Here is a 72,089-nt window from a genome sequence, read left to right on the forward strand (position 1 = left end):
ACTAGGTTCAGAACCTGGGTGTTTGTTCTAGACCTGGCTTACCCGAGCGGACAGCTCGAGCCGAGGGGGGGTAGCGTACCGGGAATACAGAAGCTTCACCGGCTTAGCAACTTGTCCGAACCTCGTTCTAAATTGGGATTTTACACTATACAGAAAAGAAGTCGTACGAAGTACACCCTTCTTCATGATTTAGAAGACTCAGAGAGGAGATGGGTTTCGGCACAGTTTATACACAGTTCACGTAATATCAAAGCGGTAAAAGCAGCATTTAGCACATTAGGCTCAAACATGTAAAAATCAGATAAAACCAAATATAACAATTTATATGAGCTCGAATTTCTAACCCTGAACCACTGGTTCTGGGTTAAGTCCCCAGCAGAGTCGCCAGAGCTGTCACACCTCCTTTTTCCGCCCCCGCGAGGGTACAAGGAGTTTTTTCCAATTAAAGGACAATCGAAACGGGATTTATTTATTTATTTCAGAGTCGCCACTTGGGAGATTTAGGGTGTCCCAAGTCACCAATTTAATCCCGAATCGAGGAAAAGAATGACTCCATATTACAGTCAGCGTACCAGAAATCCGGATAAGGAATTCTGTTAACCCGGGAGAAGGTGTTAGGCATTCCCGAGTTCCGTGGTTCTAGCACGGTCGCTCAACTGTCATATTTGGCTTATTTATCTGATTTTAATACAATTATGAACCGATGTGCCAATTTTAACTCTTTACCACTTTATTATTATTATTATTTTAAAAAAAATTGTGAACATCGTTTAAAAACATGTCTTTGGATTGGGACACATAAAATGCATCCACGATCCGGAACGTATTTTTATTCAATGTTTTGGGATTTGGATTTGGGTCGCATAAATGCATACCCGTGTTTAAGAATGTATTATTATTATATCGCGCCTAAAGCAATTAGCGATTTATTACTTTGGGGTAGAGCCGTGAAATTTGCTAAAACGACTCCTCCTTAATTCTAAGCAATTAAATGTACATTTATTGAGGGCCCCGCAATCTATACATTTTATTAAGCGAGGCTTCATCTCATTTATTTTCCTAAATGAATAAATCTTAAAGCGACTACATTTTGCTATTTAAAATTAGTCTCTAAAATGAATAAAGAAAATCCTAATTAATTAGATTTTTTTATTATTATTATTTAAGAAAACATGACACGCTAATTGCTTGATTCATACAAATATTGATGAAAAAGGGATTTTATTTTTAATTTCGAAAATTATAAATTAAATAAAAATTCAACAACTAATATTCAAAATAAACAAATATAGCTAGATTAAAACTTAGCATTGTTATTTTTTTTAAAAAAAATATTATTGAGATTAATTATTCACAATCATTTGAAACTAAATTTAACCAAAATTACTAAAGCTTATTAGAAAGTTTATTAGACTTAAACGTTCTTCTAATCTTGCTTAAGCTCAAGTCATGCCTTAATGCCTAATTTACGATGTTTAATTTAAATTCGTGTCTTAGCTAAATTTAGCTACTTGTTCATGATCAACCTATAATCTTGAAGCCTTCATAACTAGTGAATTAACCTGTTTTGCCGAACTGATTCATTAAAGACTAACTTATGTTATTTTTTCTTATTCCAATTATTATTTAGTAATACATGAAATAGCTTAAATACAATCAACAAAATGAATAAAGAAAAACAAAATTAAAACTTCAAAATTTCATTCTTCATATGTATTCATGCTTCATATTTCGGATTACAATAACCAGCGTGTCAGTTGTGTACCTGATATTGGAAGCAAAAGAAAATGAAGATGAGAATCAGCAACAGTAATAACAATACAGCAACAACAACTGCCCAGCAACAGTAACAACCCAGTAACAGACCGGTGGAGTAGTAATCCCAAAAAAACAAAAGCTTCAAGCTTTGATGAAACAACAATTAATTCTGATTTCAAACAATGAAAGAAAGCAGAATATTTTTTTAGTTTTTATTTTTGAAAGTTTAAATATTTTTCGGAATTTTCTCCCTCTTAAATGTTCAGCCCTTTTCTCTCTTATTTTCAGATTTGTTTCTCTCTCCCGTTTTTTTTTTCTGTCTGTGTATTTCTCTATCTCCTTTATTTGTCTTCAAGACTTCACATATATAACACATCTCATAAACCTTTTAATCAATTAAATCAATACTTTTTCTCTACCCAACCCATTATCTTTCCACTCATCCCCATTACATTAAATAAACATATCACACCACCCCATTATATTTTGTCCCCCATGCTTTATTTAAAATAATGCAAGATTCCCCTTTAATTTAAATCTTGTCCCCCCTTTATATTAAATAATCATATCACAACCCACCCCATTTCATTTTGTCCCCCATGCTTCAAATAAACAATTTCAAAATGTACAATTCCTAAACTACCCCTTCCGACCTAACTGAAATTACCAAACTACCCCTAAACGTACTACAAATTTACCAAACTACCCATCAGTTATAACACATCAATTAATCAAACTTAACCAAAATATAGACAATATGATCAATTTCTAACAATGTTCAAACAACAATATGAACATGGATGAACATCATAACAATAATATCACATGAACACGATTTTAACAACATTTCAACAACAAATCACATGAACACGAATTGAACAACAAAGAACAACTAAAATTTGATTGAACAATATTTTAGCAACAAACAATCCTATTTTCGGATTCAACAACAACAACAATCAAAGTATGAAGATTTCTAAATTCAATCATATTGAACTTAAAATCAACTCTAACAACATTACAACAAACAATTCTTATATTAAACTTAAAACAAGATTATGAGAACAATTCAAGCAATAATCATAAATGGTAAACAAGAAATCAAACTATACAAAATTCGGATTCAAGATCATCCAAACAAAGTATGAACATGAATGAATCTATTTTAAGACAACAAACATGACGGATTAAACGATTAAAACAATATATTCCTTTAATACAACTAAAATTTTTTGTAGACAAATAACAAGATTTGTTGTTAGAAATAATTATGAACTTAAACTTGAACTTAACAATATTAACAATTTCTAAAAATACATAAATACATGAAACAAATTGAAGAAATAATCAATTAAATTTCAATTTGAATCTAACAAACATCAAACTAACAAATATTTATTCTAACAACAAAACAATCATGAAATAAACATGAAAAACAAACTAATTAATTTTACATTTGAAATCTGAAAATTAATTTAACAAAACATATGAACATGAACAAAACCAAAAATCAAATATCTACCGATTTTAGATTCTAGAAATATCAGAACGAAATACGGACAAACATAAAACTCAAAATCTACTAACCGGATCGAAAGAAATATGTATGGACTGTTTTGACGAACCTCGAATGGGAATGAATCTGTCCGGACTCAACGACGAACTCAACGACGAGTTCAACTCCCTTTTAAACTTGACGAACTCAAAACGACGCTCGACGACCTCGACTAAAACTCAACCGAACGAAAAGGTGGCAGCAGCTCGTCTGAAGATATAGCAGCTGGAACGAAGGAGAAGAAATAACCATTGACGTTGCAAGCAGAAGCAGGAGCGTCTGGTCATGGAGCTTCCATGACTGTTTGGAGATGCTTTGAGATCGTCCAAATCATGGACTGCTTTGTGTTCCAGTCGGAGGCGATGTAGGCAACCACAGTTGTGTGATGGGTCTGTTTGGACACAACAAAAGCAGTGAGAAGCAGCCGATTGGCGAGGTCGAAGGCAGCCATGGAACGCGGACTGGTTCGTTGGTGCAGTGACAGCATCCATGGCGGACCGTTTGGGCCATGACTGGTCGTCGACTGTAGTCGACGGAAATGGGTGTTGACGAAGCAGAAACAGTCGCGCTTGACGAGCAAAACGCAGCCAAAGCAGCGGCGAAAGCGACGGGGAGGTCGACGACGGACGTCGGGGGACTATTTTGGTTTAGCGAGATGGTGGAGCTTGTGTGTGGTTGATGTGTGTGTGTTGGTGTTTGGGCGTGGATGCAGAAGAAGCCATGGGAGGCAGCCATGGATGGCTTGGGATGAAGGTTTTGGGAGAGGAAGAAGATGGAGGGGGGCGGTTTGTTTTAGTGTTTTTTTTAGGGTTTTCCTTCTTCTTCTTTTTTTGTTTTGTTTTGTAAAAATGCAAGACAAAGGGGTTTGGGTATTTTGGGTTATGGACTGGGTCGACCCAGTTCGAAATGGACTGGGTCGTAGGGAAGATTGGGCCATTTTTTGGGCCAATAGCTTGAAATTGAAGAAGAGGCCTAATTCCGACTTTCTTTATATTTTCACTCTTTTTTCTTCTTTTATTTCTCTAAAACTAAATTATAAAAATACTTAAATTATTATTAAGAGCTAAATTAAGTTATAAAAGCGCAAATTAACTCCCAATAACAATTAATGCACAATTAAATAATAATTAAGCATAAAATTGTATATTTGGACATTAAATGCTAAAAATGCAAACGATGCCTATTTTTTGTAATTTTTAATTTTTGTAAAACAAATTTAATTACTAACAATTGTAGAATTAAATCCTACATGCAAAATGCGACATATTTTTTATATTTTTATTAATTTAACAAATAAACATGCACCGACAAATACACATAATTATTCAAAATATCACAAATATCACAAAATTGCACACCAAAGAAAAAATCATTTTATTTTTGGATTTTTTGGGAGTAATTCTCATATAGGGCAAAAATCACGTGCTTACAAACGTGTCGGAGTCATTCAACGGCTTGTTGAAGTCTGCCCGTGGACTGCCTGTCACTGCCATGGTCCGCATGACATTCAAACAGAGTGCGGAGAGGTTTGTTGAAAGGCATGCAGCTGCATCAGCATTGATGGACAGGGGTGTTCAATTTATGCCAATACCCATGAGAAGATTTGAAAGGTCCAAGAGGCAAGCACAGTGGCATTCATTTATTCAGTACGATCATGAATGGGGTGTTTTTGAAGTTAAGACCGCTATCCGCGGACATCGTGGGAATAATCTACAGACGGTGAATGAAAATAGAATGTTATGTTCATGTGGGAAATGGACCATCTACCATATGTCGTGCGCACATGCGTTGAAGTGCTTTCAACAAGTTGGATATGGGGCAACAAACTATATTGATAGGCAATACAGTGTTGCTGCATATGTAGACACGTATAGTGGGAAGTTGCAACCATTAGGTGCTGAGCATTATTGGCCACTGGAACCTTTTAAGATGGTATGTAACAAGGACTATTTGCGCAAGCTGCAAGTGCAAAAGAGAACGCGTATACGGAACCAAATGGATATTGGTGACACCGTTTATGCGCGTAAATGTTGCATATGCTCGCAAACAGGACACGACCGTCGTAAATGTCCTTCAGGTGGTGTGCGTGGCGGTGGTAATCCGACTCTTGGTGCAAGTTCGTCGAATGTACCCAACTATCAAGGATATCCCTAGTTTTTTATTTTGGTTTTTTTTTGTAATACGTGTTTGTACTTGTGTATGTTGCAATATATATCAAATAAAATTATGTTCCACAATTTGGAATAAGTGAAAAAAAACTGTTTAATTGTAGGAAAATGTAAATAAAACATTATTACAGCACAAACACAAACATAACAGGACAACATAATAAAAATACATGAAATATGAAAAATGCACTAAACACATACATGCCAATGTTTAGTCCCGATTGCCATTTATTCTCCGTTCCAACCACTTAAATCGTTCTTCCATTCATTCTTTTTCTCTTTCTACCTCTTTCAGTTTCTCCTTCACCTCTGCAAGTTCCCGTTTATATTTTTCTTTTCGTTCCTTTTGTGTTTTACAATTCCATTGTGCTTTCCATTTTTTTTCTCCCACCTCCTTCAGTTTCGCCCTCATTTCTACAATAATTCTATCGCTTTCTCTTTGTGTTTCTCGTTGGCATAAACAAAAATTATGAATAAACTGCAGTTGTTCTCTGTAGCATTCCTGATAACATGGTTCATCAACCCATTCCTCAAAATCACAAATAGGTTCGTCGGGAACCTTGTATAACTGGTTCATACAGCACCAGTAGCGGCGTCCAACTTCACCACCGTCCTAACAATTTTGCATCGAGCATTCTTTTCCACAGTTGCACTTTGGTGGACGAAGAGGTTGAGCCATTTAATGAATTATTTGCTTTTAGTAAAAAAACCTTACTTTTAATGAAATATTTGCTTTTACTAATTTTTGAGCACACAAAATAACTACAATGATGCCGTTATTTGTAGGCGAAAAATTTAATACATAAAGCGTGGTATAGTACTGCGTTTTATGGTGTTGTCTTGTCGTTTTGAAAAAGATGAAAACCATGTGAAAAAAGCTGGTTTATTGCAGAAAAATTTAATACATAAAGCGGGGTATAGTACTGCGTTTTATGGAGTTGTCTTGTCGTTCTGAAAAAGATGAAAACTATGTGAAAAAAGCTAGTTTATTGTAGAAAAATTTAATACATAAAGCGTGGTATAGTACTGCATTTTATGGAGTTGTCTTGTCGTTCTGAAAAAGATGAAAACCATGTGAAAAAAGCTAGTTTTAGTTATCCTTTGTGCAGTGATGGTTTTAGTTCTACTGTTTGTTTTTGTGTTACGTTTGCAATGTTTGTGTTTTTTGTGTACTGTTTAAGTAAAACTGCTGTTCAAACGCAATTAAGATAAAAATGTTGTTAAAAGATAATTGTTATCATTATTTACATAATGCACTATTTACACAAACTAAAAACCTAAGTAAATCAGTGAGTCCCGCAGCCTGTGTGCTTCAGTGTTGCTGCTGGCCTGAGTCGCATCCCCTGTCGCCCGGGTACACTATCTGGATCATTATCATCAAGCCGCCTCTTTATGTGAGGATGTGCAGCATCATCGACACAACAGCTGGCAGGATCAGAAGAATAGGTCGTCGGGCCGTCAACAACCTACAAAACAAGTACTAAACTTAGCAGGTGACAAAGTATTTTTGTATTGTACATGTTAAGTCAAAAAATATATTCCCACTGTGGTCTCGTCGGCCTCTGAATATATGCATCTGTGGTGTCCGCATCTGTGGTGTCCTCATCAAAGCATGTAGTGGCCTCAAAGATGGGTTGGGACGAAGCCTTCATAAAAACCTTAAAAATTAATTAATGGCATCTCATTAAGGAAAAGAAAACAAATTGAAATTTTAAAGTAATACAAACATACATGCGCATGTGGTAGATCCGCATCAACCACCGGGGATGAGGCATAACTCAACCTGCGCCCGCCATCCACGTCCCGGGTGGGCCGATCCTCAGCTGCGATAGATGGGCATGCAAAGTACTGGTATACATCCCCGTCGAATGTACCCGTGATCGACAATGCTCCTAACGGGGTGACCTGCGATGCTGGCAGAGATAGCTGAAGGTTGTACGAAGGCATGCTGCTGGAAGGCTCATCTTCCCGAGGTATATAACCCGGCTGATCATCTTCAAGTGCCAAAACTCCAAAGTCCTCATCATGTGGGTCGACAGGTGCCTCAACGCCCCCTTGCTGGGGACCACCTCCTCGCCGTCCCCCGCGACCCCCGCGACCTCGTGGGGCACCCCTACCTCGTGAGGCACCCCTCCCTCGTGCCCTACCCCTGCCTCGTGAGACACCCCTACCCTGATGGTAGTCCTCTGGCGCCGCATACTGAGCCTCGTGGTCCAACCTCGCGGCATCTCTCGCCTGAAATAGGGTCCGACGAGCCAACTGTGCCACCCGCCGGCCATAGTCAACGACTGCAGGGATGTTGGTATGCTGCTGCATCTCCTGTCCCAACTGGTAGAGGTGATGATGGCCAATAGCCTGTGAAATATTTAAAATATTAATTAAATAACGCTATATCACAATTATACGATATTAATAAGCCAAAAAACATACCAGTGTCTCGTGTCTCCCGGCGTATGGTCTGTAGCGCTCGCCAAGTACATGAATGGGGTTCCCGATAATCAGTCGGGTGTGACGGCGGTACCATGATGCATACATATGAATAGTGGCCTCCTGGGTAAATGTAGGTGCTGGCGGAATACGGTCAGCTCGGTGTTCCTCCAAAATAATGACCTGCTGCTCTAGCCATCCCATATATATATCGTCCAGCCTGGCACGGTCATCCCGCTGATAGTGTATAGCCACCCATCTAGGATCCCTCGGTATAGGCTGGGGACGGTGAAACTGGCGAAGCACACGCTCTGTGGCATGATACTCAACCATATCGAAGAAGATTATCGGGACGGAGGTGCTCCAAAGCATTCGATCGACTGAGCAATAAAAGGGCAGCTGAGCTACCAACTCGTCGTTGTATGGCATCCAGATGAACTGCCAAATAATAACATAAAAGTGAGTATGCGCAACACAACTCAATTTAAACAAGTAAGTGTAGGTACATATCTACCTGTCCGTCCACCAGCATATCTAGCACATCCCTGATAAGGAGGAGATTATGATGAGCATCGGTCCCTCGGTAGTTCCCACGCCGGAGAATCCACCTAGAAGCTAGAGGGAGAAACGGATAAGCCTCACCAGGCGCAACTGCTGGTAGAGGTGGCTGCAACGGCATGATCCACTGTCAGGCCCAAACCTAAGATAAAAGGTTGATGTAAAATTTATGAGTCATTTCGACCATATAGAATTCGGAGAAATGAACAGAGTATTCGAAAATGTTGTCACCTGTAGGAGGGGTAGAAAACTACATATGTCCACCGCTGGGCCCATGCTCGCCCGGCACATGCTCCTATACAGGTATGCGAGAACAGCAGCACCCCAACTGTACTGGGGTAAACCATCCAACTCCTGAAGATGATAGAGAAAGCGCATACTCACTTTACTCCCCGAAGTGTTCGGGAACAAGACACAGCCGAAAAGCAGGAGCAGCGCCAACCGCGTGTACCTCTCAATATGGAGATCCTCCGTCTCGCCGGTAATGTCTGGGTGCAAAAACGCCATATGATCTCTAATGGCTGACAAAGCAACGCGACTGCCCCCAGCGTCACCCTGAGGTCTATAACCAGTAAAATGCATCATCATATCCAAAAATTGTGCACGCGTCATGGATCTAATGCACTGGGGCAGTGCTACGGCCCGTCCATCTACGCGCAGCCCGTACAAAACCTGAACATCCTCCAGCGTGATGGTGGCCTCTCCAGTGGGCAAGTGAAAAGTGTGTGTATCCGGTCGCCACCGCTCTACCAAGGTCGTGATGAGAGACTAATCAAGCTGCATCCGTCCAAGCTCAAAATTTGTATAGAAGCCCGTAGCCTGTAGACGCGCGACTACGCGGGCATGGAAAGGATGCTCCCCGATGAACTCCACAAATCGTCAGGTCTCCTAGGGAGTTGTCCCTCCCATACAAATGAGGACCTATGGTCTGCAACACTAGTAGCTGATCCTCGGCAGGTCCGGGATGCGCAGGCGGAGGACCATGTCGTCTACTATAATTTAAACAAAATTAATTGTGTGTGTTAGCTTAATAAATTAAATAATTAATTATGTTTAAAATTGGACTGAATAATTATGTACGGGTTCCAGGCTTGATATTTAAGTCTCGGTAGCACCGAGTTATCCTTAATTATTATGCGTGTTAATTTCAACATTTTTAGAATTGTGCCTGTTAGCTTAATAAATTAAATAATTAATTATGTTTAAAATTGGACTGAATAATTATGTATGGGTTCCAGGCTCGATATTTGAGGCCCGGTAGCACCGAGTTATCCTTAATTATTATGCGTGTTAATTTCAATATTTTTAGAATTGTGCCTGTTAGCTTAATAAATTAAATAATTAATTATGTTTAAAATTGGACTGAATAATTATGTATGAGTTCCAGGCTCGATATTTGAGGCCCGGTAGCACCGAGTTATCCTTAATTATTATGTGTGTTAATTTCAACATTTTTAGAATTGTGCATGTTAGCTTAATAAATTAAATAATTAATTATGTTTAAAATTGAATTGAATAATTATGTACGGGTTCCAGGCTCGATATTTGAGTTAATTTTACAACATATATTAATTTGTTACTTTTGTAAGTTTATTGTTATAAATTAAATAATTAATTTTGTAAAGTGTAATTGGAGTTACTACATACTTAAACTACATAGACTCTACGCTAAAAGGCTCTATATTTTACAACACTAAAAGGCTCTATATTTTACTACACTAAAAGGCTCTATATTTTACTACGCTAAAAGGCTATTTATTTTACTACGCTAAAAGGTCACTATTACATATAAAAACAACTAACATAAAATACAAATATGAACAACAAACAAAATAAATAATATTAATTTTTTAACAATACAAATAATTTATCAAATTTTAACAATTTTTTGTACCAAAGCTAATAAATCAATCCGGGTATAAATAAGATACAAATTTAAACACAAACATAACACAAATTAACATGGAAACACATTAAACAATACAAATATGCATGTACTATACGAGTTTCGATATAAACACAATCGAAATACCTTGATTTAAGTTTTTTGAATTTGATTGAAATCGAATTTTTGCACCCGAAAGAAGGAATCCAAAGCTTGTCTTGTATGTGAGACCTACACTCCTTGCTCTTTAGGTGACGGGTGGGGCCGAATTTTTTTTTTTAAGTTTGTCACGGGGTGGGGAAGGGGGGACCAGAACAATCGAAATTTTTAAACAAGAAGGGGCTGCGTTCAGTGGTCCAAGGAAGAAGAAGAAGGGGCTGCGTTTTATAAAGCTGTTCGCAGTATTATACTACGTTTTAGGTAAAACGCAGCGAACAGCTTTATAAAACGCAGTATTATAATGCGAATTACAAAAAAAAATTGATGTAAAACGCAGTACGGTACTGCGAATTACAAAAAAAAAGATTAAAGTAAAACGCAGTATAGTACTGCATTTTACTTTAACAAACTCATTTCCGTTAATGTAGTTTGCAGTATAGTACTGCGTCTTACTCATTTATGTAACTTTTTTTTTAGCAGAATAAAAGTATTTTGTGTCCAAAAAAACATCAAAAAAGTTTTGGACTCCCCACAGCAACTTTAATCGATGAATCAAACTGAAAACAGATATATGCAGTGCTTTCTTGGAAAAACAAATCTTAGAGAGCAGCAAATGACAGCTTGACTATTGTGTCCAGCATTCACTTTAAACCCAAGGCTACCCACATAGGCCAGCCTGAGCCAACTTCATAGATTGAGTTCAAATAATTATAATAAATAGACATTTTCTATTGAAACTTTGATCTCGAATGTTGAAACTAATGTTGAATAAGTATGAATATTAAGATCTTATTATTAAGATATTTACAAACTAAATAACTTAGAACCTTTATTTTCTCGACATTTGAATGTAAAGTTTGTCTTTATTGAAAATTAATAAATATAAAATTTAAATAAATATTAATTAATTTAATATTACATCAATAAAATATTAGAAAATTAAGTTTATATAGTGATGGAGGTGAAGGCTAACGGTGGTAATGCTGACTAGCAGTGGTAGGTGGTGGTTGTGAATAACAGCTATTGGTGATGGTGGTAGTTGATGGCAGTAATTTACATTGTGGCTGATAATTGTGGTAGATGATGGTGATACATAATGGTAGTGGCGACGGATGGTTGGCGACATGGCTAATTGAGATATGAATGATTAAAATTTACAATTTAAAAAACAAACTCACCTGACGACTAAAATTGAAATGACTAAAATGTAGGCCGTCATTACGTACAAAAATGTCTTACTTAGGATGATAGTTTATGTAAATAGAACTATTTGCGAAACATAGGGTAAGCTCTTTTATTAATTGTTGTCAAAATTGAATCGTGTCAATTACAAAACATAAAAATAAATAAAGAGAAGCATGTTCCCTAAAGGGAGACTACATCCTACCCGTGAAACAAAAAAAAAAAAAAAAAAACTCAAAAATGCTCCATGCCTAATCTATAGTACAACATTTCCACCCACACTAATTTCAACTGGAGGACATTTTTTGCTGCAACCTCCATTTGTACTGGAAAATGATTATCCACTTTTTTGGCCAATTTTGCAATTGCTTTGGCAAAAAGGACAGCACTAAAGCCCTACTATACAGATTCTTCATGGACAAAATATTGCCTGGTCATCTGTGTCTTTTTCCGGTCAAGTATCAAGGAACAAATAACTGCCAAAGTAAACCATCTTAGAGATGATATCTAAAGAAGGCTCCAGGTGAGAAGCTAAACTGAACTTAATAGGTCATGATCAAGACCAAAGAAGCCCTTCGTAGCCGAATTCTGAATTAGAAACTGGACTATCACCAAACTCGTGTTGATCGGTTGCTTCATCTGGTCTGACGGAATCAATATATGGTTCCAAAAGATCGGATGATCTTTCAGCTGGAATTCCGTAGTCTTTAAGAATACTAGGTGATGCAGATACGGCTGCTTCCCTTTCCAAAACAACCAGAAAGTTGTCCTCAAACTCGAGCACTAGATATTTATCCTTGCAAGCTGCATGAATAAACATATATGACCATTCATAACTGCTCAGGTTAGAGTAACAAAAGCTCAAATGATTATCTGTACCAACACTTACAATCCACTAGATGAGCCAAATGGTGAATGTTCTTAATTCGAGTGCCATTCAACTTCAAGATCTGCCAAGAAATTGCTATTTGAGATTTCATTCAAGCAATATAAATGACTAAAAATGGAACTTTGATGTACAAACCAATTATTCTTCTTGATTAAACTTGGGAAGGATTATGAAATCAAAGTGGAAAATAACTTGCCTGCTCATTGCTTATATCCTCGTACCCGATATTCACTTCATTCGCCAAGACCTGTAAGTAAAATAACGATTACCAACATGGCATTCCTTACTTAGATTTAACCCGTCAGCATCATAAAAGAGGTGGCACTGACTCGGGGCTGGGTGTGTTCAAACTTTCAAGTCCAATACGAAAAACAGCAAGTGGTTCGGGGTTGCAGATTGATTGTCAAAGACTGAGATTTTCTCTTTATATACCTGTGATAGCACAACAATCTGTTCTCCTTCGAACTTTGCCAAAGAGTATCGAGCCTTTGTCAATAGTTTTAGCTGACAAAATTCATAGAAACCAGTTAATTTCAACCATAGTAGAATGTTTGTAATCTTGTGAGCAATCACCCATTTGTGAGACTCACCCCTATGCTATCTTCACATTCTTCCCTGGCAAACAAAGATGAAAAAATTGCTTTCAGTCTGAGAATTGGTGCACCAGAATCTACTCGACGAGATAACAGAACGCTAGCCCCATTAAGAAAATACAAGGATATCTTTAGTAATCTTACCCTATTAAGGGTTCGGATAGTGGTGTAAACACCAAGCCGGCAACTATTAGGTATGAAGGCTGACCGCATTCTATGTGATAAGGAACCTTCAGAAGAGAGCAACTGATTTAAATCAATTATACAGAGATTAAATGATGGTGTCAACAAAGAAACAAAGGGCCAGCGAACATACCAAATGCACACGTGGCTTCAAAAGTGCTTGAACTTTCATGAATTCCCCAGCTCTAATAATACCAAGCTCGGCTACATCACCAGTGAACCTGAAGAGTACAAAACCTTTGTGTAACATATAAACAGGCATATGTGCAAACTTTACAATAAGGGGGGTAATATGACTAGGGAGCATGAGGACATTCAAATTTGATGCTAAGGATTCAGTGGATTAAGTCATCAATGAAATAGAATAATTTACCAGTTAATCCTGATTGTAGTTTAAGACGATAATGACCCCACTAGCCAAAGAAAAATCAAATGAAGATGAATTTTGATGCAGAAAACATCAGAGTAGTTTCTTGCAAATTTGGCATTACCATTTAAGAAGCAGTTCCAAAGTTAGTTATTCAAACTGAAAATGAAGTGACTAATTTTTGTCAACATTGTATTGCTTTTGGGATTATGCTTAAATGTAAATCTAATTTCTCTGGAAGTAACTAAGCTTTACTTTTGACTGATGAGATAGCGAAATGCAATGCGTGCACTTGATCGAAATGGCACTGTCCCTTCACACCCGATACGGACACCATCAAAGCTAACAATCACGTCTCCCTGAAAAAGATGAACCAAGTATTATCCAACCTCGTGACATTACCATAATAACATCCTAATGATAATGGAAAAACTAACCCTGCCAAAGAGACAGGTATACCAATGCGAAATAGGTGGACTAACTAAAAATGATCAAAGATACACTACACTCTACTTTTCCAAGTCATTAAGCTGGTCCTAGGATAATAACCCCATCCTCTTGCAACTTGATCCCCAAACTCAGAAAGGATACTCAAGTCCCATCACTCATCCCCAAACCCTTATGAGTTGTAGAAACACATTTATTGAACCATGATCCCTGAACTCGGAATGGATACTTATGTCCATCAATTATTTTCATAGATTCATCTTCACTTTTACATGAAGGATCAATTATGAGTTGCAGAAATCACATCTGTAGTGCTTAGTTAATCAATGTTGTAAAAATGAATGGCATGAATACAAATGGTACAGCTGGATCCCCAATCTATATTAGTTGCTATTGATTGTAATTACGGTAAAACTACAAATGGTGGAATTAGGAAATCGTATCAAACAATAAGTGTAATTAGAAATGGTGTCCTATTATCAATGGGATTAGAGTACCATAAATCATAATATATTAGGAGTTTATGAATAAAGCTACCCTATATTGTAGCGGAGAGACAATCTCCCACATATTCTAAAACTTTCTACTCATTCATCTAAGTGATTCTCTACATTGTATTAAGATTTAGCATGGAGAAACTTTTCTATTTTAGCGTCTTAGAATTCCCGACTAAGTCTAGGCCGGGCATCTTCAAATCATATCTGTCCTCTTTGAAATCTCGGACCAATATCCCAACACAGTAGACAGGTGTAATAGTTTCTAGAATTCACAAAATTCACTCCTGCAACTATCCAAACCCTTCAGGGGCTATTTCGATGCCTATCCTCACATCTCTTGTGACCATACAATTACTAAGAGAAGGAAGTTAGGTTGCAAAATTACTATTCTTGGTCTAGTGCAATCTAATTGTGGTTCATGAAAAAGAATTACTGACCATCTAATTAGACTATTCAAGAGATTTCAGCAAATAAAAAGCTTGTGTAGGAGAGAGTTGATGCTCAATAGTCTAGACTCTCATGAAAGCACTAGACCCAAAGCCAGTTTCTTTTGGTCTCTTAAGACTTGCCAATCTGTTCTTAGCGTCAGGGTAAACCTTTGTACAATAGCCGTCTCAGTAGAATTTGTCATGTTCTTGATAAGTTGACGAGATTTGAAGAAATCAGATCTAAACATGGAAACTCATCTCAGAAAAGGTTGAAATTTTATATATTGATGCCTATTATAACCAACTCTCCAAAATAATGGGCACAACAAGATAAGTTTTTAATGGTGTTCTTTATCTCTAACTTAGATCCGCCTATGAAACACTCGTCGCCAGATCCTTAGTTGTGATATGATTCACAGATTCGTACAGTAAACAATATCGGCTGATTCAGCCTTAGCCTCATAGACCTCATAATTGGTTTGAGGCTTTTATTATAAGCGATTACTTTCAGCGAGCTTCTCATGAAATACAATTCCATTTTACGCGTCTCAGCTACGCACTAATTCTGACTCCCATTAAAAAAAATCTTATTTTCATGGTCCTGCCAACCCATTAAGGGTTATAAGCTTTGAGGACATTATCAAGTAAAACAGAATGCACGAGTACGCTCAAATGTCATAGAACATAATCATGCATAACAGCAAAATCTCTAGAAGTCAAAAGGTTCATGAACAGTTACAAATTGATGGTACCTCTTTCAAGACATTGCTAACATCAGAAGTAGGCTCAACTTTCCGCACGAGTACGCCCTGCAAATCAATTACCAATCATGTATTGAACAAGGATATCTAGAGATTAGTGATTAACCTTTCCATACAGATACTATCAGCAAACACTATACTTGAATGCCTCGAGCACATTATTGCCCCAGGCATCTTCAATTGACAAATGCAAAATAGGTTTGCTTTCTGATGAGGCATAAATTAGAAATATCTAAGTTGATAAAAGCGCTCAGTTGACAGGTTATATCACCTAATTACATGATTGACCAAATTGAAGGGGTACACACAATTAGAGACTTGAATGCTCATAACAGATCCTTCAACAAGATCCAGCAATGTTGCAGAAGAGGATATCATTGATGTTACTCAATAAGGGAATTTCCACTCTAAACAGATCATTTATGTGTTAAAAGATGTCAGCGTGGAGCCTTTACTCGGCTCAATCCCTACCCAGATGAACTCACTTTTCCCAAGATAGAAACCAAATGACACTTATTCTATTTTCTTTAACTCACTTTTCACATGTTTTAAATGATAACTTCTTTTTGGATGCAAAGGTAAGGAATTCTCTTTGAGTACCACAAGAAGGTATAAAGAGAATACATCAGAAATGACTTCCTTCTCCTAGATATTGGAGGAGTTCAATAGATCTGACAGTGAAACTATAGATACAACAATTTTCTTACACCACAAAAAACTATTCAAACATCTAGATTAAACATAAGATATTTGCCACTTTTCCATAAAGACATCTATTTTTTCTCTCTAGCCAGGTGTTCAAAAAATGCAACTAGGTACTGCATTCCAGTAGAGACTGCTTCCCTTATCTGATGACTGACTACCAACTGATTACTTCATGCTAAATGATTCCTGGCATGACCCATTGATTCCAAAGATATCAATAAACATAGACCAAATCTGCTTGGTATAATTACAATGGAACAGTAATTGGAGATGGCAGTGTTTTTAACTGATAACTGGCACTGTATAATTGGAGATAACAGTGTTTTATTTAAATGTCCACCTTTTCTCTCATATTTAAGGCCTTAAACAAAGATTCTGTCCTGATTTTCTGAATTCTCCACAACAAGCCCCTTTCTCTCTCTGTAGAACTTTAGCCACTGGATCCTTCCCCTTCTCTCACACTACTCATGTTGTTGTAGTACCCATTCTCTCTCTAGTAGTAACAAAGTTGTTTGAAGACTTCTACAGCGCTACTGGGAAACAAGAACAAACAAACAGCTAAATTAAAAAGAAAAAAGGGGTTTCATTTTGGTTCGAATATGGGAATTCGATCTCTCCTCTCTTCCCCTCCCCCACAAATAGACAATGACCAATAAAAGAATAAGTAAGGAACTCCATAAAGAAAGATATCTGTTATAAAGTGCTTATTCAACTCAATAAGGACATCTTCATATATCTAGCTACAAAACCAAACCTCATTCGAAGGCACTTTCAAGCAGGCACGAAGTGCTGGACTCTCCAATTTTTGCAACAATACTCCAAGGCAAGGAAAGCCTGAAATCGCAATACTGTTAGATAAGCTGTTGAAAACCTACAGGAACAAAAGAAGCCTTCAAATCAAATCATATAGAGCATTGGTAGTTCTGTAACGCATAAAGGATGGGACCAAGAAATTTCGCACACAACTAATTGCCAAATTACTATGCAGTATCTTTTTATATTATTGAAGTGTAAGAGCATCTCATCTAAAAGCTTAAGCTGTTTGAAAGAGCACACTTTAATTTACTTAATTATATTGCCAACATGCCCCCTCACGTGGAGGCTTGATTTCTTTTTATGGGCCAAGCATGTGGAAATTCTTTTTGACAGTGAGTGGCGGTGAGACTAGAAACCAAGACCCCTGCCTGCTCTAGTACCATGTTGAAGTGTGTAACCATCTCATCTAAAGTTTAAGCTGTTAGAGAGAGCACACATTTAAATACTTAATTATGTCTTCAACATTGATAAATGAATTTATTCTGAAATAATAGAGATAAAAAATAGGCACCACGTGAACAAATGAGTGGTTTACAGTCAACAACAAAAAAAACGACAAATTAGTAACTAAAATTGAATGGACCAATAAAGTTTTGAAAGTTACAGGTTAAAACTTCAACCTATGTGTGACATAATTACTAAATTAGCCATGCAATTAGAAGGAACCATTAGAACTAGCAATGATAAAGTAATACTAGTGCCTATATTGCTTTGAGGGCTTACACACCATTACATGATAGACCAATTTACTTTTATGCTTAAGGATTAAGGGCAACAAACATAATAAAGGAAGCCATTTTTGAATAAGGATGCATTGGGAAACGATAATGGCCCCGCTTGCCCACATGCCCTCCCACCTCTTCTCTCTAGGAATTGATTCTCACTATGACCCTTTATCTATCACGTTACTTTTGAGTACTTCTTCAGGTTCATGTCGGGGCGTTCTACTACGAAAATTATCCACCTTATTAGGAGGCTGGTGGAGCTGTATAGGGATGGGAAGAAGGATCTTCATATGGTGTTTATTGATCAGGAGAAAGCGTATGATAAGGTTCCTAGAGAGGTTCTATGGAGATGCTTGGAGGCAAAAGGTGTGTCGGTTGCTTACATTAGGGTGATTAAGGACATGTATGATGGAGCTAAGACTCGGGTTAGGACAGTGGGAGGTGTCTCGGAGCATTTTCCGGTTGTTATGGGGCTACCAGTGTTGTGAAGAGCGTGAAGTGAGGAAAAGCGACAACCCCCATTTCACGAAAAGCGAGAAGCGAGGCGGAATTTTAAAAAAAAAAAATTAAAATAAATATTGCATAGATAACACATGTAATTGTAAGCAAATGTTCAATACTTCAATTAAAAAACTAAAGAGTAGCATCAATTAAAGCACAAAATAAGCATCATATTCTTCTACAAGATTGTCAAATTCTTGTATTCTACTATCACTATTATATTGCTCATCATCTTCTTCAACTTCATCTTCTTCATCAACTAGGGACAAAGTAGTTGCCTGTTTTCCCTTCCTCTGTGAACTTGAAGTTGAGGTACTCCCTCTCAAACCATAAACCCTCTCCCCAATTCCACGCGCCTCCGCAACATCACCCCAAGTGAAATCAGAAGTATCCTCAAATACTTCTTCATCTGCATGATCTTCCGCGACTCTAGTTAGCCATTCATTAGCATCATCGATGTTGTCCAAACTAATTGGATCAATTACATTGCGAGCGTTGTAACGACGCCTCAATGTTCTATTGTACTTAATAAAGACTAGATCATTGAGACGCTTCAAGGTTAGTTTGTTCCTCTTTTTGGTATGAATCTGCAAATAATAAGTAAGTAGTAAGATTAGGACAATTGAGATATAATTTAATTATCTCAATATACTAAATCTTTCTTATTAGTTCTTACATGCTCAAACACGCTCCAATTCCTTTCACACCCGGATGAGCTACATGTTAGACTTAGAACCTTGATGGCAAACTTTTGTAAATCTGGAGTGGAATGACCATATTGCTTCTACCATTCAACTGTAGAAGTAGAACAAATTTTCAAAACATAATATTGATAAAGAAATAACTTATTAACTATAAAACAACATATAAGCACTCGCTCACCTAGTAACTTCATCTTTCTTTGTCTAATGGCTATGTTTTTTCCAAAAAGTTGCTCAGCATTCCTATAAATACTAAATTGCTCTGTGATTTTATCTTGCACGGATTCTTCAGGTATCAACTTCTCAATACATTCATAGTATCCATTCCACAAAGGTTCATCTCCTAGAATCCTCTCTTCATTGTAATAAAACAGTTCCGGGTTCAAAACAAGTCCAGCTGCATGCAAAGGGCTATGAAGCTTACTATCCTACCTTTTATCTATGATCTCAAAGACTCTTTTGTATTTTCTTTGATCACTAAAAGAGGCTTAAATAGCTTCCTTTGCCCTATCAATTGCTTCGTACAAGTAGCCCATTGGTGGCCTTTGCTCCCCATCCACCAAACGAAGCACTTTAACTAAAGGACCACCAATCTTCAATGCATGAACCACATTGTTCCAAAATGAAGGAGAAAGTATAATATCTGCAGATTCTCTCCCTCGAGCTTCCCTTCCATAGGCACTGCTAGTATACTCATCTGAAACAAACAACTTCTTCGAATTGCTTTTTTGCTCATACATCCTAGCCAAAGTCAAGAAAACAGTAACAAATCTTGTCTTTGCAGGTTTCACCAAGCTTCTTTGTTTAGTGAATCTCTTCATCATGTTCAATAACAAAGGCCTTTGAACAATATAGGAATGCACTCTAATTGCCTGATTAAAGACAGTACTGAAGGTCTTTCCTTGAAAATATCACCGAAGATCAAATTAACAGAATGTGCTGCACACGGAGTCCAATAGATATGCGGGTAGCAAGCAGACATCATATCACCAGCTTTAACATTTTCACTGGCATTGTCCGTGACAACTTGAACAACATTTTCTGCTCCAATAGAGTCTATTGTACTCTTGAACAAGGAGTACATTTTGGTTGAATCAGTCGAAGAGTCGCTTGCATCAACGGACTCAAGAAACAGGCTTCCCTTAGGAGAATTCACCAAGATATTGATGATCATTTTTCCATTTCTCGCCGTCCACTTATCCATCATAATGGAACAACCAAACTGGTTCCATTCTACTTTGTGCTCCTCCACGATTTTGTTCACCTCTGCCACCTCTTTTTTTAGATATGGCCCTCTAACTTCATAATAAGTTGGAGGCTTCATTCTTGGGCCATATTGGCCTACGGCCTCAATAAAAGCAGCAAAAGTGTCAGTATAATTAACACAATTAAAAGGAAGACCTGTATCATACATCCACCGGGCAAAAAAGGTAACTGCACGGTCCCTCAAAATCGCTTTGGCATCAACTTGAGGATTACCACTTTTTACTCCCTTATCTCCAGATTTTTGCGGGAAGTAACAATCCATAGGACCTTTGATCTTGCTAGTAGATCCACAACTAGAAGACATTGGTGGAAGCATCCTTCCCCACTTTTGTGATTTTGGTGGAAGCGACGAAGCATCGTCACCTTCTTCTGTTTCATCATCATCATCAAGATTATAAAGTTCTTGTTCATGAATCATTTGAGTCTTTAACTCTTTCTTTTCTTGAAGGTAAGCTTTCAATTCTTCCTTCACATGCCCCGGAACTTTAGGACAAGATGCGACATTTGGATAACCACCGATTAGATGCGCTTTTTGATGATAGATTCCTCCATTTGTAATCTTATCACAAAAAGACATCTAATGGCCATCTTGTTGGTCTCGTTAACTCTTGCAGAGTAAGCCTAAGCCGGGTCTTTCCTATCTTCTTTTGGCGCCATTAAAAGAACAACTACATAACACATAAGAAAGGCAATAAGAACTAAGAATAAAAGATACAATAATTGGGCAGAAACTTGGCAAAAACTGGGCAGAATTTTTCTGAAAAAAATTCGCGGTGCTTTTTGGACGTTTAGAAAGAAAAAGAAAAAGAAGAAAAAGAAGAAGAATGAAAATAAAAAGTGCAGAACATACCTGTTGAAAGTTGTTGTTGTGCTGTTGAAGAAGAAGAAGAAGAACCCTAATTTGAAGAAGAGAAATCACTACTTGAAGTTGATGAAAAAGAGAGGAAGAAATCGCTGCTGAAGAGCCCTAGTTTCTTGTTGTCGTTGCTGAAGAAGTCCAGAGAACTAAAATAGAACCAAGTTTTTAATTAAATAGGGCTTTGGGTCTTTTAAATCAAAAAGCGTCCGCTTCGCTCGCTTCTTCTCGCTTCACCGCTTCTCACTTTTTACAGAGAAGCGGTCGCTTATACATACCATAGCCGCTTTTAATGGTAGAAGCGCTGACCCTTCCGCTCCGCTTCTCACTTAAAGCGAGGAAGCGCTCGCTTTTTTTATCACTGGGGGCTACACGAAGGATCTGTACTCAGCCTATTCCTATTTGCCCTGGTGATGAATGCTCTGACAAGCCATATTCAAGGGGAGGTGCCATGGTGTATGTTATTTGCTGACGACATTGTTCTGATTAATGAGACGCGAGACGGCATCAACGAGCGATTGGAGGCTTGGAGACAGGCCTTTGAGTCTAAGGGTTTCACATTGAGCAGGACTAAGACGGAATACCTAGAGTGCAAGTTCAGCGTCGAGCCGACGTAGCGGGATTGGACGTTAGGCTTGGATCACAGGTCATCTCCAAGAGGAGCAGTTTCAAGTACCTTGGGTCATTTATACAGAGGGATGGGGAGATCAATGAGGATGTCACTCACTGTATAGGGGTGGGGTGGATGTGGAGGTTAGCGTCTAGAGTCTTGTGTGACAAGAAAGTGTCACCGATACTCAAAGGTAAGTTTTATAGAGCGGTGGTTAGGCCGGCTATGTTGTATGGGGCGAGTGTTGGCCAGTTAAGAACTCACATATCCAAAAGATGAAAGTAGCAAAAATGAGGATGTTGAGGTGGATGTGCGGGCACATTAAGATGGATAAGATTAGGAATGTAGATATTCGGGAGAAGGTGGGCGTGGTCCCCATGGATGACAAGCTGTGGGAAGCTAGGCTCAGATGGTTCGGGCATGTTCAGAAGAGAAGCCCAGATGCCCCGATAAGGAGGTGCGAGCGGCAGGCTTTGGTGGGCGCGAGGAGAGGTAGATGGCGGCCTAAGAAGTATTGGCGAGAGGTGATCAGCCAGGACATGGCGAGGCTTCAGATTACTGAGGACATGGCCCTAAATAGGAAGTTGTGGAGGTCGAGCATTAGGGTTGTAGGTTAGGAGGTAGTTATGCATATTCTTATGGCGCGCCAGAGTGAGGCTAGTCTGTTAGGATTTTGTCGTAGACTATTAGTGGTTAATGTTGACTTCACATTACTCTTTCGTTCCTCTTAGTGTCGGGCTTTATCTACTGGTTATTGTTTTGCTTTTCGTCTATGTTCTTGTGATGTTGTTATTTCTTTCTAAGGTTTATCGATGGTACTGATATACTGTTTTTTTTCGTCTTCTTTTCATCTTCTTCAGCTGAGAGTCTATCGAAAATAATCTCTCTACCCATCGGGGTAGGGGTAAAGTATGCGTACAAATTACCCACCCCAGACCCCACTAGTGGCATTTCACTGGGTTGTTTTGTTGTTATTTTTGAGTATTTCCTCTGTTCCGAAAATGACGAAAGCGTTTGGAGTAGGAGGTCCAAATCATATGATTTTCGGGTGCATTGGAACAAAAAAAAATCTATCTTTTTACTCCTCTGTCCCATTTTGTGGCATTGTTTGACTGACCACGGAGTTTAAAACAGAAAGACTTTTGAAACTTGTGGTCTAAAACCAGTCATAAACATGTGTAGCTATAAATCATCTCATTAAGGATAAAACGAGAATTTTAAATTTGAATTGTTTCTAAATATAGAAAGGTATGATTTTTCTGTGACAGACTAAAAAGAAAAGTTTGCCACATATATTGAAACTGAGGGAGTAGAAGAAAATTGAAACACTAAGAAACTAGATGAAGAAGAATTATGAATCACAACCAATTATAACTATAAAAATTTAAAAATATAGAACATTTTAGTAAAAGAAAAAAACTTTTTGCTTGCGCAAACTGTAATAGTGCCAACTTTTAATATTCCTTAGCAAAAAATTCTCACAAACACACCCTTATTATCTTGCAGAATCAAAGAAGCATCAGCACTTTCTGCCAGAAGCGTCCATGGCGCAGAAATGAAATGCTTTGGTCCTCTCTTTTGCAACCTACCCATTATGACAGGTTGACAATAGGCAGAAAGATTCTAGATACTCACATAAGAGTAGAGCAGCTGCAGTAGCAACCGGCAAGTTGGTTAAGTTTAAAAATAAATTTCTGTTTAAAGTTTAGAACGGGGCTTTTTTATAACATACAACAACAACAACCTGGTAAAATCCAACAAGTGGGTCTGGAGAGGGTAGAGTGTGTGCAGACCTTACCCCTACCCGGAGGGGTAGAGAGGCTGTTTCCGAAAGACCCTCGGCTCTAGAAGACGAAAATAAACAATATGCAACTCAAAATTGTTAAGGGGCATCACTCAACCTCAAATGTAGTTGAAGAAGTGAGAACTGCCCAAGATCAATAAAGAGACAACAACATATTCTCTCAACCAATATAGGACACTATAACACCCACACCTCCCTTCCCGTCACTCTCAAGACTAGACATCTAGAGCGTGAACATCATAACATGGGAGCCCACAACTAAGTAAACCAAGAATATGGATAGATCTGGCTCCATTACCATACCAAGAAAATGGGCCTTGGCCCTAATTCAATCCCAAAAGCTAGCTCATGCGGTAAGAAATACCAAGAACTTAAGAAGACAACAAACCATTCCCTCAACTCTTTGCTTGCCCAAATTGCAATATTGTTATATAAAAAGGGATGCGTGGAATACCAACTGTTGAAATTCTTAAGCGAAAACCCTCATAAACCAACCCTTGCTTATCTTGCAGAACGAAGAAGCATCAGCACTTGCTGCCAGAGAAAAGTCCATGGCTCAGAACTGAAATGCTTTGGTCCTCTCATTTGCAACTTACCCATTATGACAGACTGACAATAGGCACAAAGATACTTGATTCTCACATAAGAGTAAAGCAGCAGCTGCTGCAACCGACAAGTTTGATTAAGTTTCAAACTAAACTTCTATTTTTGTTTTTTGAAAGACAAGGAAATTCGAAGTTTAAATCATTGGAAAACAGAATTCCCAACACAGATTTTAATGGTCAAGGATCTTAAACTACATTGCAACTGGAAAAGCAATTCCAATATGTCAGAACAGAAGAAGGCCATCTGCTTGAATTTTCCACTTAAAAGAGAGAAGTTCCCTTTGCCTTCTTATCTCCACCAATCTCAAAGGGCTTACACCGCTTGATTGGGTGCTGGGATACATGTTTGCACACTTGGCATTGCAACCTTAGCACAATCTTCTTGGTAGTTTTAGCCTTCTTGTGGAAGATAGGTTTTGTCTGTCCACCATAACCTGATTGCTTGCGATCAGAATGTCTCTTCCCTTGAGCAGCTAAGCTATCTTTTCCTTTCTTGTATTGAGTAACTTTATGCAGGGTGTGCTTCTTGCACTCCTCCTATTTGCAGTAAGTCTTCTTAGTTTTTGGTTTCACCATTGTGAGAGCTGATGGGGTTTGTTACAGGAAGCACCTTTTGGTCTAACGGCGTCCACAGAGCCTTTTTAAAACTGGGATTTTCTGTTCAAGTTTAGAACTGGGATTTTTTGTAACATGCAACTCAAAAGTGTTACATTTGGTGTAACCCAACCCAATATGTAGCTCATAAGGTGGAACCGCGCCAGATCATATAAAGAGACAACACATTCTCTCAACCAATATGGGACACTATAACACCACCCTCATCCCTCCCCCCCGGGCACTCTCAGGGCTAGACATCTGGAGCATGAAAAATACAACATGGGCATCAACGCTTCAGTAAACCAAGATTATGGATAGGTCTGGCTCCAATACCATATAAAATGGACCTTGGGCCTAATTCAACCCCAACTCATGTGGTGAGAAATGCCCAAGACCTCAAGGAGATAATAACTCATTCCCTCAAGCAATATAGAACACTTCAACAAAGAGTATTTTAAAAACAAAACAACAGGTATAGTCAACATTTGCAGGTTCTGAATAGGTTATCTTCTTTCCAAAAATTAATTGAATTTTAGACATTTGGGTTGGATGCTTGTAAAATCCTAATTTCACAGGATTTAAACCCAAGTGTTAGGATTTTAACCCAAGTGTGTCCAATTGAAGGTTCTTTCCTTGTGATTTTCACCCAGTGGCCAATAGGTGTCATTTGGAAAATCAAAATTCTTGCATACCAGAAAATAAGATATTGGAACGAGACAGTGTTTGCAGAGGCCTGGATATTTAGGTAGTTTCCCAACATAGAATACCTTAAATTCACATATTTTCACAAAAGAGGGAGACTCACCACTGTACTTCCCGTTCCTTTCATAGTCTTCCAAAAAATGAGACACTACAGTAGTTGGGATGACATAACCAATATTTTCAGTCTCATCTGACCTGTAAACCTAAAAGACTTTTCTTGTCAAAACATATATCTTAAAAGAAAGCACAAACTTTAAAAAGAACTTTTCAGAGGAAAACATGAAGGGAGAGTCATCAAATTGTCATAGTTGAAGAAACCAGCATGATGATAACCATGTTTTGATGGGGAAATGCACAAGGAAATGAGTCGCCCACTGATCAAAGGGCAGAACATATTGCTGTTTCGATTCAGGAAATTTGAACTTGTAAAGCAGAAAATATATCAAGAAAAGCTTCAAATAAGCAAAATGTATAAAAAGTAATTTGTGATATTATTGATGAGGCATATGGCTTCGGAGGCAATTACCAATTCCCAATGGTAGTAGTTTTATGGTCTGTCTTGAAGCAAGGTTTCAGACTAGTTCAAACATGCATTTCCGAACCAATGATGATAGCAGTAGCGGTAGAATGAAGAACTAGGGCAATTAAGTAGTTAGAAACCAATTGAAACTTGAAGAGCAAAAGCTGCATCCCAATTTATAAAGACATTATCCTTTATAGACCAAATGGTAATCCACAAGAAGCCATAATTTAGTAACCTGACAATAGCAATATCAGATTCAGACAAGAAACTACCTGAAATGCCACCCCTATGCACTCTCCATCGTCATTGAATGCAGGGCCACCACTATTACCTAAAACAGTTGCTATTAGTAGCAGAAACTACAGTACAGAGAGAAAGCACAAGCCATGATCAAGCACATGCACGAAGTCATAACAAAAAGTTAGATTTTCTTTTCTTTTTTGTTCTTTTCTTTTATAAGGTATAAAACAAGCTAGATTAATAAGAGAAATTTATTGGGCATTCTTTTATAAATCAAGAGTCTCATCATCAATGACCATATTTACCAGGATTTATTGCTGCGTCTATTTGAATGCCCAGCAGCTCAGATGATCCATGAGCATATGACGTGACCTAATGATGAAGACCAATATATGAGTTAGCACCAGTATTAAACATTTAGGAGAACAAAATAGTATAATGTGTTGTTTATCACGAGGAGTAAAAGGGAAGATCGACTTATTTTCCAAAAATTTCCCCCATTTCAGTATTAACTAAGAAATAAGGAAGCTGTTTACTTTTTTTGGTGATAAGTAAAACACCAGAGCCACTGTAAGTGATAAACTTTAACTGTAACAATAACCATTAAAAAGTGGGCAATAGTAAGAAACAAAACAGCATAAAAGTAAAAGAAAATTCAAAGAGAAAAAAACAATTATCACAAAGAAGAAAGGATATTCGCCATAGTGCTTAGCTTCCATCAAGATGCTAAATTGCTGGAGGTCATTGATGGAATGTCATTTTGCCCACTGTCCAGGTAATACAATAGAGATGTTCCGCAAATTTTAGTTTAGGATGACGAACCTGATCTATAGTAAACGAACTGCCTTACAGCATAGGTTCTAATTTTGGAAGTAGAAGCAACAATATGCATGGTATCTCTTTATTGCTTCTATACCATGTCAGTAATAAGCATTTGTGAAATTCATGTATTATCTATGGAGGTTCCTAAGTAAATATTTCACGGTTCTTCTAACTGTAGAAAACGGTTACTCTTCAATATCAATGTGATAAGAGAAGGAGCAATCATAACATCTTAATCCAAATGGTGTGACCAGAAAATGATAAGGAGCAGCACCGGCGAATGGAGGAATACGGACTTTTAATGAAGATGAAGTCACTGCCTGGTAGCATAGATAAATTGATGCAACATTAAACTGAAATCCAAACAACATAAACAGACCTCAATTCTTGATACCACCCCTTTGGTCACAGAAATAGTATCTCCTCCAAGTGGATAACCTACAACAGTTACAGCATCCTGCAAGTCAGAAATAACTTCCAGCTTAAGAATTATACCTATGTAAAATGCAACAGACTTGGACAGATTCGAATTTGGGTATTAAATAAGAAGTCAAGATTTCATCAGAACTTCAATTGAAAATGGCAATTTCAGAAGAAGAAAATGGTTCAGCAAACTTCAAATGATAAAGTAATATATCCATATGGCTATTAGAGGTTTTTACTCTCTGTGAGCCACAAATTAGCTATTCCCAAAAATTAAGCAAGTTTTTTGAGCAAAGATTTCACAAATTTCATGTAGAATTACTATTATTACTCCTCACAGAATAATTAAATCCAAATAAAAGCTAAGCATCGACTATTATTTCTTCAATTGAAGCCTAACATTATACCAAACTGCTGGCATAAATAAGACATACCAGTACCACTAATATCAGAAACAATCTCAACCTTATGATAGAGTATCGGCAAATCCAAGATATATTCCACCAAAATCAAGTATGATTGGAAAACATTGTATATGACAAAATTAAGATAAATGAGAAAGCAAATATTTCAAAAATACATGCATATATTTGGCACCAGAACTTATCTGTACTGAGGAATGTGAGATGCACCTGCAGATGAGGCAAGTGTCCAAAGCAGAGGGGCTCAGCTCCTTCCCAGAAGTCCTTACTTTCCACAGATAGCAAGGCTATATCACACTCCACTCCTCTAGCTAGAACCTGCATTTAACAGATGATGAAACTAAGCATCAAAAACCAATGACATTTTAGCTTGACACCACTTTCTGGTAAAGAGCCTTTTGACACCACTTTTCACCTAAGAATACTTATCTTTCCGATAGATCAGGCCTAAATGTAATCATCTCTCACTCAGCTTCTGGTTTTCAGCATAAAATAAGAAATTTTGTTAAAAATATTCCAGGAACCAAAAATCAATTACGTTATAGCACTTTCGATATTGACTCTCATCTATAAAAACCAACTTTTCAAACGATCAGGCCCCTATACTCACCTAGCCTATGATTCTCAACATCAAAAAAGAGATCTTATTAAAGAATAGCATCCCTTCGTTCAATTTATAGTCTAACATTTAGCAGGCATCACTAAATGCATCGTCTTAAAGTATTTGCTGGTTGTCAAGACTCCAGATTCAATTTATTATTTCGCCTTACAAAAGAAAAGAAAAAAAGTGAAGGGGTCTATTTAGTTTACCTATCAATTGTTTAAAATCGGAAACTTTTCGGGAGCTTCCAGTGCGGATGGTATTTGCATACGCACATATGCAGAGAGACAGAATAAGAACGGTCGAAATAATGAGTGGAACCACTGATAACTAGAGGACTGTAGTTCTTTTTTTTGATAAGGTAAATTGTATTAATCAAAAGGGAGGGAACTCTCGTATACAGGAAGTATACCAAAAAGTAGAGAGTTTACATCAGAACATGATTCTCTACAAAAGAAGCCCAATCTTCTATACAAGTAGGGGCTATATGAGTGCACCAAAATGCGATCAAAGATAAAAGACTATTCTTAAGATGTGAAAAAGGAGACTCAATCCCCTCAAAAGCTCTCCTATTTCTCTCCCCCCAAACTATCCACATGAGAGCTAATGGGGCGAACTTCCATGCCTTTTGCTTTCTTCTTCTACGGAAACTGGCCCAGGTATATAACATTTCCTTTACAGTGCTTGGCATCACCCAGCTTGGCATCACCCATTGAACACCAAAAAGATTTAGCCATTTAGGATTGCGCTCCACAAAGCCGAGGACACAGGGCAATGCAACAAAAGATGATCAACTTCTTCCCCTGAGCTTTTACAAATGTAGCACCAACTAACAAGCATGATTCCTCTCTTTCGCAGATGTTCAGCAGTCAAAATCACTCCCCTCGCTGCTAGCCATGCAAAAAAGCACACCTTCGTGGGCGCCTTAGGAATCCAGATCGAGGAGTATGGAAAAGTGGCCTCCTCTCTCACCAACATACTCTGGTAAAAGGACTTTACAGTGAACAAACCATCGCCACGCAAACCCCATCTCCAAGCATCACAAGATAGCTGGGGCCTGTCTTGCCCATATAGCAGTGTCAACAAATCTTGGAGCTCTGCAATCTCCCAATCTTGCATGTTCCTTCTAAATGAGAGGTCTCATACTACCCCCCCCCCTTCATGCTCCTTATGAATCTGTTGGACCATCAATTCCTTCTGGTTTGAAACTCTGAAGACGTGGGGAAAAGAGACCCTTAGAGTATCCTCTCCACACCACCTATGATTCCAAAAGTTGATTCCCCTTCCATCTCCCACCTTGTAAGTGATGTTGCCATTGAAGGCTTCCCAATTCTTTGTGATGCTCCTCCACATGCCACACCCGAAAGGTGCTGTGATTGCCTTGGTCCTCCAACCCCCTCCCGTGGAATCGTACTTTTCTACTATGACCTCCCTCCATAGAGCATACTCTTCTACCCCGAATCTCCACAGCCACTTCTCCAACAAAGCTCTGTTGAATACCCTAAGATCTTTTACTCCAAGTCCACCCCACTTCTTTGGGGAAGTGATTGTCTGCCAATTCACTAGATGAAACTTTCTACCTCCATCCGCCGCATCCCAAAGAAAATTCCTTTGAAGACGCTCCAGTTTTTCTGTGATGCTCAGAGGAGCTTGCAACGCGGACAAATAATAGGTGTGCATACTCGATAAAGTGCTTTTAATAAGCACTTCCTTACCGCCTTTTGACAAGTACCGTATCTACCAGTCTGCTAATCTTTTTTCAACCCTTTCGACCACTGGATTCCAAACGTAGTATCCTTATGCGAAGCGCCCAATGGGAGACCCAGGTAAGTAGTGGGAAGGGAGCCCACCTTACATCTGAGAACATAAGACAAAGCAAATGTTAGCAACCTCACCCACCGAGAAAATCTCACACTTACCGAGGTTGATTTTAAGTCCTGATACTATCTGAAACCACTGCAAGACCTACAGTGATTTTACATAAGACTGTAGTTCTTGTCTTCTTTAAACAAGAAATGGCACAAGACGGAAATCAAACCGGAACTTCTGAGGAATAGTTAGCATACCCTCTTTTACTGGATTTGGTGAAGTCACCGTCTTGCAGTTGCACCTAATAGGCACAGACTCAACTCAGACACCTTGACCATACCATAACGTGTACACTCAAATAATATTTAAGTTTAGCCTGTACCTAAACCGCATTGAAAAGAGTAAAACGTATCTATTTGATACCTATTTTTGGGTCCAAGATAACTAAGTTAAAGAATAAAATTGTGTCTTTATTGTGTCAGATTATAAATATACCAAACCCTGGAACTGCATCACTTCATCTAGGCATTGATAAAAATAAAAATCAATTGCTTTTGAAGCTAATTTCTTAATTGAAGCTCCACAATTTTTTGAGCGAAAAAAGAAGAAGCTAATTTCTTATTCTCTAGTAACATCTTACTTTCAATAAGCATAAAATTTCCATCTTATAGATTGAGGCATAATACCAAATGCGATTACTGCTCTTTGAAGGAATTAGCTGAAAGCTCCAAACTTATGTTCCAACAGACATATAACATGCATTATCAACTAACTACTAACCCAATGAGCCCGTGGTAAACCTGCTAAGTGGGTTGTGTCACATTTCCTCTTACCGGATCCCAGATAGAAAGTTTTGGTTTAGATCAGCAAGCAGTTGGGCTGGGTAAATATCTCTGTCTACCTCACCCAAGTTTGCATCCTTAAGACTTCTACCCCATAAAAAAAGATTTACAAGAAGACTCCCAAGTAATATAGGCATTGACAAATCACCATGGAAAGCATACCTTGGCAATATACTTGGTGTCATCTCCCCTTCTCTTCACTTTAACCTGCCACCAAAAAGATACTTCATCTAAAAGTGCATTTTTTATATGCATATGTTAGAAAGTTTAATAACGATGTGGGTAAAAAAACCTTCTATACTTGCAAGAGGTCTCCACCATTTATGACTAGCAAGTCAGAAGCCATGTATACACTTGAGAATAGTGAATAACAAAAGTAGGGCTTAGAAATGGACCTTGATGACATGGATGGAGTAAATTGCAAAAAGGGATGGATTTTCACGTGGTGATGTGGATTAGGAGGGATATTTTTTCCTTGGGTTAGATAACCCAAACGTGATCTCTTTAAGTTTTTTTAAAGCCAAATTACAATTCTCTAAGACTTTGCAAAGTGCCATCCAAATCGTTTAGAATTTCTCTTTGCCATTGAGTTTAGAGATTATTGCCCTTTGCTATGCCAATCATTTTCCTAGCGGAAAGAAAGTCATCCACGTCAGGAGACATGAGCCTCTATTTTTTATGTCAAGTTGTTTCTCATTTGAGTAGTCCCAACACCCCTATCGCTGTAATTAGAGGGAGAAGTGCATGGAAATTTTCATTACCATGCATTTAGATTTCCTTTCCAGCAAGTTTTTGACAAAAAAATGTTGCCCAGGATGAAAAGCTGAAACAAAGTTCAAAAAACTAGAAAAGAAGTGTGACTATAAAATTTGTGGAAGGCACGGTGCAAAGCCTAAAAAGTAAAGAAGACAAATTGTGGAGTTACTTTTTCACTTCTACATCTTCTGCACGCTTTCTTTTTTATAACAAATCAAAAGTTTGCTTCCTTCACGAATTCACCTTTAACAAAAAAAGAAAAAAAGAAATAAAGTGCATGTTAACCTTTTTCCAAAAATGCAGTCTAATCCTAAAGTCAAGCCTTGATCTGTGGACCGTGGTTATGGATGACCTAGATATTCCCTCCTCTCAGAAAAAGAAATATTATATCCAACACAAACCACACTACAGGGTTTACATAACAAAACAGAATTACAATTATGATTTACTGGTCATGATATACAATTCACATGTCACCATTTGCTCTAGTTTAAGGGCTTTATATTATTTCATGAAAAATGTTTTCTAGAAAAATTCATAGCAGGCTAATACAAAATTCATATTATAATAAAAGCAGATAGACACATGGAAGAGTTAATTAATAGGAAGAATGTCAGTATAGCAAAGTAAAATTGCAAAAATACCTGGGTATGATGTTCAACACAATGTGCATTTGTCAAGAGTTTCCCATCACCAATCATGAAAGCACTGAACAGATCAAACAACAGTCAGAATCGTAGACACTCCCACCCCCTGTCCTAAAAGATGTAACACACACACACACACATAATATTGAATTATCGTACAGAACAACAATTCCTCATAAGTAATTACACATTATGGAACAACTTCATTCCATGTCTCCTAATGAGAATCAAAAGCCATTAAGCCCAATCGAGAACAACTTTTTGCAGGAAATTTTCTTTTTCTCACAACTTTTAACGGAAAAAATAAATTTGAGCAAAAGCTGGAAATGCATGCCTTCCTGTACTTGCAAATTGTCTTTGTTTCTGCCAAGGGAGGGAATAATCTGGAGCGGTGTGTGTACAGTAAACCTACAGATAAGCATAATGGAAAAGGAAAAAGTTAGTCCATTACATTTTAAATTTACCATGCATTCCGGGAAATGATTAAAAATCCAACTGCAGATATATGTGAAATGACTATTCATACTGTTAATATACCTACTGATGCTAAAAAAGAAAATTGATTGCCATTCATTGTTTATGGAGGTCTATGTCATTCTATGTCATTCATCTTAATATTAGGGTATTTTAGACCCTAATATTAAAATATTGAAATCAACTTATGTCAAATGGAAGCGTCAACGAAGCATACAAAAAAGGCACCAACAGTTTTTCTTGAGGCTAGCATACAATATTTAAGATCAGACTATGTGGTTTTCTATTTGTATATAACAATATATGGCTTAAGACATCAGATAATCGGGAATTTAGTCTCAACTCTAAACACAGCAGTGAAGAGATCATTAAGCAAGGATGAGCTGAGATCAACAATTTGCTACAGGTCTAGTGGTATGGGTCAGTATAGAATGTTAGTAGGAGCTAAAGGATAATACTTGGTAGGAGCTAAAGGTTCAACTCTCCTGGAAAAGGAGCTAAAGGTTCAACTCAGTCAAACAATTAACAAATTAAAAAGAAATCTTGAGCTTCAAAGATGAGGCCTCCAAACGAAATGAGCATAATAAAAATATTGACATGTTAACCACATATTTACCTTCACAACAGCATTCAGAAAAGTTGCATCTTCAATGATACCAATTTCTACCTGGAAAAGAAAGCAACTTGGATAGTGGGGTGTGGAACAGAAAGACAACATGAAACTTCGTTTAGGGACATGATAAAGAAGAAAGGACTTATAAGCACCAAACTAAAATAATTCAATGAGTAAAAGCATTAAGGATCAAATAAACAGGTGAATGGAAGCTAATATGGACTATGGAGATAACACAGAAGTATCAAAGTACACACGAACTTTGATTGTCCATGAGAACAGCCTTATATCTAGCAAAATCAATCTCGAGAATATTGCTGTTGTTTTCAAGCACAGCAAAAAACAGTGAAAAGGTGACACAAACATAGTAAAGTAGAAGAAAATGCATATTGCATCCCAACCAGGCAAATTAATGACTCTTATGGACAGATCAAGAACATCACTGTGTGATAAAAACTATGGCAGAACCAAGATATGTGAAAAATAATAAGGCTTTTCAGGTTCTCAACTCACCTTCCCTCAGTGACCCAGCTTTCTGCCTTCTAATTTATAGGTCTCATGAATGAGAAAGAAAGAAAGTCACCTCGACAGCACAAACAGAGGAAGTAATATTACTGTCTTTCATACCTGCTGCTCCTTTGACTCAAATACAGCTCCCTTTCCTGCTCCTTTCCTCTGCTGACCAGATAATTTAAATGCAGTTGATTGAGATCGCCCTGCTTCGTTTTTACTACTTCTACCATCTTTATTTGCCAATAGCCTTTCGTCTTTTGATCTCCATGGGAAGTTCTGCTTACCAACTGCTTTCTGAATCCATCCTTTGCTTGTTAAATAAAATCTTTACTGATGAACAAAAAGAAAAATACCTTTTTTCTAAATTAGGACAAAGTAACATGACAAGCTGCACGGCCATGAGTACTGAAAAACACGAACTCATAAGAGCAGTTCAGGCTATATGAATCATCAAACTTACGTGGAATTCAAGCACGAGCTATCAACAACAAAAGCTTTTGCTGCGTGTTTCCTTCACCAAAACTGTCTTTCACTAATTCATTAGTTATATCTTTTTCATCAAGTGACAACAGAACAAACAATAAAAAATTTGAATTCCAACTTCTTTAAAAGAGTGTTATAGGAAGTTGCCAAAAGCAGAAGACATAGTAGCCTTTGAAGAATACAAGAGAGCTAAGAGGGAAGTTAAGAAGGCTATTAGTAAAGCCCGAGGGGAAGCTCTAGATGGCTTGTTCCAAAAGTTAGGGACACAAGAAGGGGAGAAAGAAACGTTTAAACTAGCACGACTGAGAGAGAAGAAGAGTAAGGATTTAAACCAGGTGAAGTATATTAAAGACGATTCTCAACAAGTGTTGACGCGAGATAACGAGATCAAGGAGAGATGGAGAAGCTTTTGATCTATTGTTCAACTCGGACCAAGAGAATAACATTTTAGACCTCTATATGTCTGTGTACGATAGAAACTTTAGCTACACTCGTAGAATTAGGACGATAGAGGTAAAGAATACCACGAAAAATATAAGGATTAGAAAAGCTTGTCGTTCAGATAGTATCTCTATAAAGGTTTGGAAGTGTCTTGGAGAGGTTGGAATAGAATGGCTCACCAAGCTATTCGATGCTATATTAAGAAGTGGAGGAAAAGTACCTTGATTCCAATTTACAAGAACAAAAGAGACATTCAAAGTTGTGGAAACTATCATGGTATTAAACTCATGAATCATACGATGGAACTCTGGGAAAGAGTGATAGATCATAGATTAGGAACACGAGAAGAGTGACAGAGAACCAGTTTGGATTTATGTCCAGTAGATCGATAACATAGGCATATTTTGTTAAGACGATTGATGGAAAAATGTTGCAAAAGGAAGAAAGATCTAGATATGATATTCATTGACCTAGACAAAGCATATGATAGAGTACCATGAAAGGTCTTTTGGTGGGTAATGGAGAGGAAAGGAATTCATATTAAATATATAAATGCCATAAAAGACATGTATGAAGGAATCATCACTAGTGAGAAAACAGTAGGAGATTCAGAGGAGTTACTTATAATAGTGGGTTTACAATAGGGATTGGCATTGAGCCGCAACTTGTTTATCCTAACTATTGATGAGCTAACCAACACAATATAAGATGAGGTCTCATGATGTGTGTTATTTGCTGATGATGTTGAATTAATTGATGAAATTAGCGAGGGTGTCAACCAAAAGCTTGAAGTATCACCGGCCATCCTTGTTTATAGTGGTTACGGAGTTCTCTCCAAACTACTAGTCAAGAGTTCAAGGCTGGTAAACGGTCTAAAAAAAGACTAAATACATGTAATGTAAGTATAGTCAGCATCAGAAGAGCGAAGTTGAGGTGAGACTAGATGGGATTTCGATGCCAAAATGCAAATAATTTAGATATCTAGGATCATTGTTTCAAGAAAATGAAATGATAGATGAAGATGCTACTCATATGATTAAAATCGAAAGGATGAAACGCAAAAGTACTACAGGGATATTATGTGATAAAAGGATGCCTACCAAAGTGAGAGGTAAGTTCTATAAAACAGCTTTAAGACCTGCAAAGTTATATGGTAGTGAATGTTGTGCTGCTAACAACAGAGAAGCGAATACTAAGATGGATGTGCGATCATATAAGATTAGATAAGATTAACTGACGACATATGTAATAAGGATAAATGAGAGAAGATCGCTTAAGATGGGTTGACCATGTCTTGCATCGACCTACAGATGCACGTGTCTGTAGGTGTGAAACTATAGTGAGTGAAGGAGTTAAAAAAGGACATGGTAGACCTAAAATCACATGAAAGAAAGTTGTCTCAAAAGACCTACAAATCCTTTGAATCAATGCAGACTTAAAGATAGAGCATAACGAAAGATAAAGATCCATACAGGTGATATCTACTAGTTGCGAATAGGTTTTAGACTTGTTAGAGAATTTCTACTTTATTTTATTCGGTATGATGATGATATGAGTTGATCTAAAGGAATAAGTGAGAGCCAACCCCAACTTGTTTTTATCAGCTATGTTCCTTTATATCTTGGATAACGGAAATCATACATGAACATATTTGTATCATATCCTTTTCTTATATCTTTCTAGCATCTACTGCCAAGAAAAGACATAGCAATACGAGCATTCATGTGTCAAAGGCACTTTAACAAACATAATAAAAACCAGTAAAACCAAAACTCGAATTTCCCTTCATTGGTCATTTTTGCACTTACCTCAAGAGGTGCAATACTTATTCAAGACTTATACTAATCAGAAAATTGTTAAATCACAAACCAATATGTAGGCATTTTCTAAAAGTAAACAGCTCAGAAACGCAATAAAAAGACACTTTTTATTAAAATTAGAGAATAAAGCAAATGCTTAACTGGAAAGTAGTAAAGACAAGAAATTGGGCTTGGTAATGTACCTCTGAGGTGGAATTCTTGAGACCCTTCTTTTGATATTGATTTTGATGTACAGCTTTAGGAATAAATGGAGAAGAAGAAGGAGGAGGTCTTATGGGTGTTGAGAAGCGGTAGGACGTTAGAGAGTATAGTGAAGTGCCGGCAGAGAACCAGCAGGTTGCAGCTGCAGCTGCCATATTTATGTACTAACAAAATGTAGCAAATGCAATGGAGAATACTAATTTGCTATAGTGTTATAGAAAGGAACTCGGCCTGTTTTCCTTATCCACAAAATCGTCCTGCTAAGGTAAATATTCACGCCTTTTTGGGTTTTGGCGCCTCCTCTTGTGCCCCCGGTACCCCTACTTCTTATTCAACAAATCAATTAGCTACTTAAATAAGCAGGAGAAACTTTCAAAAACCACTATGTTTTAGTAGTTATTAGTTAGTTGTAGCTACTATTTACTATATTATTTCCTATAATTATGTTTTTAGATTTTTTAGAGTGTATTCGATGTATTTAAGCTACTGTATTTGTCACGACCCAAACCGATAGGCCGCGACGGACACCCGGTATCTTACTCAACCGAGTACCAACGTAACGTATCTTTCTTATTACATCATCATATACACGTGACATAGGGGCCTAATAGGCCAACATAATCATTTATAAACTCAAAACATAGGCTGACAAGGCCGTACAATCTTTCAAGTACACGACATATGTCTACAAGCCTCTAAGAATACATAAATATCATAAAGGTCGAGACAGAATCCCACCATACCAAACAATACACGTCTAAATCATACTAACCAAACAAGCAACTCCGAAGCAAATGGAGCGCACCAACATCTTCTGCTGAGCTGATAGCCTACTTGGAGGGCTCTCGACCTATCTATCGGGACCAGCAGGCATGAAACGCAGCGTCCCCAGGCAAAAGGGACGTCAGTACGAATAATGTACCGAGTATGTAAGGCACATAAATAAATACATAAGAGACATGAAAGACATATAGAGTACATGACTCAACTTGTAAGTCTGAATAACTTTGTAAATCATAAATTACTTTTAGCGTCATGCATATGCGTATGAATGTCATGTCGTGCATAGGTACATGTTTCATAACATCATCAGCCTCTGAGGGTATCCCATCATATCATATCGGCCACTGTGGGCAAAATCATCATTGTATACCAGCTGATCATATGGTGGTGCGTATATAATGTCATAACCTCTTCCCATATCCCATATACATATACATACATATATACGCGTATATAACGCCGTTTGAATCATATTTTAGCCACTGTGGGCAACATCATCATCATATACCAGCTGATCAGGTGGTGGTGCGTATACAACACCGTAGCCTTTTCCCATATCCCATATACATATATATACATACATATATATGCGTATATAACGCCATCTGATCACGGGTCAATGTACATGAATGCAATGCATGAAAAGTACATTAATAAAATCTTTCGGAATGTCATAAGACCATTTTGCCTTTGAGTAATATCATAAAGTAAACTCTTCTAAACTTTCGTATTTTTCTGAGACCCATGAACAGATGATAAAATATTATGACACATGAAAATTTAAGAACATAGATATCTCTAATACTTCTATGAATAGAGTCATTTATGGAATTTGTGCATTTGCACGTTTCATTCGTATCGTATGGATTCATGCCAAAAGAAAGAAGGGATAGCCTTAACATACATGGACCGATTCTCTTGACAATTCCTCTAACACACGTCTTGTGTGACGAACATGTAACGGCGGATCGAAGTAGGGGAAAATCCATATGATATTTTTGAGAAATATTGCACCGTACTCTCTTAGAATCGCAAAATCTCATTGCTACAACATTATGTAGTCTCGTATGATTTTTGTATCAAACTTACATTGCCAATTTTTTGAATAAGTTGCTGAACTTTCTTTTGAATTTGATCATAATATTGGAAATTGGTGTGGAACATTTGTTATATGACTTACCTTTTATTTGGTAACTAGACATGATATGACTCACGTTTTTATGTGTTCATCCATCGTTAAATGGAAATGACTCACTTTATTTAAGAATTGCCACATATCATTATTACTTTTGAGTCACACTTCTCTGATTCTCTTGTTGCCACATTACTACACTTAACCTTATCCAAAAAATTATCTACTTATTAATTAATTGGGTAATGTCCTGTTACCCACACCAAGGATGGCGAATGGGCAATAAGTATACCCGTAAAATTGAGAATTATTCTCACTTACTTAAAATATTACTCATTTTTCACATACCTTATACACCTTACTAATATGGTCATGTGGTACCTCGCATGACACTAGTCCATAAATACTGGGTATTTTAGCTCGGGCCGTATTTTATCCCAAAATGCCAAACTTTGTCAAAATTCATTTTCTTAGACTTGCTCCCCCTTTTACCTTCATGAATTTACTAATCACTTGTGAAATAGCATAATCCTTATAATTCCCAAATAATCTTTTCCTTGGACTGATGTCAATTACCTTACGACAAATTCCACGTAAAATACTGCAGGATACAACATTGTCGTAACTTATTAGGCGTGAAACAGGGGATTACAGCTAGACAGATTTTTGTATTCGACTGTATTCATGGCATGAAACATGGGATTACATGTGGACAAATTATTGTATTCGACTGTATTCACAATGTGAAACAGGGAATTACACTGTTTTTAAACGGAAAGTGAATCAATTAACATAATAGACTTCTAATATAACTCAACAAACTCAATTATAACACGCAAATTTTGTATTTCCAATTATAAAAAAGATTCTCAACCGAAAAATACCCCAAAAACATAGCAATCTTCAGAGAAATTATATAATACATCTGAATACATAAATTATATTAATTAAACAAATATATGAATACATTCATGGAATATAGCGAGACAGTGAATACAATGAAATACATAGAATACAACGGGATACATTGAAAGACAATGGAAAAAAAAGATAATGAATACAATGAAATACATAGAATACAGCGAGATACATTGAATACAATGAAAAAAAGACAATGAATACAATGAAATATAGCGAGATACATTGAAATATATTAACACAAAATTCAAGTTGCTCAGCCCCCAACTCCGTCGTCTTTGTTAAAGAACAACCCTAATGTCGTCTCATTGAAGTAGCATCAGTATCCAGTCCTTGCTCGCCGTCACCGTTGCCCAAGAGAAGACCACCAAAAGAAGAAAAAAAAAGAATCTAACTACCATCAGATATCACAATGAAACTATTTAACAATGAAAAGCTTTCCAGAACGAAGATGAATATTCTGAATCTCTAACATACAACTCCTTGACCTACTTCAAGTTGCACTTTATTGCATTTTGTCCTTTGATTATGTGTAATTTCTTGAGACATCTTATAAAGATGAAAACCAGAAAACTCAAGGTCATATATTTTGAGTTCCGTAAGGTAAACATACGGGTTGCCGACGATTAGCACGTAATTATCGGCGAAATAACGGAGGTTTTTGTTGATCCGATATGTTGTGTCAAAGAATGAGATTGGGAGGCTGAGGGCGGCATATCAATGAATAACGGCCACGTTCGAAATGGTGACGGTGGCAATTACTGCAGCGTCCGGCAGAGGAGAAGACATCGGGAAGTAGATGGAGAGAGAGGGATAATAGATATGGGGTAGGGGATAGGAAATATTTGAGGGGATATGAGAAAAAAAATTATACAAAGCTTATTTTATGGCTTAAGGGTAGGAGATGACCACAAATAGATATTTGGCTATAAAAAATTAAAAGGTAGCTATGGAATATAATTTTTTAAAAGGATATTTATTTAAAATAAATAAGGTATCAACCTTTGCTATAGGAGGTAACTAATCCAATAAGTAAGAGGTTAGTACTTAGTGCCCGTTTGGCTAAGCTGACCAAAACTACTTATACTTTAAAAAGTGCTTTTGTTCAAAAGTATTTTTTTTTTTAAAATTACTTTTGAAAAATTACAGTTTGTGTTTGGCCAGTCCATTTAAGAAGTACTTTAATAAGCAAATTGTGTTTGGACAATCTTTTCAAAAAGTACTTTTGAATGTCGAATTACAAAAAAAAAGACAATACATATTCAATTTACATGTAGTATATTATATTATTATATAAAAGAGAAAAATGAATTTAAATATTATTATTAAAAAATAATTAATTTTTCTTTTTATTTAATTAGAATATAAAATATAAAGTAAAAATATATATTAAAGATTTTAATCAATATAATAGTTATCCAAAGCAATAATATTAGGTATTTGATATTACTTATTGTTTATCAGACCCCTGACCACCTCCTTGCGATAGAACCATCTCAACTCTCCTGGCCACATTGGCCACCTCCTAGAAAGCAATCTCACTCCCAGTCTCCTTGGCCATCTAAAGCCGAATAGGCTGGATAAATCCCTCAATGAACCTCCTCACCCTCTCTCTCTCGGTGGGAAGTATGATAAGATTATGACTAGCCAAGTCGATGAATCTGGTCTCATACTGAGTAACGGTCATAGAACCCTGCTGGAGTGATCAAACTGCCTCTGATAGATCTCTCTTTGAGTGATGGGGAGAAACTTCTCCAGAAATAGCTGAGTAAACTGCTCCCAAGTCAAAACTGGCAATCAGGCTGGTCTAGCCAAACAATAATCTTTCCACTAAGTCTTGGCGGATCCAGACAAGCGAAAAGTAGCAAAATCGACCTCATTGGTCTCCACTATCCCCATGTTCCTAAGAACCTCATGACAACTGTCTAGATAATCCTGGGGATCCTTAGAAGATGCACCGCTGAAAGTAGTAGTGAAGAGTTTGGTGAACCTGTCCAACCTCCATAAAGCATCATCATACATAGTTGCTCCATCACCGGTCTAAGCTACCACGCCCGGCTGAACTGCACCAACTGGCTGAACTATTGGAGTCTAGAACTGGGGAGATACCTACTCCGGAGTGCGAGTAGCAAGAGTCTGGGCTCCTTCTCCAGCCTAAGAGACGGTCGGTGCTACAAGAAGCAAGCTTGCCCGGGTGACACTCTCCATAAGGCCCACTAGACGGACCAGAGCATCCTGGAGTCCGGGGTAGCAATAAACCCCTTTGGGACCTAAGCTAGGCCTACCGGAACTATCGAGGCCAGAACCTCATCATCAAAGTCAAACTGAGGCTCCGCTGCTGGTGTTGCTGCTCTGGGCTAAGCTTTGCCCCTACCTCGGCCTCTAGCACGGCCTCGGCCTTGCCCTATGCCCCTCGTAGGACTACTGCTGGGAGCTCGGGCTGCTGGTCAATGGATGAGGAATAGCGCGTTCTCGCCATCTGTGAAAGAACAAAGTAGAAATTCAATTAGCATTGAGAAACCAAGCCGCACGACATGAAAGAATAACTATGAAGTTTTCCTAACTTTGTAGCCTTTGGGGGATAAATACAGATGTCTCCGTACCGATCTCTCAGAGTCTACTAAGCTTGTTTGTGAACTATGAGACCCATGTAACCAAGAGCTCAGATACCAACTTGTCACAACCCAGATTTTCCACCCTCGGGAGTCGTGATGGCACCTACTAATGTAAGCTAGGCAAGTCGACTGTTTGAACCAATTACCTTTTTACCCCTTTTATATTCTTTAACAATTATAAAGCAATAATGTGTAGGCAGCGAAATTTACAATAAGTGGAAGAAAAGCAATAAATTGTCTGAATATGTATCTAATACCACTGTTTGAGCATCGAATACCCATAACTGGTGTCACAGTTTCATAGACAATCTAAGAATACTACATCCAAAGACTGAAAGATGAAAGACACACTATTTCTGAATTAAGTAAATGAAACAGGAATAAAGGGATAAAGGGAGATGCCAGGGCATGCGGACGCCTACATGACTACCTTGGATCTCCGTGTGGACTGAAGGCAGCTACCCAATCTAAGGTCCAAAAGCTGCTGCTCCGGGATCTGCACACAGTGCAGAGTGTAGTATCAGCACAACCGACCCCATGTGCTGGTAAGTGCCTAGCCTAACATTGGCGAAGTAGTGACGAGGATAGGACCAGACTACCAAATGAACCTGTGCAATTCAACTATATACAACAGAGAAAAAGAACAGTAATATATAGTCAAGTATCGGAGGGTTAACATGCTGCGAGGGAAATATCAATTTAGAATAGAAAGACAACAGGTAATTGGAAGAACAACATATCTCAGACATCAACAAAGAATCAGAAATCAATAAGTACACGGCATCACCCATCGTGATTTTACTCTCGTCCTCACCAAAGGAATCAAGTAATGAAAATGTGCACGACATCACCTTCGTGCTTTTACTCTCGTCCTCACCATATAATCAATATAATCGGCACGGAATGGTACATCGTGAGGCATGGCATCACCCTTAGTGCTTTACACTCTTTCCTCACAAATCATACACGGCATCACCCTTCGTGCTTTAACACTCTCTCACCAAACAATACACGACATCACCTTTCGTGTTTTAACATTCTTCCTCACCCAAACAAGAATCACAAACAATAGGGCAATGAAGTAAATGAAATTACAATAAGAATCCCAGCAAGGGAACAACATCAAAAGAAATATCAACATCCCGGCAAGGGAGGCCATGTAATAATTCTCTTCTTTTTCTCATTGTTACTTTATAAATCACTTCACAACTTGAGCCAATGCTCTAAAAGGTTCAATTACCACTTATACTTTCACATTTCATTATACAACTTGAGCCAATGCTCCTCAATGTTCAAATGTCACAATTACTTCCACAAACGTTGTCTAATAATAGAAATCATCACCAAAGCATGAATAATACAACGAAGTCATAATCCTCACAATATACGACTAACAGGCATGCTTGACACCAACGTATAGATACTCGTCACTATACCTATACGTCGTACTCAACATATACCACATAGCAAATAGGACTCGACTCCTAATCCCTCAAGCTAAGGTTAGACCAAACACTTACCTCGATGCCATGAACACAATTCAAGTCTTTACTATCGCTTTACCTCTTGATTCCACCACTAATTCGCTCGTATCTAGCCACAAGTTACTTAATTGCATCAATAAATGCTAAATGAATCAATTCTAATGCATAAAAATGAGTTTTCTAAAGTTTTACCCAAAAAGTCAAAAATCGCCCCGGGGCCTACATGGTCAAAACCTAAGGTTCGAACCAAAACCCGATTACCCATTTCCCCACGAACCCAAATATACAATTTGTTTTGAAATCGGACCTCAAATCGAGGTCCTAATCCCCAATTTTTGAAAAACCTAGGTTCTATCCAAAATACCCAATTTCCCCCATGAAAATCATTGATTTTGAGTTGAAATCATGTGAAAGGATGTTAAAGATTGAAGAAAACTAGTTAGAATTGACTTACAATCGATTTGGAAGAAGAGTTGTCTTTGAAAAATTGCCTAAGAGTGTTTTGGTTTTGAAAGAGTGTGAAAAATGAAAGATTTTTGGCTAAGTTATAAAATTGCAGGTTGCAGATGTCGCAATTGCGACCAGGGTTCGCAATTGCGAACTTAGACTTCTGCTAAGCTCGCATTTGTGAAGCAACTTTCGCATTTGCGAAGTGGGAATTGCAAACATGTCGCATTTGCGACGATTGGCTACAAACTGGGGGATTGCATTTGAGAGGTAGGCTAGCCTGGGCTATTTTCGCATTTGCGACAAAGCCTTCGCATTTGCAAACTCACATTTGCAATGCGAAGCCTGCAGGCCTGCAATGCAGCAGCTGAAGTTTGCAACTTTCCAAGTCCAAAATCCACCCCGTGACCTATCCAAAACACACTTGAGCCCTCGGGGCTCCAAATCAAACATGCACACCAACCATACAGACTCGCTCGTGCATTTAATTCACTAAAATAACATCAACAACTATGAATTTAGCATCAAAATTATGAAATTTCTCAAGAACTTCAAATTTTCCAAATTTTTCTCAAATACGATCCGATTTACATCATCTCAAGTCCGTTTATTACCAAATTTCACAGACTTATCTTAAATCACATATAAGACCTATTCCGGGCACCAGAACCAAAATACGTGCTTGATACCATCAAGTTTTAAACACATTTCATTTTCAAAAACTCATAAATATTCCAAAAAATAATTTTCTTTAAAAATTCATTTCTCGGGCTTGCGACCTTGGAATTCGATTCCGGGCATACGCCCAAGTCCCATATTTTCCTACGGACCCTTTGGGGTCGTCAAATCATAGGTCCGGGTCTGTTTATCCAAAATGTTGACTGAAGTCAACTTAAATTTATTTTAAAGTCGAAATTCATCATTTTTCACAGATTTTCACATATTGGCTTTCCAGCTACGTGCTCGGACTGCGCGCGTAAATCGAGGTAAGATAGAAAGAGGTTTTTAAGGCCTCGGAATGCAAAAAAGGGGAAATGACAAAAACAACACTCCTGAGGTACCGCCTCGTAGTCTCGAATCGTAAAATGAATCACAACTTTCCTTATATCACCCATGTGTATCAATAATCACAACGGCATGGCAGAAACTTCGTGCAACAATAACAATCTCATGGCAGAAACCTCGTGCCACAATAACAACTGCACAACAAAAACCTCATGCACAATAACAACCGCATGACATAAACTGCATGCCACTATAACAATCGCGCAGTAGAAACCTCGTGCCACAATAACAACCACACGACAGAAATCTCACGCCATAATAACAACCGCACAACAGAAACCTCGTGCCACAATAACAACACTGAATAAAGTAACAACAACAACAACGACAATAACACAAGAATACGATAAATAAATCAACTTAGGAACTCCAGAACACCAAGAGACGGAAGAACGATCTCACAAGGAAAGACACAACAAGAAATAATGGTATAACATAGCATTAGCTCAACAAGAAATAGACATTGTGTAGCTATGATTCCACATAAGTACAATTCAACGATAGGAGGGATAATGTGAATCAATGACTCCAATTAAGGGTAAGTCAACAAGGATAAGGTATAATATAACATTAGCTCATTTTATGCTTTGCAATTGTTATGTGACTTGCTGGGGTAGTTGATTCGGGTCCGAAGAGATTTCGAAATGAATTGAGACACTTAGTCTAAAGGTTGAAAGTTTAAGTTAAAATGGTTGACCGGATGTTAACTTATGTGTAAAAGACTTTGGAATGGAGTTTTGATGGTTTTGTTAGCTCCGTTGGGTGATTTTGGAATTAGGAGAATGTACGGATAGTGATTTAGAGGTCAGTAGTTGAATTAGGCTTGAAATGACAAAAGTTGGAAATTTAGTAAGTTTGAATGAGAGTGGTCTTTGTGGTTACCGGGCTTGGATTGGGGTTCCAGGAGTTATAGTAGGTTTGTGGTGTCATTTGTTATTTGTTTGCAAAATTTGAAGTCAATCGGACGTGATTTGATATGTTTCAGCATCGAATGTGGAAGTTAGAAGTTCAAAAGTTCATTATGCTTGAATCGATGTGTGATTCGTGGTTTTAGCATTGTTTGATCTGATTTGAAGGCTCGACTAAGTTTGTATGATGTTTTAGTACTTGTTGGTAGGTTTAGTTGAGGTCCCGAGGGCCTCGAATGGATTTCGGATGGTTAACGGATTAGAATTTGGACTTGGAAGATGGCTGAAGTTGCAGATTACTAGTGTCTGGTTTCCTTCTTCGCGTTTGCGATAGGAGTCCCGCATTCGCCAAGGGATCTGGAGGCAGGGGAAGATTTATTCTTCGTGTTTGCGAAGTCGGAGCCGCGTTCACAAAGTTCTGGGTAGATGGTGCATCGCTAATGCGAGAAGGGGGTCGCGTTCGCGAAGAAGAGGGGAGCGGAATGGGACCCCATGTGTTGGTCAACGCGTTCACGGATGGGTGATCACGTTCGCGAAGCTTGGGGTCAGCAAGGCATTGTGTTTTTTGAGTGGTACCTTGCATTCGCGTAGAAGACTTTTGGGCGGCAGATTGATTTGTGCTACGCGAACGCAAGAAGAGGGTCGCGTTCGCGAAGAAAGGACACTTGGGTAGACTTAAAATATTTAAAAAACTAGGGTTTAAGTTCATAACACAAGTTTGATTTTGGGAACCCGGTGAGAGACGATTCTTGGAGAGATTTTCAAGTGGATGATTGGGGTAAGTGATTCTTACTCAGCTTTGGTTAAATTCCATGTTAATGTCTTTAATTTCATCATTTAATTAGTGATTTGGGGTGAAACATTGGGGAAAAATGGAGGAAAGTTCTTAGGCTGAGTTTTGAGGATTTGATTGATATTTTGGTATCAGATTTGAGTAATTTTGGTGTAGGTGGACTCGTGGTTGAATGTGTGTTCGAATTTTGTGACTTTAACCCGATTTTGAGACGTGGGCCCGGGGGCCAGCTGTTGAGTTGACTTTTTGACTTTTGATTAATAACTTAGTATTTCTTATAATTGATTCCTTTAGCTCATGTTGATTGTATCGAACTGTTTATGGCTAGATTCGAGGCATTTGGAGGCCGTTTTGCGAGGCAAGGGCTTGTTGGAGTAGGGATTTTCATAGTTCAAGGTAAGTAACACTTCTAAACTTGGTTCTGAGGGTATGAAACCCCGAATTTCATGGCATATGATTGATGTTGAGGTGAAACATGTGCTAGTGACGGGCATGTAGGCGTGCACCGTAAGAATTGTGACTTAGTCGATTCCATGGAATGAATAGTTGTTAAATTTTACCGCTACCCATATTTTCACCATGTGTTAGAGCTATTGAGCAGTCAGTCATATTATTAACCCTGCTTAGGATTTGTGTTGGTAGTATAGGGACCCACAATGGTCGTTCTTTGTTGTTAATTTAATTGCTTAATCTATAAATTTGTACCCAGTCATAGTTATTACTTATATATTATATCTTAGTCTCTGTTGTTTACTTGGCACACCATATCATCATTGTTTGGGCTGATTATCCTGATTCTAGTGAGCCCAAGAGATCGGAGAGATTTGGACTGAGTAAGGTTGATGGTCTATTGTGAGTGGTATTTATGGGATCGGCTTGCACGCCGCAATAGGTTTTATTTATCCATGCCAGGACTTGGCTTATTATAGCGCTTGGGCTGGATCGACCCCTCTAGAGTCACACATCCACAATGGGTGCAATGCTAGCAGTTATTTACATATGGGTTGCATCTGCACTGGTTTATTTGCATTCAGGCTGGACCTGCCCTGGGCCGGATCTGCCCTGTTATGTGCTAAGTTTTGTTATAAGTTCTTGTTGAAAGCATGTCTAAATTCTTGCACCTTTACTTGTAGATTATGAATTTCTAAGATATCACTGTAATATTTTTCTGTAACTTTCTGTACTGTTAAATGTTGAACGTGGACTGTAATAATTGGAATCATCACTACTTTCAGTCCAAAAGTTAGATTTGTTACTTATTGAGTTGGTTGTACTCACGCTATACCATGTACCTCGTGTGCAGATCCAGGTGCTTCTGGTCACGACGGTTGTTGATTCGTAGAGTGCAGACCTTCGGAGATTATCGAGGTAGCTGCTTGGCGTCCGCATACCTTGACTTTCCTCCCTTAACTTTCAATTTATGATTCAGTTTTACTTTCTAATCAGTATACCGGACTTTGTCTTTATGTAGATGCTCATGTACTCAATGATACCCCGATTTTGGGAAAGATTTATGTATCAAGTTATGATTTTCCTATTCTTTTTCTAAAATATTTTCTTTTAATTGAGCTGCTTTTAGTATCTTTTAAAGATTTAAAGTGTTGGAAATATTTAAGTAGTCGACTTACCTAATACCATGATAGGTGCCATCACGACGAATTGGTTTTAGGTCGTCACAAGTTGGTATCAGATCCTAGTTTACATAGGTCTAACGAGTCATGAGCAATTTTAGTAGAGTCTCGCGGATCAGTACAGAGACACCTGTACTTATCTTGAGAGGCCACCGAACCATTAGGAAACTTCACATTCTTGTATTCTTGTCGTGCGGATTTGTTGATTCCGGGAACTAAACTTCCGTTATTTTATTCTCTCATAGATGGTGAAGACACGTGTTACTAGGCAGGACAAACAACCACCAATACCACCAGCTAGGGCCACGAGAGGCTGAGGTTGCGGTAGGGGCAGAGGTGCAGCTAGAGCAGCACTTGTAGATCCACTAGTTGCCCCAACTTAGGAGTAGGGTCCGGACGTAGTAGAGCCAGTGGGGCCAGCTCAGGCACCAACTATGCCCATTGCGATTCCAGCCCTTCAGGAGGCTTTGACTCAAATTTTGACTGTATGCACCACCCTTGCTCAGGCAATTTCTGTTCAGACTGTAGAAGCCACTTCTTAGGCCGAGGGAGGTACTCAGACTCCCGCCACCCGTACTACAATGTAGGTGTTGTAGGGACTTCAAACGCTGGGGGTAATGCCAGCCCAGGCAGTTGCAGCTGGTCAGGCCTAGGTGGGTCCCATTAAGATTGATGAAAAGTAGAGGAGATTAGAGAGGTTTGGAAGGATCCAGCCTCCATCATTTAGTGGGGCTGAGTCTGAAGATGCCTAGGACTTTTTGGATAAGTGCTAGCGGATTCTTCATACGGGAGGTATTCTGGAGACCATTGGGATCTTGTTCACTACTTTTCAGTTCACTGGGGCTGCCTTCAGATGGTGGGAGGCTTATGAGAGGCACATGCCAGTCGGTGCATCACCCCTTACTTGGCACGAGTTCTCCGTTCTCTCCTTGGAGAAGTTTGTGCCACAGACCCGCAGAGAGAAGTTGTGTAGGCAGTTCAAGCAGCTGCATCAGGATGGCATGTTTGTGACCCAGTACGAGATGAAATTTTTAGAGTTGGCTTGTCATGCAGTTTGGTTGGTTCCTACTGAGAGGGAGAGGATTAGGAGGTTCAGTAATGGCCTTTACTATCAACACCATTTTGTTATGAGTCGGGAGAGTGTCTCTGGTGCTACGTTCGACGAGGTGGTTGACATTTCTCGGTGGCTAGAGTTGGTTCGTAGTCAAGAGCGTGAGGAGAGGGAGGCCAAGAGGCCTTGTGGTTCGGGCGGTTTTAGCGGTGTTCCTTCTGGGGGTCAGTTCCACCACAGCAAGGGTCGTCCATATAGGCCCGCTCAGATGGCTCCTCCAGTTCACCGTGGTACATCATCCAGCCATGGTTCTTACAATGCTAGACCGGGTCAGTCATGCCTCAGTGTCTCCCAGCTCATAGTTCATCTTAGGGGTGGGCATCAGTCGGTTCAGTTATGAATATTATCGGTTTAGCATATCGATTATCGATTTACAAATATGATAAACCGATAATCAAACAGATAAGATATTAGTTATCAGTTAATCGGTTATCGATCATTATCGGTTCAGTTATCGGTTTACCCGATAAGATAACTCAATCTAGAGTTAAGCAAAAAAGAGAAGAGTAAAACAGTTTTAAAACTTGTTTCTAGCCACAACTAAAACATTTTTATATCGGTTTTGACAACATTTCCAGTTTCCAGTTTCCAACACTACATTGAAGTAATATTCAATCAAACATAATGTTGTTGCTACAACTTTCAACATATTCAACAAAGAGTCTGCAACACTACATTGAAGTAATATTCAATCAAAAATAATGTTGTTGCTACAACTTTCAACATATTCAACAAAAAATCTGCAACAAATATAATCAAACACTACATTGAACAAAGAATCTGCAACTAATATTCAACATAATGTTTCTGCTACAACTTTCCAGTTTCCAATACTACAAACATCAACATAATGTTGCTACTAAGCCACAAATCTGCAACTAATATTCGCATATTGAAGTAGTCAAGAATGGTACCAATTGGTCATATACGTAAGTAGCAATTTCGTACCATTATCTTTTATATCAGCAAAATATTCTCTTTTGCAATGCTTATAGACACTCTTTTTATTTCCTTCCGAATCAATAATTTGGTCAAAATGATCCCATGCAGGAGACCTCTTTTTTTGTTTCCTTACTGTCGATTGAACTGATTGAGATTGTGCCGTCACATTTGAATTAGAAGCTCCATTTTCACCAATCACCTTTATCAATTATGATATTTTCATCCATGCGTTTGTGTCACTGTGAGTTTGAATTTAAAATAAATCAAGCAGCAATGCAATAAATTAAAAAACGAATTAGAAGAATCTAGATATAAGGCAACTGAAGATGAAGAATCTAGAAATAAGGCAACTGAACAAAATACATACCGAACCTTCCCATTCACAATTTATATGTGCCTTTTAATGTACAAAATCTAACCACTCAAAGACTAAAATAGTATTTTGCAGCGCAATTTAACAAAGTATTTTCCAGCATGTATTATGAGAAATTCACTTATTTCTATAGATATTAATGAACCAAATGGTACTGTAGTGAACCCTAAAAGAATTCTTGAAGCAGCTTACAAAAATACAAATTCTGAAGGATCGTCAATAGCATCAACATGTATTATTTAGGCATATATAAAAAAGGAATATATATTTTTTGCTCAATATAAAAGGAATATATATATATAGAAAAGGAATATAGAAGCCTAAGTATATATTTAAGAATGTCACGTATAGAATATATAAAAGTTTAATTTATGGAAGTTTTGTATACTCAAGGTATCTTTGTGATTATTTAGGCATAAGTTCTTTCTTCTCTATCATTCACTTAATAAACTATTGAATCAACTGAAGATAAAGATGAAGGCAACTGAAATTGAAGATGAAGCAACTAAAAACTTACACGAAGAATGAAGATGATGCTGAAGAATGCGACTGAGAAATGTGAACTTTGAAGCAATTGAAGAGTGAAGAGTCTGAAGAATGCGACTGAGGCTGAGAAAGAATAGGAAAGACCGAAAGAATGAAGCCCTAGCATATCTGCATATGTATATACTTAAGGGTAAAATAGTAATTTTGTTAATCCTTATTAGGTTATCGGTTAACCCATTAACAGAATTGCCAAACCGAGGCCCGAACCGATAACCCAATAGTGAAAAGAAATCAAAATTGTTACCGAACTATTAACCCAATAACCCAATAAATAATTAACGGTTCAGGTTATCGGTTTACCCGATAAATGCCCAGCCCTAGTTAATCTCGTGCACCTTCAGTTTAGGGTTTGTTTGCACTAAGTTCTCTTGGTAGTTATTCTGATTTTGGGGGTCCGCCATAGTATTTTCCACCATTTTTTGAGAGGGGATGTTTTGAGTGTGGAGAGTTGGGTCATGTGAAGAAATTTTTGTCCCCACCTTACGGGAGGTCAAGTTTAGTAGAGGAGTCAAGCCACAACTTCAGCACCAGTTACTTCACCACCCACCCACCCAGCTTGGGGTGGGGCTCAGGCAGCTAGGGGTCACCCTAGAGGGGAGGACGATTAGGTGGCGGTCAAGCTCGATTCTATGTTATTCCTACCAGGCCAGATACCGTTGCTTCAGACATAGTGATCACATGTATTATCTTAGTATGCCACATGGATGTTTCTATATTATTTGACCCTAGTTCCACTTATTCGTATGTATCATCGTATTTTGCTCATTATCTGGATATGCCCCGTGAGTCCTTAGTTTCATCTGTTCATGTATCTACGCCACTAGGTGATACTATTATTGTGGACCGTATATATCGGTCATGTGTAGTGACGATTGGGGATTGGAGATGAGAGTTGATCTTTTATTGCTTAATACGGTTGATTTTGATGTGATCTTGGGTATGGACTGACTGTCTCCGTGTCGTGCTATTCTGGATTGTCACGCTAAGATCATGACGTTGGCAATGTTGGGTTTGCCAGGATCGAGTGGAGAGGTTCTCTAGATTATGTTCCCACCAGGGTGATTTCATATTTGAAGGCTCGACGGATGGTTGGGAAGGGATGTCTATCATATTTGGCCTTTGTGTGCTGATGCTCCTACTATTAACTCTGCTCCGGTGGTGCGAGATTTTCTGGATGTGTTTCCTGTAGACCTTCGGGGTATGCCGCCTGATAGGGATATTGACTTTGGTATTATCTTGGTGCTGGGCACTTAACCTATTTCTATTCCTCCATATTGTATGGCACCAGCTGAGTTGAAGAAATTGAAAGAGCAGCTTCAAGAGCTTCTTGTTAAGGGGTTTATTAGGCCTAATATGTCTCCTTGGGGTGCATCGGTTATGTTTGTGAATACGAAGGATGGTACTATGTGGATGTGCATCGACTATAGGCAGTTGAACAAAGTTACAATCAAGAACAAGTATCCCTTGCCGCGTATTGATGATTTATTTGACCAGCTTCAAGGAGCGCGGGTGTTCTCTAAGATTGATTTGAGATCTGGGTATCACCAGTTGAAGATTCGAGACTCGGATATTCTAAAAATGATATTTAGGACCCGTTATGGTCATTATGAGTTCCTTATGCTGTCTTTTGGGTTAACCAACGCCCCAACAACATTCATGCATATGATGAATAATGTATTTTAGCCTTACCTCGACTCGTTTGTCATAGTATTTATTGATGATATCTTAGTGTACTCACGTAGCTAGGAGGAGCATGCCTAGCATTTGAGGATTGTGTTGCAGCGGTTGAGTGAGGAGAAATTTTATGCCAAGTTCTTCAAGTGTTAGTTTTGGCTTAGTTTGGTGGCATTCTTGGGCACGTGGTGTCCAGTGAGGGGATTAAGGTGGATCCAAAGAAGATAGAGGCAGTCCAGAGTTGTCCCAGACCGTCCTCAGCTACGGAGATTCAGAGCTTTTTCAGCTTGGCTGGTTATTATCGTCGCTTCGTGAAGGGTTTCTCATTTATTGCATCTCCTTTGACCAAATTAACCCAGAAGGGTGCTACATTCAGGTGGTCGGATGAGTGTGAGGAGAGCTTTAAGAAGCTCAAGACTGCCTTGACCACATCTCCAGTTCTAGTTCTACCTTCAGCTTCAGGCTCTTATACAGTGCATTGTGATTCTTCTCGAATTGGTATTGGGTGTGTCTTGATGTAGGAGGGTAGAGTGATTGCTTATGCTTTGCGTTAGTTGAAGCCTCATGAGAAGAACTACTCTATTCATGATTTGGAGTTGGCTGCCATTATTCATGCATTGGAGATTTAGAGGCACTATCTCTATGGCATGTTTTGTGGGGTATTTACAGATCATCGGAATCTCCAGCACTTGTTCAAACATAAGGATATAAATTTGAGGCAGCAAAGATGGTTGGAATTTCTAAAGGACTATCATATTACCATTATGTATCATCCCGGGAAGGCCAATGTGGTGGCCGATGCCTTGAGTAGAAAAGCGGTAAGTATGGTAGCCTTGCATTCATTCCTATTAGTGAGAGACTACTTGTAGTTGATGTCCAGGCCTTGGCCAACCAGTTTATGAGATTAGATGTTTCAGAGCAAAGTCGGGTTCTAGCTTGTGTGGTTTTTCGATTTTCCTTATATGATCACATCAGAGAGCGCCAGTATGATGATCCCCATTTGCTTGTCCTAAAGGACACGGTTCAGCATGGTGATGCCAAAGATGTTACTGTTGGGGATGATGGAGTGTTGAAAATATAGGGTCGGATTTGTGTGTCTAATGTAGATGGGCTACATGAGTTGATTCTTGAGGAGGCCCACAGTTCGCGGTATTTCGGGCGCCGTGAAGATGTACCATGACTTGAGACAGCGTTATTGGTGGAGGAGAATGAAGAAGGATATAGTGGGATTCATAGCTTGATGCCTAAACTGTCAGCAGGTGAAGTATGAGTATAGAGACCGAGTGGATTGCTTCAGAGGCTTGAGATTCCAGAGTGGAAATGGGAGTGTATCACCATGGATTTCATAGTTAGGCTCTTATAGACTTCGAAGAAGTTCGATGCTTTTTGGGTGGTTGTGGATTGGCTGACCAAGTTCGCGCACTTCATTCTAGTTGGGACTACTTATTCTTCAGAGCAGTCTAAGATTTACATCCGCGAGATTGTTCGCCTTCACGATGTACCGGTGTCCATCATTTCAAATTGGGGCACACAGTTTACATTGCAGTTTTAGAGAGCTGTGCAACGAGTGTCGGGCACCTAGGTTAAGTTGAGTACAACATTTCACCCTTAGTTGGACAGACAGTCTGAGCGCACTATTCAGATATTGGAGAATATGCTACATACTTGTGTCATAGATTTCGGGGGTTCATGGGATTAGTTTCTACCACTCACAGAGTTTGCCTACAATAGCAGTTAATAGCCGAGCATTCAAATGGCTATGTATGAGGCTCTTATGCGAGATGGTGTCGATCTGCGGTGGGTTGGTTTGAGCCGGGTGAGGCTAGGCTATTGGGTACTGACTTGGTTCAGGATGCTTTGGATTAAATTGATTCAGGATCAGCTTCGCACGGCATAGTCTTAGACAAAAGAGTTATGCCAATCGGAAGGTTCGTGATGTTGCTTACATTATTGGGGAGAGGGTGCTTCTCAAGGTTTCACCCATGCATGGTGTTATGAGGTTTGGGAAGAAGGTCAAGTTGAGCCCTCAGTATATTGGGCCGTTTGAGGTGCTTTAGAGGATTGGAGAGATGGAGTATAAGCTTGCCTTGCTACCTAGTCTGTCGGGTGTTCATCCGGTATTTCATGTTTCTATGCTCCGGAAGTTTGTTGGTGATCCATCTCATGTTTTGGATTTTAGCAAAGTTCAGTTGGATGATGATTTGACTTATGATGTGGAGCAGGTGGCTATTTTGGGTCGGCAGGTTCAAAAGTTGAGGTCAAAGGATATAGATTTAGTGAAGGTCCAATAGAGAGGTCAGCCAGTTGAGCAGGCTACTTGGGAGACCGAGCGGGAGATGCAGAGCAGATATCTATACCTATTTGAGACTCCAGGTATGTTTCTAGACCCGTTCGAGGATGAACGTTTGTTCAAGAAGGGGAGGGTGTAATGACCCGACCGGTCGTTTTGAGATTTGTATCCTCGTTTCCCCATTTACTGCTCATTTTATGCTTTATAGTTGTTATGTGAGTTGCTAGGGTAGTTGGTTCGGGTTCGGAGAAGTTTGGAATGAATTGAGACACTTAGTCTCAAGGTTGAAAGCTTAAGTTGAAATGGTTGACTGTATGTTGACTTGTGTGTAAAAGACTCTGTAATGGAGTTTTGATTGTACAATTAGCTTCGTTGGGTGATTTTAGACTTAGGAATGTGCTTGGATAATGATTTGGAGGTCAGTAGTTAAATTAGGCTTGAAATGACGAAAGTTGGAAATTTGGGAAGTTTGGACGAGAGTGGAATTTGTGATTACCGGGTTCGGATAGGGGTTCCAGAAGTTGGAGTACACCCATGGTGTCATTTGTGACTTGTCTGCAAAATTTTAGGTCAATCGGGCGTGATTTGATAGGTTCGGCATTGAATGTGGAATTTAGAAGTTCAAAAGTTCATTAGGCTTGAATCGATGCGTGATTCGTGGTTTTAGCATTGTTTGATGTGATTGAAGGCTCGACTAAGTTCGTATGATGTTTGAGGACTTGTTGGTAGGTTTGGTTGAGGTCCCAGGGGCCTCAGGTGGATTTCGGATGGTTAACGGAATGGAATTTGGACTTGGAAGATGGCTGAAGCTGCAGATTTCTGGTGTCTGGTTTCCTTCTTCGCATTCGCGATGGGAGTCCCGTGTTCCCGGAGGGATCTGGAGGCAGGGGAAGATTTGTTCTTTGTGTTCGTGAAGTAGGAGCCGTGTTCTCAAAGATCTGGGTAGATGGTGTACCGCAAATGCGAGAAGGGGGTCGTTCGCGAAGAAGAGGGGAGAGGATTGGGACCCCATGCATTTGGTCTACGCGTTCATAGAAAGGTGATCACGTTCGTGAAGCTTGGGGTCAACAAGGCATCGTATTCATGAGTGGTACCTCGCATTCGCATAGAAAACTTTTGGGCAGCAGATTGATTTGCGCTATACCAACGCTAGAAGAGGGTCGCGTTCGTGAAGAAGGGTCACCTGGGCAGGCTTAAAATATTTAAAAAACTAGAGTTTAAGTTCATACAACAAATTTGATTTTGGGAGTTCGGTGGGAGGCAATTCTTGGAGAGATTTTCAAGTGGGTGATTGCGGTAAGTGATTCTTACTTAGTTTTGGTTAAATTCCATGTTTATGTCTTTGATTTCAACATGTAATTAGTGATTTGGAGTGAAACATTGGGAAAAAATGGAGGAAAGTTCTTAGGCCAATTTTTGAGGATTTTATTGAGATCTTGGTATCGGATTTGAGTAATTTTGGTGTAGGTGGACTCGTGGTTGAATGGGTGTTCAGATTTTATGACTTTAACCCGATCCCAAGACGTGGGCCTGGGGGCCGAGTGTTGAGTTGACTTTTTGACTTTTGATTAATAGCTTAGTATTTCTTATGGAATTGATTCCTTTACCTTATGTTGATTATATCGAACTGTTTATGGCTAGATTCGAGGAATTTGGAGGTTGTTTCGCGAGGCAAGGGCTTGCCGGAGTAGGGATTTTCAGAGTTTGAGGTAAGTAACACTTCTAAACTTGGTTTTAAGGGTATGAAACCCTGAATTTCATGGTATGTGATTGGTGTTGAGGTGACGGGCATGTAGGTGTGCACCGTAGGAATTGTTACTTATTCGATTCCATGGAACAGAATAGTTGTTAAATTTTGCTGCTACCCGTATTTTCACCATGTGTTAGAGCTATTGAGCAGTCAATCATATTAGAAACCTTGCTTAGGCTATGTGTTGGTAGTATAGGTACCCACAATGGTCGTTCTTTGCTGTTAAATTAATTGCTTAATCTGTAAATTTGTATTAAGTCACATTTATTGCTTGCATATTATGTCTCAGTCTTTGTTGTTTTTACTTGGCATACCATATCATCATTGTTTGGGCTGATTATCCTGATTCTAGTGAGCCCAAAAGATTGGAGAGATTATGGACTGAATAAGGCTGAGGGTCTATTGTGAGTAGTATTTATGGGATCGGGCTGCATGCCGCAGTAGGGTTGGATCGACCCCTCCGGAGTTTGCACATCCACAGTGGATGCAATGCTGGCAGTTATTTTCATATGGGTTGGATCTGCCCTGATTTATTTGCATTCAGGCTGGACCTTCCCTGGGCTGGATCTGCCCTGTTATGTGCTAAGTTTTGTTATAAGTTCTTGTTGAAAGCATGTCTAATTTCTTGCACCTTCACTTTTAGATTATGAATTTTTGAGATATCACTGTCATATTTTCTGTAACTTTCTGTATTGTTAAATGTTGATTGTGGACTGTAATAATTGGACTCATCACTACTTTCAGTCCAAAGGTTAGATTTGTTACTTATTGAGTTGGTTGTAATCATGTTTCACCCTGTACCTCGTGTGCAGATCCAGGTGCTTCTGGTCACAGCGGTTGTTGATTTGCAGAGTGCAGACCTTCGGAGATTATCGAGGTAGCTGCTTGGCATCTACAAACCTTGACTCTCTCCCTTATCTTTCAGTTTATGATTCAGTTTTACTTTCTAGACAGTATATTAGACTATGTTTTTATGTAGATGCTCATGTACTCAGTGACACCCCGATTTTGGGAAGGATTTATGTATTGAGTTATGATTTTCCTATTCTGTTTCTAAAATATTTTCCTTTAATTGAGCTGCTTTTAGTATCTTTCAAAGATTTAAAGTGTTGGAAATATTTAAGTAGTCGGCTTACCTAGTCCCATGATAGACGTTATCACGACGGGTTGGTTTTGGGTAGTGACAAACAACCGCACGACAAAAATCTCGTGCCACAATAACAACTGCATGGCAGAAATCTCGTGCCATAATAACAACCACACGACAAAAATATCGCGCCGTAATAACAACCGCACGACAGAAACCTCGTGCCACAATAACAACACTGAACACAGCAGCAACAATGCCAATAGCACAAGAATACGACAAATAAATCAACTCAGGAACTCCAGAACACAAAGAAATGGAAGAATGAGCTCACAAGGAAAAACACAACAAGAAATAATGGTATAACATAACATTAGCTCAACAAAAAAGAGACATTGTGTAGCAATGATTCCACATAAGTACAATTCAACAATAAGAGGGATAACGTGAATCAATGACTCCAGTTAAGGATAAGTCAACAATGATAAGGGGTAACAAAACTTCAATTAGGGTTGAGCAATTGCGGAAGAGATTCAACAAACTCAATTAAGGATAAGCATATTATGGGAAACATAAAAATAACTTCAATCAAGGATAAGTAATTACAGAAAGGATAGCGTAGCACTAAAAGAAGCAACGACTTCAATTAAGGCGCATAAGATTTTAAGCGGCAATAAGGATAAAACATGGAGCAATTAATTCCAATTAAGACACATAAGAGTGAATTTAGCAAATGGGGGATTTAACATAACAAAACAACTTCATGTCTAATGAACATAAGAACCTAAGAGCCCTAAACGGTCAAATTTTCACAAATAAGCCCGAGCACGTACTCGTCACCTCGCGTACACGGGCTTCACATGACACAATTAGAACCAAAAACTCAAATCCTTAGGGGTAGTTCTCCTACACAAAGTTAGGCAAGATGCTTACCTCAAAGAAGCTAGACCGCTACTCTAAAATGACCTTCTCGAGTGAAACAACCTCTGGATGGCTCAAATCTAGCCAAAATAACTTCAATTCATAAATTAAACTCATATAAAACAATTCCGGATAATAAAACTTCAATCTTTAACAAGAACTAAAATTCGACCCAAAAGTCGAATCCCGAGCCCGCACCTCGAAACCCGATAAAATTTATAAAACTCGAACACCCATTCCAATACAAGTTCAACCATACCAAAATTATCAAATTCCGATATCAATTCGTCCTTCAAATAAAATAACTCGAACACCCATTCCAATACGAGTTCTCAACTCAAAACCACTAATTTTAAGATAAAATAAATATAGAATCATGGAATATAATAAATTCCAGCTGAAGAATACTTACCCCAATAATTTGCTTTAAAAGCCCATGAAAAATGGCTCAAATCCGAGGTCTACAACTCTAAAAATGATAAAAATGGCTAACCCTCGAAATAGAGTACTTTTATATTCTGCCCAGTTATAACACATCGTGATCGCGGAACATCCCACGAAGAGCAAAAAATAAAGTCTGCCAAAATGACCCTACACGAAAGCGAACAAGTAGATGCGAACACGATGAATAAGGACAATAACCTACGCGAACGCACAAAAAGACACACGAATGCGATGAGTAAATGATCGCCAGTGCCCATTTCTAGTACGCGAACGCGGAGAGGCAGCAATGAACGCGGACATCTGACTGCCTAAGCTTTGCAAACGCGGGGAAAGGCGTGCGAACGTAATAATGAAATTGATCAGCCGCAAAACAAGCAATGTGATCGCGACTGGAACTTCGCGATCACGAAGAAGAAGTTCAGACACCAGCAACAACAGTCAAATAACATAGAGAAATGGCCCTAACCCATCCGAAACACACCCGAGGCTCCCGGGACCTCAACTAGATATACCGACACATCCTAAAATATGATACGAACTTAGTCGAGGCCTCAAATCACATCTAACAACGTCAAAATTATGAATCGCACCACGAATCAAACTTATGAATTGTTAAATCTTCCAACTTCTACAACTCGCGCCGAAACATATCAAATCAACCCGAAAGGACGTCAAAATTTGCATGCAAGTCTCAAATGACATAACGAAGCTAATCCAACTCTCGAAATCTCATTCCAACCCCGATATCACCAAAGTCAACTTTCGATCAAACCTTTCAAATCTCAATCTTCCAAAACTTAACTTTTCAATTTTCGCCGAAACGCTTCAAATTACCCTACGGACCTCCAAATCCAAATCTGGATGCACACCTAAGTCCAAAATCACCATACGAAGCTATTGGAATCATCAAAACACCATTCTAGAGTTGTCTATATAAAAGTCAAATTCTGGTAAACTCTTACCGCTTAAGCTTCTAAAACAGGAATTTTTCTTCCAAATTGACCCCGAATCATCCAAAAACTGGCCATACACGCAAGTCATAATACTCAATACGAAGTTGCTCAAGACCTTATGCCGCCAAACGGGACAATAATTCTCAAAACTATCGGTCGGATCGTTACATCAAATTTCCGAAAAAGTACTTTTTCTGAAGAAAAAAAAAAGTACTTTTAGCCTCCCAGAAGCTGGCTCTTAAATGGACACTTGAACTTATCCCGATTTTTAAAGCTGGTCCTCTAGTTTTTATTATTTTTGTTTAAACACCTCTAATTGAGGGGGATGACTACTGATAAATGTTTCTCACCATTGATTGTACGTATAGTGGGTTAGTCTGCCGACACGAGATACTAAGAGCCCGCTTGGACATAAGTATTTTTTCTTCCCGGAAAAAAATTGCAAACAATGTTTGGTTATGAAAATTTAATAATTTTTCAATACTTGAAAATGGATTTCAAATTTGAAAAAGTACTTTGAACTAGTTTTTCACTTAAAATTTGTATGTTCGGAACTTTTAGATTTTAAAATTTTACCCCAATTTCTTGGACTTTAAAAAAAAAAACCCTATATACCCACTAGAATTAAATACCTAATTAACCATCAAACACCCACTTTCTCTTGTTATTTCATACGATTGAGAGAAACTATAACTAAGTTAAATTAGTAAGAAGATCAAGTTAATGAGATGAAGAAATCTTTGCTAATAAATTTTACATTGTAATTATCAAGTTTTCTTCATCTTTAGAAAAATTAATTTCATAGACTTTCACTATCTTTTCTAATAAAAAAAATATGAGTGCAGTTAAGCAATAAACAAGTTTAATTGTTTCTTTCGGGTAGGATTGTCAAGTTGGGATGATTTTGATAGTTTTTACAAATTGTGGGTGTAAATCATATCATGGTTTTGGAAAAAAATACATCAAAATACATTGCAAAGGTTATAACCAAACACAACTTCATCTTCAAAATAAATTTTAGTGAAATTCCAAAAAAAAAACTGGAATTTATGTCCAAACGCCTACTAAATATTAGTCTATACTAGTCTTAATATACGCGCGTTGCGTGTGTCGCTCGAAAATTCTTGAAAAAATATAAATATATTCAAAAGATGTGTTTACATTCTATATAAAAATTAACAAAAAATTACAATGTCATGATAATTGTACGTTGAGATTAAATAAAAATTAAAATAATAATTGTGTTAATCTATTTATATTCGCCGCAATGGTTTTTCCTTTAGTTTGTTCTAGTACTTGCTGCATTGTACAAAAATATCACAGGATTGATGTCTGATTGAACGGTAAAAAGGCCATCAACTTTACGTGAACATATTCGTTATTATAAAATGTGGTTAGCAACAATTAAAAATTATTTACTCGTACTTTACTCATTTTATGAAAGTGTTAAAACATGTTCGCATTTTTACATTTTATTTACTAAAAAATACTTTTAAACCTAAAAAGAGTACAAAGTATTTGAAACTTTTCTAATGTGATTTGCAAAGAATTAATTTGAACTTACCTAATGCGAATTTTCAATGTCTCCTTTATAAGCTTGTTTAATTATGAAATACTCCCCCTTTTAATCAACCTTTTATTCTCGTTGTATCTTTTTTTTGTTTCATTTTTTTATTTTTCATCTTTCTAATCTTCTTTTGGTGAAGAAAAACCTATTAAACTTGAGAAATAAATGTGTTTACCAGAAAAAATGGTACAACTAAATTTGTATCATGATTTATAGATACGTGGATTAAATTGATCAGATAAAATAAAGCAATAAAGAACAAAATAATTAAAATAAGAATAATTAAATAAAATACAAGCCTGGGCTTTAGAATTTTCTCATAGGGATCAAGAAGATAAACCTTTATAAAAAAGCTTGAGAGAAAGAATACTAATTTTTGCTATCAGTATTTCTTGATTTCTTGCAATAGAATGTAAGCCTCTATTTATACTAGAGCTATGTGGTGTATGATCTACCAATTGATTAGCAATATTAATGCTATAATAAAAAGCAATAAAGAATAATAAAGGGTAATAAAGCTTCATAAAGATGAGGGAAATCTTGGGTTCTTCTGTAACGTTTACGTAACAGACATATCTTGAATTGCTTTTTATCATCCCACAGGTTTGTATTCAATGTCAACATCTTATCTGGTCACAAGTTTTGTATCCGGTGTGAACATGGTTGAATTATTGATGATTGGTCATCCTTGACACATGTTGCTTCTTGATATTAGGCTATATAAATGATATTTACACCTTAATATTACCATGCTTTATTGTTGTTTTATAGTCAAATTGATAACAAAATGCTCTAAATAGTGTTCTTTTGCTTCGCATGGAATATTCTAAGTGAGGAAGCACTACAGAGTATTTTGGAGTCAATAATGTGAATAAAACGCCCACTCAAGAAGTACCCGAGCACAAAGAAGCAAAAAGATGGACTGAGCAAGATCCACCGCGACCGCGGTGGAACCGCGGCAGATCAAGCGTCGAGGCAGAATGCCCAGCGTTCACCGCGGTCGAGCCGCGGTCTTTCCGCGACCACAGTGCACTGTTCACGCGTCAGGAAAATTGAGGATCAAAGTGTAAATTTGAGAAAACTTGTTCCAAACCCTTATAAGCTGTAGAAACTCGCCCACGATTGGGTTAAGCTTGTTTTTAGACTACTTGGGAGGCAAGAACAAGTGTGAGAAGATCAACCAACCATTTGAGTTTTTCTATCTCCTTTTATTTTCTTGCAATTACCCATTATGAATAATTTTGTAGTTTTATCCTGTTTTGTCATGAGTAGTTAATTTCCTAGTCTAGGGTTTTGATGGAACCTATTGAAGGATGAATTTCTTGTTATGTTAATATAGTTTACCCAGTTTAAATCTCTATTTGTTCAACTACGTTCTTGTTGTAGTTAATTGATAAGATCCTCAATTAGCTGTGCCTATTTAGTGTGCATAACTCGGGAGAGAGTGTATATTTAGGTAATTGTTGAACAACACCACTCCCAAAGTATATGAGGGATCAATAACTGAGGGTTTAAAGGCGGGATTAGGGATAATAAAACCTTGGGTGTAGTCTAAAGTGAGCTGTAATAAATAAAACCAGCTAGCGTAGCTCGGGAGAGTGCGTCTAGTAAATTATCGTGATTACTCGGGAGAGATTTACAGTAATAAGAGTGCTCATGATTGATAGAGACAATTATTGGGTGAATCTATGTGAAATATAATCGGAAGGGATTCCATCAATAGGAGAAATCATAACCTTAGATCCTTCTCTTAGTTATTTACAATTTAATCATAGTTAGTTTTCAGTTGCTTACATTCGTTCTTAGTTAGTAGAAATACCTCCAATTATTATTTACAACGTTTGGGAAGTTGATTCCGTAAAATTTCGTAAGTCTAACTAAAGTAATTGATAGGCTAATTCCTTGTGGGTTCGACTCTGGGCTAAATACTCAGATTATATTTGCAACGTCCGCGTGTCCTTTTTATAAGGCATAGTTGGGCGTGAATTAACCATCTATTTGAACTTTTTCACCTCTCGTGGGCACTTGAATTGTTATGAACTTTGAAAAGTTAAAGTGTGAGCTGATTTTTGAATGGAACCATTGAAATAAAGAAAAGGTGCAGAATTTTGAAGAATAAAAGAAGAAGCACCACGAAAAAAAAGAAAACAAATGTTGTAAATAAATATAGTAGTTGATAAGTGGCAGCTTGATGCAAATGCACCTAATGGATGGGGATGTTTTAAATAAAACGTGGCGGAGTGTTTGGTTGACATAAGTATGGTTTTGAAGGTTAATGTAATTGTATTAAAAGTGTTTAGGGAGGTTAGTCACTATTTCCAAATATATCCTACCTGTCCTTTAGCCTACATTACAACAAAGTAAAGTCCTATTGATCTTAGACTGAGTCGGCTTGACTAGTAGAGTATTACACTACGGGCAAGCTTATGGTGCATCTTTATGGCATGTGAATGTTCTTTTGGAGAGTGAGCGAATTCTGTCTATCTAAGTTCCTAATTGTTCTAAATATCATTAAATGTGGAACTACTCTCTTGTGTGATGTGAGGGCATGTGATTCACAAAGGAAATGTAAGTCTTGACTCTTGTATATAGTAGTTTGAATAAGTGCGAATGTTGCATGGTACGTGAGATTCGACTTTTGAGGTAAAGGTTGTTCACTAATAGGTGCAACTTTGGTAAATTGTTCAAGGTGTGAGTCGTTAAGGGAAAAGCTTAGGGAAGGAACTTTGATAGAGTGTAGTGGATTGCTAGAGGACTAGAAATGATTTAAGTGTGGGGTGTTGATATTAGGCTATATAGATGATATTTACACCTTAATATTACCATGCTTTATTGTTGTTTTATAGTCAAATTGATAACAAAATGCTCTAAATGGTGTTCTTTTGCTTCGCAGAGAATATTCTAAGTGAGGAAGCACTACGGAGTATTTTGGAGTCAATAATGTGAAGAAAACGCCTACTCAAGAATTACCCGAGCACAAAGAAGCAAAAATATGGATTGAGCAAGATCCACCGCGACCGCGGTGGAACCGCGGCAGATCAAGCGTCGAGGCAGAATGCTCAGCGTTCACCGCGGTCGAGCCGCGGTCGAGCCGTGACCACGGTGCACTGTTCACGCGTCAGGAAAATTGAGGATCAAAGTGTAAATTCGGGAATACTTGTTCCAAACCCTTATAAGCTGTAGAAACTCGCCCAAGATTGGGTTAAGCTTGTTTTTAGACTACTTGGGAGGCAAGAACAAGTGTGAGAAGATCAACCAACCATTAGAGTTTTTCTATCTCCTTTTATTTTCTTGCAATTACCCATTATGAATAATTTTGTAGTTTTATCCTGTTTTGTCATGAGTAGTTAATTTCCTGGTCTAGGGTTTTGATGGAACCTATTGAAGGATGAATTTCTTGTTATGTTAATATAGTTTACCCAGTTTAAATCTCTATTTATTCAACTACGTTCTTGTTGTAGTTAATTGATAGGATCCTCAATTAGCTGTGCCTATTTAGTGTGCATAACTCGGGGGAGAGTGCATATTTAGGTAATTGTTGAACAGCACCACTCCCAAAGTATATGAGGGATAAATAACTGAGTGTTTAAAGGCGGGATTAGGGATAACAAAGCCTTGGGTGTAGTCTAAAGTGTGCTGTAATAAATAAATCCAGCTAGCGTAGCTTGGAAGAGTGCGTCTAGTAAATTATCGTGATTACTCGAGAGAGATTTACGGTAATAATAGTTCTCATGATTGATAGAGACAATTATTGGGTGAATCTATGTGAAATATAACCGGAAGGGATTCCATCAATAGGGAAAATTATAACCATAGATCCTTCTCTTAGTTGTTTAACTTAATCATAGTTAGTTTTCAGTTGCTTATTTACATTCGTTCTTAGTTAGTAGAAATACCTTCAATTATTATTTACAACGTTTGGGAAGTTGATTCCGTAAAATTTAGTAAGTCTAACGAAAGTAATTGATAGACTAATTCCTAGTGGGTTCGACTTTGGACTAAATACTCAAATTATATTTGCAACGTCCACGTGTCCTTTTTATAAGGCATAGTTGGGCGTGATCACTTCCTAATTCACTCATATTCTGAGATAGGTTTTCACATATACAGAAAGTAGCCGCACTTCCCGGTTACTCACTGTGATGTGACCAAAACATGGAAGTTTTCCACCCTCGTTACTGCTTGGTTAATAACCCTGCCGGAAAAACCCAACCGGGACAAAAATCGGGCGAAGAAAAAAAGAGTGCAAAATTTAAATATTCAAATGACAACTCCACCACTTATTATTCTTTCGTCGATGATCGATTAACACTAAAGAAGTACCACCATCACAAAAAACTTGATCTAGAATTTTTAGTATCCACCTGAAACTTTTAATTTTTGATTTTTGACTCTTGGGTTTTTAGTTATATCCAAAAACTTTTTTTTTGAGTTTTTCACTCTTGGGTTTTTAGTTGTACTCGAAACCTTTTATAACCTTACAGCCTTAGAGACCAGGGATGACCATTTATTTTTCTGGTTTTGATAAAATCCAAAAATTTAATGCATCCGATTAATTTTTTTATTAGGAAATAAGGCATATGACCTTTAGCCATTTAATTTGATGGTTTTATAAGAGAGGCCCCTTATATTTTCGGTGCTTATGAAGAGAATGTCCCTTGTTTATCCGGGCACCATTGTTCGAATTTCAAATCCTTTTTTGCTTATAAGTATGAGCAAATGTTAAGAATGATTTTGTTCATTCAAACAAATACAAGAATATTTTTAGAAAGTGTGAGTTTTACTTTATTTCATTTCTTGAACGTACACTACTGTATATAACTTTGTATATACGACAGTTTACAGAAAATGAACAAAAATACCTTGCAAGAGAATTGTGACCGGGCTGACATTTATTGGGTTTAGCTGGTTCTTGATTCTGGTTCTTTCCATTTCTTTTTTTTTTCCCGGACTGATCCAGCAGTCCCCAATCCTTTTTTTTATCCTGGATCCAGTTCGGGATATCCTTGGTATCCAGTACAGATTGTTCCGAAGCCATCTTCAGATGCTTTCGGTACTTATTGTTGCGGTTTATGCTTTTATGATGCAATATTCCCCAGCATTTGTAGACATTATTGTCTTTCATCGAAGTTATTTTATGGCGACTCATTTCGGGTACGCCTCTGCCTCATGTCACTGTGTGATCCTGATGGGTATGGTTCAAACCAGTGTCTAGAATGCCTCCGATCAAAGTTCAATTGACTTTAATTCTGTACCGTTGAAGATGTCGATTTTTTTATCTGATCATCTTCTGCATGAATCTTTAACTTGTATATGTTATGAACATTTTCCCACATTGTTGCTTAAAATTTCAACAAACTCTCCTTCAACTTCCTTGAAGCATGAGAACTTCTGGGATTAATACCCTTAATAAATGCTTCCGCTGCCCATTTATCCGGTACTGCTGACAATAGCATTCTCTCTTTTTGGAATCAGACTGGAAGCATTTCAAAAGAATTAATTGAATATTTAGGTAAAAGAGAATTTAAAGCCCTTTTTATTAGTGTTTTACCAAATTTCTTTAACAAGACTAATTTGATCTCATGTGGAGCTAAATAGTTTTCCTTTCACAGCTGTAGTATAAGTTGTAATGTGTTCTTATGGATTCGATGTTTCATCATATTTTGAAATATCCAGAACCTTGAATCTGTTTGGGATTAACTCCGGAGCCGTACTAGGTTTGAACGACCTTTAGGACCGGAGGTACTCCTGGGATCTGATATATCCGAGCATGAATTTTTTTTAGCATTTTGATCCATTCGAGCATTTATTCCCCTCATAAACCACATGAGTTCATCTTTGAAAAAACTTTTGCGTTATTTTCTGTCACGGCCCGGAATCCCAACCTCATGGTCATGATGACGCCTAACATCTACTTGCTAGACAAGCCGATGTGAATAGAAAATTAACTAATTTTAACAATTTATGACAAGATATTACAATGAAAACGATATACGTCTGAAGTATAGTAATAATACTGAACAACGAGTCTAAACATAACCTAGAAACTGGTGTCACGAGTACATGAACATTTAGAGTGCAACAAATAGTGTCTGAATAAAATACACAATTTTGAAACTCAGAAAAATAGTAAAGATAGGACGGAAGGGGACTTCAGGGTTGCGGAGCTGTACCTCAAGTCTCTGTCAGTGACTGAATCCGAGCAAAAACTACTGAACGCCGCTAGGACCCACTCCGATATCTACAAAAGAAGTGCAGAGTGAAGTATAAGAACAACCGATCCTATGTACTCTATAAATGCCGAGCCTAATCTCGACGAAGTAGTGACAAGGCTAAACGACTACTTACAATAACTAGTACACAGTGATAATAATAATAATAGAGAAGGAAAATTAGGACATGAAAGTAAAACAATTAATTTGTGAAAATGAACTCGAACCTCGCTATCAGAAAACCTAGAATATCAAGTCTCGTAACCTCATATAAAATTGTTGAAACCAATACAACAACAACAAGTACAACACGGACAATCCGTTGCGGCGCGCAACCCGATCCCACCATGTCATCCTTTATCAATATCAATTACTATGTAAACAATTCGTTGCAGCGTTCAACTCGGTTCCACCATGTCATCATGTATCAATATCAAATATCCGTATACCATCTGTTGCGGTGCGCAACCCGATCCCACCATATCATCATTTATCAGTATCAAGTATTCTCCCTTATTCCATCATTTCAATTCTGTTGCGGCTTGCAAACCGATCCCCAATCAATTTCAGATAACAAAACCAATCCAACAACTCAATTTACAAGAATTTCTACATCCAAAATAATGGGTGCAAGGCAATAAAGGACCACTTAAAAATCAAAAGATGCAACAAATATTATAAAAATAATAGGACAAGCAAAGCATGCGACAATAAAGGTATGCAAGTAAAATAGTTAAGGCAAGTAGCAAATAAGCACAGAGCATGGAAGGGACGAACATTCAATACAAGAATTATTAAATGAAGAATAATAATTACGGCATAGAAGTCAAATAAAGCATGTAACAATTAAGGAATAGAATAAGATACTTCAAAATAACGATAAAATATGGAAACAAATATCTTGACGGCGTATATACATTCGTCACCTGACATATACGCCGTTCTCACATAATCCACACAACATATAGTTTAAAAATTTCTAATTCCCTCAAGCCAAGGTTAGATCCAACACTTACTTCACTCTGCAATCAAATCAAAGCTCAACCGAGGCCTTTTCTCTAAAATTTGCCTCCAAAACAATCGAATCTAACCAAATATAGTTCATACAATTCAAAATAAGCTTTAAAACGAGTGAAAAAGATTCAATCTTTAATGATTTTGGAACAAGTCAACAAAAGTCAACCCCGGTCTCGCTTGGTCAAACCCGAGATTCGGACCAAAATCCAATTACCCATTCACCGTCGAGCCCGATTATGTGATTAGTTTCAAAATTTCACCTTAATTTGAGGTTTAAATCTCAATTTCTCAAATCCCCAATTTCTACCATGGAAAAGAATAGAATACAGGTTAGAAATCAATGGATGTTTATGAAAATGGAAGAAAATGAGTTAAAATTTACTAACCTATAAAGTTAGGATGAAATTTCTCTTCAAAATCGCCTCTAGGTCGAGCTCAAACTTGAAAATGGTGAAAAGTAAAGAAAATCCCGACTTTTGAAATGTTTAATACCTGGGCGTCAGGTGTTCTTCGCGTTCGCGAAGCACCTGATGCGTTCGCAAAATGCATTGGCCAAATGGCCATCACAATTGCGATCAACCCTTCATATTCACGAAGGCTTAGTCCCTGTCCCCACTTGCCTTCACGTTCGCGAGTCAACGCCCGCGTTCGCATAGAGTTACTGCCCATCGTGTTCACGAGGAACGACCACGTTCATGAAGAGTAAACCCCCCCCCGCTACTTCGCGTTCGTGACCAAGACACCGCGTTCGTGTAGAAGAAATCCTCCCCCAGCCCAACTTCCCCTTTGGGATTGTGAGAGCTTCTTCACGATCGTGAAGCACATCACACCAGACACCAGAAACCACTGAAAACAAGCAATCTCTAAGTCAAAAAATGACCTGTAGCCTATCCAAAACTCACCCGAACCCCCCGGGCTCCAAACCAAACATGCAAACAAGTATAATAACATCATACGAACTCGCTCGCGCGACCCAAATACCAAAATAACACCTAGAACAACGAATCATACATCAAAATATATGAAGTTTTCAATGAAACTTAAGAACTTTTAAATTTACAAGTGAGCGTCCGAATCATGCCAAATCAACTCTGTTTTAAATCAAATTTTGCGGACAAGTCAATAATAGTAAAATAAACCTATATCAAGTCCCCGAATCGAAATCTGAGTTCGATAACTATAAAGTCAACATACGGTCAAACTTCAGAATTCTTTAAACATTCATATTACTAGTTTTCATCAAATCACGTTAAATCAAGTTAGGGGCTTTCGAATTGAATTTCAGGCATACGCCCAAGTGTCAAATCATGATATGGACCCACCGGGACCGTCAAAATACTAATCCGGGTCCGTTTATACAAAATATTAACCGTAGTCAACTCAAATCATTTTTAAGGCGAAAATTCACATTTTCTTCAATTTTTCACATAAAGACTTTCCAGAACAAGACACAGACTGTGCATGCAAATCGAGGAATATTGAATGGAGCTAATCGAGGCCTCGAAACACGAAAATAAAGCCTAAAACCCAAAATGAACTATCGCGACATCACATTGTCATTTTTAGATCCACTACCGGTATCGCCTGCCTGATTGTTATTTCTTCTAAATTTCCCCCAGTAATGTAACGACCTGGTCGGTCGTTTCATGAGTTACTGCTCCGTTTCTCCCATTTTTGCTTCTTTATATATTGTTCAGCTGTATTTCATCGCATCGTGTTGGTTAGTTTGGGTTCGGAGTGATTTTGTAGAGAAATGAGACACTTAGTCTCTTAAGTTGGCATTTTAGTTGGAAAAGTCAACCAGAAGTTGACTTGTGAGTAAAAAATCTTGGAATTAGGTTTTTATGACTTGAATAGCTTCGGAAGGTGATTTGGAACATAGAAGCGTGATCAGAAAGTGTTTTGGAGCTCCGAGGTAGATTTAGGCATGAATTGACAAAATTGAAAATTTTGGCGTTTTCCGATTGATAGTGGAAATTTTGATATAGGGGTCAGAATGGAATTCCAGAAGTTGGAGTAGGTTCGTTATATCATTTGGGACGTGTGTGCAA

The 72,089-nt window shown here is 38.1% G+C and overlaps 1 protein-coding gene and 1 pseudogene across 1 annotated transcript; both read right to left on the reverse strand.

Moving 5' to 3' along the window:
* Positions 1 to 11,779: 11,779 nt before the first annotated feature.
* LOC104223534 (protease Do-like 2, chloroplastic) lies at positions 11,780 to 37,661 on the reverse strand. The gene is made up of 21 exons (XM_009774991.2): positions 37,357 to 37,661; positions 34,545 to 34,724; positions 33,921 to 33,971; positions 33,165 to 33,238; positions 32,828 to 32,891; positions 31,590 to 31,634; positions 28,386 to 28,493; positions 27,710 to 27,787; positions 26,814 to 26,880; positions 26,541 to 26,599; positions 25,849 to 25,948; positions 17,317 to 17,396; positions 15,849 to 15,905; positions 13,980 to 14,083; positions 13,491 to 13,578; positions 13,319 to 13,404; positions 13,172 to 13,196; positions 13,014 to 13,085; positions 12,778 to 12,828; positions 12,582 to 12,642; positions 11,780 to 12,496 (listed from the first exon to the last, which is right to left on the reverse strand). Exons 1-21 carry the CDS (start codon positions 37,528 to 37,530, stop codon positions 12,249 to 12,251), a joined length of 1,872 nt encoding a protein of 623 aa, XP_009773293.1. The 5' UTR covers positions 37,531 to 37,661; the 3' UTR covers positions 11,780 to 12,248.
* On the reverse strand, positions 24,033 to 25,830 carry LOC104223533 (large ribosomal subunit protein eL42-like; annotated as a pseudogene).
* Positions 37,662 to 72,089: the final 34,428 nt, after the last annotated feature.

Source organism: Nicotiana sylvestris, chromosome 9 (genome assembly GCF_000393655.2).
Source record: "Nicotiana sylvestris chromosome 9, ASM39365v2, whole genome shotgun sequence".
NCBI lineage: Eukaryota > Viridiplantae > Streptophyta > Magnoliopsida > Solanales > Solanaceae > Nicotiana > Nicotiana sylvestris.

What these genes read in the sequence shown, in the direction of transcription:
- LOC104223534 (XM_009774991.2), bottom strand. Translation starts at nt 37,530, where the DNA reads ATGGCAGCTGCAGCTGCAACCTGCTGGTTCTCTGCCGGCACTTCACTA. An exon ending in TCAAGAATTCCACCTCAGAG is followed by an intron (nt 34,725 to 37,356) that starts GTACATTACCAA and finishes GGATGGATTCAG; the next exon opens with AAAGCAGTTGGTAAGCAGAA. An exon ending in CGCTATCTCATCAGTCAAAA is followed by an intron (nt 13,579 to 13,979) that starts GTAAAGCTTAGT and finishes TGTACTCTTCAG; the next exon opens with GTTCACTGGTGATGTAGCCG.